We start from the raw sequence: 72089 nt of genomic DNA, 5'->3' as shown, positions 1-72089 counted from the left end.
ACATAAATATTTGTTAAGCAATTTAGCCTTTTCTTTATCAGCTTCTACATATTTCTCTCCTTCACCTTTGAGTCTCACAGTGTCACTTTTGCACTTCTTCCTATCACTGATAATACCGTATTTTTTTGCTCCATAAAATGCACTTTCCCCCCCAAAAGTGGGTGAAAATGTCTGTGCGTCTTATGGAGCGAATATTACCGATACACCACTGGACCACCAGGATTTTAAAAGGTACGGGGAATGGGGTAAAAAACATGGAAACAATGATGTGCATTCTTACACGACGGGGGTGGGGGTAAAAAATTGAGACAGCAATGAACCCTAGAGCTGGAAGGAGTTACCGTACTTCTTACCTCTCCCTCTTGTCCTGGCCTACCACTAGACCACCAGAGCGGGGACAGGGTAAAGGGCAGGGAGGTGGGACAAGATATTTTTTTCCTTGGTTTTTCCAACTCTACACCTAGGTGCGTCTTATGGTCAGGTGTGTCTTATAGAGCGAAAAATACAGTTTCTCAAAAAGTCTCCCACACTCTCTGACTTGCTGATTTCTTCTGAAGACAGCTGCTCTCTCTCTGGGGGAGTAGGTATGGGGAGCTTAGAGCAATGTGGCACCGGGGCAATGGATGAAGGAATGTCCATATTCTTTATGTGATTGTAGACACATACTTGCCAGTTCAACTTTTGGAAGAGTCCACCATGCAGAAGTTGCAGTTGCTTGAGTAGTCAGTGGGTTTCCACCAAATTTCATGGCTCTCTATTTCCCTCTGTACTATCCTGTAGATCAGGCGTGTCAAACTCAATCACATTAAGGGGACAAAATCCAAAACACAGGCTAAGTCGTGGGCCAGACCCTGCCCAATCTCTGTCCCAGACCCTGCCCAATCTCAGCCCCAGACCCTGTCCCCAAAATAGTACTAATTGTAATACAATTTTTCCATTCATTTTTCATATACTGTATACACACAATATAATCTTATTATCAGCACATAATGGTTAACCACAAAATTAAACTACAAAAAGCACACTGTATGCTTCTCAACATTCATTCCTACCAGAACACAGATAACCCCTATGCAAATATGGGACCACAAACTAAAAGTACTAATATATACAAGCAAAACCCTAAGATTCAAGACTCTGCATGCAGTACAACTCCAGAGAAATAGAAACAAATGCATTTCTTCCTGAACAGTGCAAAATATAGACAGCAGATGTAAATTCCGGCTCCCTCCTCCTCACTGCTGCAGTTGTTTCTGTGCATCAAGCCACGGGCGGTGGCTCTTACCCGCATCCCGTTGCAACATCAAGTGAACCGCGGGACACACAAGGAGCTTCTGCCCACAGCTTTGTGCTAGAAATGATTGCAGCAGTGAGGAGGAGGGAGCCAGCTGGAAGGTAAACACCTGAGGGCGGCAATTAGCAAAACATTGCATCACCCTCAAGCTGGCCGCCTGTGGCCCATTGGTTGGACACTCCTGGTTTAATGTAAGGCGCATAGTAACCACAGCCAGCATAAAACAGCCAGGCAGGCCGGATTCAGTTTGCGGGCCCTGTGTTTGACACATGTGCTGTAGATGAACAAAATAAAATTGTGGTAATGAAAACAATACATTTATTTCACTTATGTGTATGCAATTTACGCAACATATTTCATATATGATATATTTTCAAATTACACTGAAAATTTTAAAATTTAAATACTTTTAAAAATTAAACATTGTAAGAAATTTTATAGCAGAAAATTCCACTATTCTAGTGAGAAATAAAATTGTCTTCCAGAGTTTTTTTGACGGTGCTTGCATATGACGTAAGGTGCCCAAGGTTTGTATTGATCCTCAACAGGCATGCTGATCGCACATCTTAGCAGATGCTTCTATGGAGTACTTTTTCCTTCGTGTCTTGATAAATTGGCTTCATACACAGCAAAATGTATCTGCCAGATGCTTGAAGCCTCTGGATGCCATCTAAAACAATGCAAATATTTTACCATCTGAACTGAGATGATGGGTTTAAGATCTCTATTGTACTACTATTTATATTGATGGAAAGTTATAGAATGTTCTTGAAGTTACTCTAAGGGGCCCATTAATAAGGCCTATAGCCAAATTAGCACAGCAGATGCCTACCATTGATTTGGCTGCACAATTCAGAAATTACCATGGGTCAAAAAAGCACGGTTTGTATGTTTGTTTGCCGAGAGGCAGGTTTCCACCTATACATACTGTGGTAACAGCACGTCTAAAAAGCCCTTACTGCCTGCTTTTTTACAGGTGGTAAAAGCTCCTGTGCTAACCCGGTGGTAAGAAGTGCCACACACCTTTATGACAGTGAATTGTGGGTATGCACGCCAACAACAAGCCCCTTCTTCCACCAATCCCTGCCCACAATCGTGGTAAGTCTTATATCTGAATTACGGTGCGGTAATTCTTTTTTTATCACAGTGGCATGTGCAGCATGCCTTCAGTATTGTTTGTCACGCAGCAATACCCTACTGTGCCTTAGTAAAAGGGCCCCTAAGTTTGCTCAGCTTGGAATCAATCTGGAATGTTCTGCAAAAAAGGTAACTTTCAAAATATCAATGTGCTGGTCACAAATGCAAAATTTGAGGAAATGATATCTATTTTCTATACTTTGTGGCATGGGCAATTAAAAAAGGTTACCAGCGCCTGATGTAGCCACATTTTGCCCTAAGAAATACCAGCAAGAAACACATACCAAAAAAAGGGAGTATAACACCCTTTCCCCTTAACTAATTTATTTTCCAAATATACACCTAAATTAAAAAAGGAATAATGAAACAGAATTCTTTAAAAAACACCACCTGATTTTAAATTCTTTATTCATTTTCAAACTTACAATAAGTATGATAAAATGTCCAAACAAATTAACAATATCTATATCACTTAATAATCATCAATGGTAACAGTGATAAATACTTAACTCCTAGCCTTCCCCCCCTTACCTATCAAATAATCAATACTTATACAATACATAACTATAAAATTCCCCCCCCCTTTCCCTCACAATTGAACTTATAAATTTAAGGGAAAAGAAAATGTCATCTAATCAGTACAATACTTTGTTAATGGCTCCCAAACATCTTGAAATTTCTTGAAACTTCAATATGTATTGCCAGAAATCTCTCCATTTTATATATATGACATAAGGAATTCCACCAAAAATTATAATTTAATCTACTCCAGTTTTTCCAATTATACGTAATTTGTTGAATGGCAACACCACCTGGATAAAGAATGACTTTTCTGCTTTAAAGACACAAACAGCATATAGTCTTACCAGGCAAAAGTGTTGAATCTCTCTGACTAACTATATGTTTGCTTCTGTGGTGAAAGGTCACAGTTACAAGAAAGCTAAAACAAAACTTTTAAAAGCTCAACACTAATACCAGTCTTCTAAAAACTATTTAACAGATAGTCAGGAGGTGGTAATCATTATAAGATAAAATTAGAACAGCATTAAAATACATTAAAAAAAAATGCAAACAAGTGTGATCTTTTTCAAAATAGCCAAATTCAAAACTGAAGATCATACATGATAAGGAATGCTCTGCCTACCTCAAAATCTAATTTTTACAATCAAAATGTTATTTATTGACTTCAAAAAATGCTGAAAACACCAAGAATTTCAATGCGTTGCAGTGGCCATTTTACATCTGGTTATTTATGTTTTGCTATTTTATTCAGTATTTTGATTATTATTTAATATGTATTTATTTGACATGATTTTTACATGTTCACGTTTTATATTTTTGCTTATATGATTTTTACTCTTATGATTTGTATATATGTAATTATTTTTAAAGTTTATATTACAGCTTTAACCCCTGCTGCAGCCTTAGGGTGAAAGATAGCCACATCAGGTGCCGATAATTAGTAAATCACATATTTCATATTACAGTTGGTCTTCTTCATGTTTTTGCGACCTGTGCTTGCTTGTGGATCATCATCTCTTCTTGTGTGTTTTGTAGGGGTGGTTCCTTCCTCACACACCTGGGGTTAGGCCTCTATGATGTCACAAAGCCTGAACCATCTTTTGCAAGAAGAGAAAAGAAGAAATCATCTTTGTTGCCTGCTGCCTGCCAGGTGCATTCTGGACTTGTTTACAAGAACTCTGTGTTTCTTCAGTCAAGGACATCTGCCCGGTTCAGTTCCTGAGAAAGTTGTAGGATGAATTAGCTTCCATGATCGGTATGTGTTTCTCTCTTATCTACTGAGGCACCTCTCTGGAAGGCTGGTACACGACGATATAGAATGGCTACTAATTGGTGAAAGATTACTAATTGGGATTGTTTCTGGATTGGTCAGAGGGAGGTCATCTTATGAGAACTAAAGAGAAGGTTCCAAATTAATAGTTATTCTGTGCTGAGGTGTAAGGGAACTTGGATCTTAGCATAGGATTCTCTGCACACCTTCTATAATAATTAAGACCTGAGTAGTTACCTCTTGTGATTAGCTCTCTCCCAGGGAGTGAAGGAACAGGACCTTTTATCCAGACCTGATGTTCATATCACTTAAGGAACTATTGCTGACAGACTTTACAGCGCACTGCAGTGAATAACAGACTCTTGCTGACCGGGAGAATTTCTACAAAGTGCAATGCTGAGAAAGGACGAATTCCCTCCCCCCTGATCGAAGTAGGCTTGGTTGAAGAATGGTGAGGAAGGAATCATATTTTTCTTATAAGCGGGGCTAGGTAGATCTCTGAGTGGTTTTCAGGAAAGGAGTTTTTAATTACTCTGGGTGATAAACTGTAATAGATTGCTGCTAATCAGGAATTATTATTATAAGGAATTAATTAGTGTGTAAGAAATAGTTATATTTGCTCAATTACTTAGGGATTGTTGTGTAATAATTATGTAATGAGATATATGTATGTACAGAGACATTGTGAACAATAATTAGTTATTATTTACTGCTGGCTGTGAATTATATTTTTCTATTTCTATAATAAAATATTTCATATAGCCCTGGTCTCTATTCTTAGTATAAACTAGCAAAAATACAGAATCTGAGGAGGTGTTTATGGGTTGCCTAGCAACGAGATATGCACTAATTTGTTATACCCATAAATCTACCTACAGTTTTATAATACATGTTGGATAACTAATTTTTCCCTTTCTTTCAGCACTTGGTGTGAACATGTAGACATTTGGGGTTCCTTTTACTAAGCTGTGATAGCGTTTTTAACCCGTGTTACACAGCTAGAACTAACGCCAGCTCAATGCTGGTAAGTGTCTAGTGCGCACAGCAATTCTGCACATGCTAAGCACGCGCTAAAACCATTATTGCAGCCCTTGGTTGTCGCCCCAGCATGATGGCACCCAATAGATCAGGGGTGTCAAAGTCCCTCCTTGAGGGCCACAATCCAGTTGGTTTTTCAGGATTTCCCAATGAATATGCATGAGATCTATTAGCATACAATGAAAGCAGTGCATGCAAATAGATCTCATTCATATTCATTGGGGAAATCCTGAAAACCCAACTGGATTGCGGCCCTCGAAGAGGGACTTTAACACCCCTGCAATAGACTAAACACTTACCCTCGTGGTTGTTGTGGAACTATGGGCAATTTATCTACGTCTCACCTCTCTTAAAAGACTTTTATCAAAATTGGTGGTCAAACAGCACTGAACCATGGTGGCCTCAATCTTGAATGCTGTGGCACAGATTTTAATTTGGGAAAGATTAATGCACTCCAGAGTGTTAATGCTACAGCTTTCTGCTATCTACACTGATGGGTGTCAGCTAATTTCTGCAGAAAGATTATAAAGTAAACTGTGCATATTGATGCTTTCAGAGCCTGAGCTGCAGAATAGCTAGATAATAGGGAAGGGAATGGAACAATTTTCTAGAGTTTCCTTTAAATTAGAAAATGTTTCCCCTGTCTTTCTAAGCTGAACTGCAGAGTCAATTCCACTCTAGCTGTTTCTGGAAGATACAGCAGATATTTCATTTAAAAGAGCAGTTAAAAAAAAAAAAAAGGGCAAAAGATACTTTATCAAGGTCATTTATAGACTGAACATAGAAAAATCTTGTTATAACAAATATAGGCCCTTGTGAGCATTTTCTTACCTGGGGGTGATGGTGGACACAACACTGAAAGCATCGACACAGTGTGCGATAGCCTCAAAGAAAGCGAACAGAATGTTGGGTATCATTAAAAAGGGTATCACAACCGGGACGAAGGAAGTCATCATGCCACTGTATCGTGTAATGGTGCACCCGCACCTGGAGTACTGTGTCCAGTACTGGTCGCCGTACCTCAAGAATGACATGGCAGTACTTGAGGGGGGGTCCAGAGAAGAGCGACTAAACTGATAAAAGGTATGGAAAACTTTTCATACGCTGACAGGTTGAAAATGCTGGGGCTGTTCTCCCTAGAGAAGAGGAGACTTAGAGGAGACATGATAGAAACCTTCAAAATCCTGAAGGGCATAGAGAAGGTAGACAGGGACAGATTTTTCAGACTGTGGGGAACCACAAGTACTAGGGGTCAGTCGGAGAAATTGAAAGGGGACAGGTTTAGAACAAATGCTATGAAGTTCTTTTTTACCCAGAAGGTGGTGGACATATGGAACGTGCTTCCGGAGGCTGTGATAGGCCAGAGCACAGTACAGGGGTTCAAGGAAGGTTTAGATAGGTTCCTAAAAGATAAGGGGATTGAGGGGTACAGATAGAAGCAGAGATAATTATAGAAATGGTCAGGAACCACTTCACAGGTCATGGACCTGATGGGCCGCCGCGGGAGCGTACCGCTGGGTGCGATGAACCTCTGGTCTGACCCAGTGGAGGCAACTTCTTATGTTCTTCTGTTCTTATAGTACGGAAGAAGTCTTGTAATGGCATATTGTACCTACCTTATCACCTGTACTGAATTACAGTCACTTCCGAGTTTCTCACTTTTCATAAACAATATGATGAGTTTCCTGCTGCTGAAGTTTCCAAACTTACCATATTTTCTTTCAGCCCAGTTGTTCTTACAGCATATGCTAGCTGTTGTGCCTGTGCATTGTTTCCAAAAGGACTGTCGTTAAGATTATTCATGGGTCGGATATTCCCTTAACATATGAAGCCATAATTTGTGGTACTATGTTACACGTTAAACCTCCCCTTGAAAAATATAAAAGCCGTCTTTTCTTGGTTTTGACTGGAATAGCTGGAATTGGAAACAGAAATAAGGAATGCCGACCTGGATGTGGTGGTGATATCCGAGACCTGGCTCACAGACTCCCACGGGTGGGACATGGTCATACCGGGTTACAATTTGCTTCGCCAGGACAGGGAGGGCAGAATGGGAGGAGGAGTAGCATTATATACTAAAGATGACATTAAGGTCACAAGAATCACAGATGTCCAATACACTGGAGAATCCCTTTGGGTTAATATGGCCAGAGGGAAGGACAAATGCCTGTATCTTGGCATAATCTACAGACCTCCAAAACAAAAGGGTGACCTGGATTTAGAAATTATAGGAGATATAGAAAATATCACATTGCGTGGGGACACAGTATTATTAGGGGATTTCAACATGCCTGATGTGGATTGGGATACACTTACCTCTGCTTCCGGCAGCAGCAGGAGGTTATTAAACTCTATGAAGGGAGCTGGGCTCAGGCAACTGGTATTGGACCCAACAAGGGATCAAGCAAATTCTGGACCTTTTACTTACCAATGGAGAAAGTGTCACAGAGGTCTCGGTGGGCGACACTTTGGCCTCCAGTGACCACAACATGGTTCAATCTTAAAAAAGGTTTCACTAAAACTACCACACTGACCAAGGTCCTCAATTTCAGGGACACAAATTTCCAAAACATGGGTTCCTATGTCCACCAGGCGCTACATAGCCAAGCAGAAACCGATAGCATGGAAGAGATGTGGCCAACTTTGAAAGCCACCATACAAGAAGCGACAAACCGCTATGTTAAATTAATAAGTAAACGGCGGAGGAACAATAAGCCGCAGTGGTTCACTGCGGAGATCTCTGACCTCATCAAGGAGAAGAAAAAAGCATTCATGTCTTATAAACAATCGGGAAAACAGGACTTTAGAGCAGACTACCTGACCAAGTCAAAGGCAGTCAAAACAGCTGTCAGGGAGGCTAAATTCCACATGGAGGAATCTCTAGCTAAGAACATCAAGAAGGGAGATAAATCATTCTTCAGATATATCAGTGACAGAAGTAAAAATTCAGGAGGGATTGTACGTCTTAAGAAACCAGAAGGAGGCTACGTGGAAAAAGATTCAGAAAAGGCACAGCTGCTTAATGACTACTTCTGCTCAGTATTTACCAGAGAAGCACCGGGGCTTGGCCCTCAGCTACAGACAAGGATTGCCTCAATTGACCCGTTTAGTAACTTCAAGTTTACGCCCAGCAGTGTCTACGGTGAGCTGTCAAAACTCAAGGTTAACAAGGCAATGGGACCTGACAACCTACACCCCAGGGTGCTTAGGGAATTGAGTGAAGTCTTGGCGGAGCCACTGTCCGCACTCTTCAACCTCTCCCTCAGTACAGGCAGCGTCCCGATGGACTGGAAGACGGTTAACGTTATTCCACTCCACAAGAAAGGCTCCAAGATGGAGACGGCAAACTACAGACCGGTGAGTCTCACATCAATAGTAAGCAAACTAATGGAAACTCTTATCAAACATCAATTGGATACGATCCTAGATGAGGAGAATCTACGTGACCCCCGTCAACACGGATTTACTAAGGGGAGATCATGCCAATCCAACCTAATCAGCTTCTTTGACTGGGTGACGGGGAAGCTGGATGTTGGGGAGTCCCTGGACATAGTGTACCTGGACTTCAGCAAAGCATTCGATAGCGTACCACACCGCAGGTTACTAAGCAAGATGAGTTCTATGGGATTGGGCGATACATTGACGAAATGGGTTGGGAACTGGCTTGGAGGTAGACTTCAGAGGGTGGTGGTGAACGGCACTCCCTCATAAATGACGGAGATGAACAGTGGGGTGCCGCAGGGCTCGGTCCTGGGCCCGATCCTATTCAACATCTTTATAAGTGACTTAGCGGAAGGACTGCGAGGTAAAATGACATTATTTGCCGATGACGCCAAACTAGGCAATGTTGTGGGCATTAACCCAATGGACAAAGATTCAATGCCTGACAACATGATGCACGACCTGCTCCTCCTGGAGCACTGGTCTAGGGACTGGCAACTCAGCTTCAATGCCAAAAAATGCAAAGTTATGCACCTGGGCGGCCATAACCCATGTAAGATATACACCCTTAATGGAGAGATCCTAACAAAAAACGGTAGCTGAACGAGACTTAGGGGTGATCGTCAGTAAGGACATGAAAGCTGCCAATCAAGTGGAGCAAGCTTCATCCAAGGCAAGACAAATTATAGGTTGCATACGGAGGGGTTTCGTCAGCCGTAAGCCGGAAGTCATTATGCCATTGTATAGGTCAATGGTGAGGCCCCACCTAGAATACTGTGTGCAATTCTGGAGGCCGCACTATCGTAAGGATGTGCTGAGACTGGAATCGGTATGTAATACAAATATGAGAGAATGAATGCAGAATGTTTAGGGTCCATTGTTTCATTGACTTTATTTGCAGCTTCACATTATGTACTTTTCTTCTAAGTTTTTCCTTACACATCCAGGGTGGGAGGGTTGGGGAAGGGAGAGGTAATTGAGAAATTGATATTAATTCTTCATACCAATGTAATAAATAAAGATATCTTGTATTATTAATAATTAATAGAAGGGAGGATGGGTAAAGTTATGGTACTATATATTAATTGTATAAAATGGTGTAATCTCTGTAATATTTTTCTGTATTCAATCAAATGTATTACACTGTTGTAGTTTATAAAACAATAAAATTTTTACAAAAAAAAAGATTATTCATGGGTCAGAAGGGAGAAATTTAATACCCTTTCTGGAAGAAATGATACCGAAAATACTTCCTATCAAGTTAAACATGCCAATTGAAATAGAAAGGGCACACAGGATCCCAGGAGGAAGATCTCAAAATCAGGAAAAACCCAGGCCAGTAATACTACGCTTGCTGCGCTTTCAGCATGTATTAGAGATTTTAAAGGTGGCAAAGGAAACAAAAAATTAGGCTTATAAAGATTGAAAGCTAATGTTTGTTCCACGACTTTGCCAAAGAGACTGTTCAGCTGTGCAAGCAATTTCTTCAATTAAGGCAACCGTTAAGGGACACTGGGGCTAAATATGGGCTTTATTATCCAGCACTGATGAGGGTTACATATAAGAACAAATTTCACCAGTTTGAGGACCCAGAAAAATTGAAAGAATTTTTGTCATCTCAAGAAACACCAATGATTTGAGGGAACAATCATGTAAGGGAGAATAGTGGGTTTTTATTATTTTATTCATTTTTATGGTTTCCTGATCTTAAGAAAATTAAAAGAAATATCAAATGTTTTTGGTTTTATATGATTTAATACATGAGATCTGACGTTCCAAGTGTATACAATTTTTTTTTTAACTGCAAAAGAACTCTGTGAGCAGTTTATTTTTTATTCAAAATAGGAGAGGAGTCTAAATCTAAAAGAGAATTCCATCTAATTATCTTAATCATATGTAAATTTATACCTGATGATGAGGGGGTGAGAGGAACATTCGAGGAGGCCTTTGTTCCAATGTGGGGCCTGAAATCCTGTGGTCTATCTCTTGAGTCTTCTGCTGATGTTAGCTCATTTGTTATGTCGCCAGAACTGCCTCAGATGGGATCCTGTTTGAGAATGTGGTTGCGGGTCAGCACAGGAGATCGGAAGCAGGCCTGGAGATGTTGTGTTCCGGTGCATCATTGGTGCTGGATTCCGCCCCCTCAGATAGAAATAATGTCATTTTTGATGGTGATTGGGAGATGCGTGGTACTACGAGGTTTGGTGTCATGGAGGAGGTCGGCGGATGTGCGAGAGGTGCTATGAGATGTGTGCATTGGATCTGCGATGGAGCTGGTCTTCCGCCGGCTGAATAGAGATTTGTGCTGGATTTATGTTTTTTCTGATGAGAACAGCAGCAGTCTGGCAGATAGAAGAGAGGAGCCTGATGCAGCGAAGTACGGTGTCCTGATAGAGCTCGGCAGATTGTCCGGTGGATGTGAGAGAGGTGAGAGGAGTTTTACATATCTGATCTGCACTAGAAAGGTCGTCTTCGGGATGGATAGTGATCCACGCTGGATTTCTGCTGGCTGCTGCCGCTTTCATAAAAGGGTTAGTGAAAATCTTTCCTTGTTCCTGAATATTGATGTTTGACCTGATGGTTTGATTTCGCCAATGGGACCTGACACGGATGAAATACATAAAGGAACAGTGCTGTCAGATCTTTCAATCAACCGGGAAGCTCAATAATCTGTTCTTCTATATGTTTTTATTTTATTTTAATTTAATAATTGAGACCTGGTTATTCCCACCTATTCTATGTGTTTCATCTAATAATTAGGGTCAAAGCTTCAGAGCATTGTATACTTAATTTACTTTCTCTTCTAAAGAGTGTAAAACTTTATGCTTTATTAATTTTCAATTTTAAAAAAGAGAGTGATATGGGCTTATTAAGAGAAGGTGTAATTAAATAACATAAGTAGAATAACTTTGAGAATATAAGAAAACTTGTTTATATTGTAGGACCACATATAATGGGCTCAGTAATACACACGTGTCCAGCAGTTATGAAATATCAGGGTAAAATATTTAATTATTAATTCAAGTTAAATTGAGAGGAGGTTAAAATTATTAATTTCAGCAATTCATGTAATTTCAGTACTTTAATTAATTTTCATATGGGTAGTAGCTCTATTATACTTTAATATGTATTTAGTCATCCTTTATGAATGGGTATCAATGAAATATTCATGAAATACTATAGTCCTTTAGAGTTGATTAATTTTAAGTTATGTGGGTGGGAGAAAGAGGGTTTTTTTTCTTTTCCTCTCATATATTGAGCTATTTATTTTTTAAAAAGTTAGAATTCAATTATTATATATATTACTTAAATTAAATTAAATTGTCTTTAGAAAATAGATTCTTGTGGAGGGAAGTTTTGGGTGAGCATACATATTTTTAAAATTAAATTAATTGTGCTAAGGAAATTTATAGGAAGAAGATTCTTATTTATGAAAAATTGAGTTAATTTGTTTAGGGACTGCAATATTTATATTTATGAAATGTTTTTGTGATATGATTAATTGATATTATTTCTATTAAAGGGGATATTAAAGGGGTTCAGTTCTCGAATATAATTACATATATATTTTCTATGTATAAAGTATATTTATTAATATGGGTTGATTAATTGTACTAATATAGAGGAAAGTATTAAAGTAGGATGCCTGGGGGAGGGGTATGGTTGCCAGTCTAAATATGTCTTCAAGTAGCTGTAGGATAAGGAGGGTAGGGATTGGGGAGGGGAAAGGGAGGGGTTTGGACATATATTGATCAATAAATCAAGCAGGGGGATGGGGATTTGGGAAGAGGTGGTTTGGGAAGGTTAGGTATTATGTTCCAGGTTTTAAATTGGGGAAAAAAGGTGCATTTACAGGAAAATCAAAATAATTTGAAACATCTGATGTGGTTCATGAGTCCTAGAGGAATATTTTATAATGGAGATTAAAATATTCTCATTAAATGTTAATGGCCTCAATCACCTAGTTAAGAGGAAAAAACCCTTTCTTTTCTAAAACAACAGAATGCAGATGTATATTATATCCAAGAGTCACATTTGTCAGCCATAGAATCTAAGAAATTAGAAGGTGGTTGGGTAAAACATTGTTTTTTTGCCCCTGCTGTGAGAAAGAAGGCAGGTGTAACTATTCTGGTAAATAAGAAATGTACGGCTATGTTTAAAATGAATGCTGCAAATCCTTTGGGAAGATGATTACATGTGGATATGAGCATGGGAAATTATACTCTGGCGCTTTTCAATGTTTATGCCCCTAATTCGAATCAGAGTGAATTTTTCAAAGCTCTGCAACAGTTAATTCTACCACTGGCTGCTGCTAATCTAGTAGTGGCGGGAGATTTTAACACTGTTATGGATCCATTGATGGATAAAAACCCTTGTAAAATCATGAAATCATTAGGATTAGACAATTTTGCACAATCTTGTGATTTGAAAGATATATGGCGAATACTTCATTTTAATGAGTGGGAATTTTCATTTTGCTCCCATGTTCACAAATCTTTTTCCAGAATAGATTACATTTTTGTTTCAAATCAATTAGTTCAAAAGGTAACTCAAGCCTCTATAGAACCAATTATTTTATCTGATCATGGGAGTGCGTGGGTTACATTTAAAATTACTGAAAAGGATAACAGTAGACCTGTATGGAGATTTGATAATGCATTGATTGCGGATCCAAGCTTTCTTGAAGAATTTCAGTTAAAAATGAAGAATTACTTCCAAATTAATATTTCAGAAGATATTTCCATGGAAACTTTATGGGATGCTTTTAAGGCAACCATGAGAGGACAAATTATTTCATATTCAGCATACGTTAGGAAGCACATTAAGAGACAATTTTCTAATTTGGAACAAGAAATTAAGGTTTTGGAGTCAAAATTGGTTGATAAATGGGAACAATCTACTTTACAGGCTCTTTTAAAAGCTAAGTGTAAGTATAATGAGATTTTTTCACAATTGCTCTCTCAGCAGACTTTGTATTATGGAAACTCAAATAAGGCAGGAAGATTATTGGCAAACTATCTTAAAGCAAAGAAAAGAAAGACAAAAATTGTTGCAGTCAAAGATGAGAAAGGTGATACTTATTCTCAAATTGGACCTATTTTAAAACAATTCCTAAATTTTTTATAAAGCTCTATATTCTTCTGAGCCTTATTTAGACAAGGAAAAATATGGTTTAGAATTTTTTTAATTAATTAAGGGACCAAAAATTCCTGAACATATAAAAGGAAGTTTAGAAGAGCCTATATCACTAAAAGAATTGCAAACAGCTTTGAAGTCCCTTAGAGTTGGATCCGCTCCAGTTGGTGATGGGTTTACGGTAGAGTTTTATAAATCATTTCAAAATACCCTAGTACCATATCTGTTAAATTTATATCAGGCTCAACTGAATAAAGGTTGAATTACAGGTACTATGGCAGAATCTTTAACTATAGTTTTGCCGAAGCCAAATAAAGATCCCATGTTGGTTTCAAATTACAGGCCTATTTCTTTAATCAATGTAGATGGAAAACTTTTGGCTAAGGCATTAGCTTTACATTTGGCTAAGGCTCACCCTTTTATGACTGGTATGCACCAAACAGGGTTTGTTGCTCAGAGACATTCTTCTAACAACACCAGGTTGGCTTTTCATATATTGAATTTAACAAAAGCCATGAAAGATCCAGCCTTTTCTGTATCCTTGGATTCAGAGAAGGCCTTTGATTGAGTGGAATGGACCTTCATGAATCAAGCAATGGATTGGTTTGGTATAGGTTCAGGATTTATACAAATGATCCAAACTTTGTATAGCTCCCCTGCTGCTAGATTGTATATTAATAATAATTTCTCAGAGCGATTCAGCTTGCAGAGGGGGGTTAGACAAGGTTGTCCCTTGTCTCCTTTGCTATTTGACATTGTATTAGAACCTTTGTTATTAGCTATTCAACAGGTAAAGGAGATACAAGATATTCCTTATTCTAATCGGGAATATAAGGTCTCTGCTTATGCAGATGATATACTGCTTCACTTGAGGAATCCTGAAACAACCATTCCATGCTTGCTTGAATTGATAGAGAAATTTGGGAAATTTTCAGGATATAAGATAAATTGGAGTAAATTAGAAGTTCTTCCACGTAATGTGCAATGTACAAAAGGTTTATTTGATTCATACCCCTTTCTCTGGAAAGATGATGGAATAAAATATTTAGGTATTTGGATTAAAAACACGGTGGAAGAAACAATGAAAGTAAATTAAAATTTTTTATTACAGAAGGTAACAGAAATATGTGAGCAATGGAACCCATTACATCTGTCTTGGTGGGGGAGAGTCCAAACTATTAAAATGATGATTTTGCCTGTGGTTTGTTATCAAATGGGTATGTTGCCAGTTTTCTTCAGGGGTCCTTTTATAAAAAAATTAAATAGTATTCTTACAAAATTTATTTGGTTGGGTAAAATTCCTAGAATTGCTTTAGTATCTCTACAAAAGCCAATTACAGAGGGTGGGGTAAATTTTCCCAATTTTTAAAGGTATCATCAATCCTATATTATGTATCAGGGTATGTATTGGGTCCTCCCAGAGCTCATGGAAAAATTCCCAGATTGTTTGACGTTAGAATGGCAACTCATGTTTCCTCTGCGATTATGCCACATTCTTAGTATCAAAATGCCTAGGTTATATAAAGAAAACAGAATATTAGTGGATACTTGGAAAACTTTAAGATATGTAAGTAATTTAACACCTATTCCAATACACAAATCAACGAATCAGACAATATGGCTGAACTCCAAGGTTCAAATTGGCGGATTTAAGGTCATCTGGAAGTATTAGATGATTGCAGGTATACGCATTTTAGACAATGTTATTTTTAATGGTAAGCTGCTTGATTTTTCACAGTTGCAACATAAATCTTAATAAATCACAAAGTTTTAGGTGGTTGCAATTGAAGCAGGCCATTCAGGTAGGGTTCCCTGAATGGAAAGATCTTAATAATCAGTATAGTCTGGAATTTTTGTGCTTTCAGGTGGACTTCCTGGGTCATCAGGCCGCTCAGTTTTATAAATTGATAGCAGGATTTATAAAAAAGAAACCAAAGACTGGTCTTAGGGACATTTGGAGCATTGAGATTAAGCATCAAATTACTGTGTCTCAATGGCCACGAATTTGGACTTGGAGGATGAGATGTACAGTGTCGGCATCTATGAGACAAACTTGGTTTTTTCTACTACATAGAGCATTCTGGACCCCAGTTCGGTTACAAAAGTTGGATAGCTCTAAGTCTAATAGATGTTGGCATTGTCATCTTGAGGCAGGGACTTTAGATCATTTATTATTCTATTGTCCATTCATTTTGGCTTTTTGGAAATCAATATGGGGCCAAATAAATTGTTTACCGTATTTTCGCGGATATAACGCGCGCGTTATACGTGATTTTACGTACCGCGCATACCCCTCGCGCGTTATATGCCTGAGCGCGGTATACAAAAGTTTTTAAACATATTTCCCACCCCGCCCGACGCCCGATTCACCCCCCCAGCAGGACCGCTCGCACCCCCACCCCGAACGACCGCTCGCACGCGCTCCCACCCGCACCCGCATCCACGATCGGAGCAAGAGGGAGCCCAAGCCCTCTTGCCCGGCCGACTCCCCGACGTCCGATACATCCCCCCCCGGCAGGACCACTCGCACCCTCACCCCGAAGGACCGCCGACTCCCCAACAATATCGGGCCAGGAGGGAGCCCAAACCCTCCTGGCCACGGCGACCCCCTAACCCCACCCCGCACTACATTACGGGCAGGAGGGATCCCAGGCCCTCCTGCCCTCGACGCAAACCCCCTCCCCCCAACGACCGCCCCCCCCCAAGAACCTCCGCCCGTCCCCCAGCCGACCCGCGACCCCCCTGGCCGACCCCCACGACACCCCCACCCGCCTTCCCCGTACTTTGTGTAGTTGGGCCAGAAGGGAGCCCAAACCCTCCTGGCCACGGCGACCCCCTAACCCCACCCCGCACTACATTACGGGCAGGAGGGATCCCAGGCCCTCCTGCCCTCGACGCAAACCCCCCTCCCTCCAACGACCGCCCCCCCCCCAAGAACCTCCGACCGACCCGCGACCCCCCTGGCCGACCCCCCCACCCCCCTTCCCCGTACCTTTGGAAGTTGGCCGGACAGACGGGAGCCAAACCCGCCTGTCCGGCAGGCAGCCAACGAAGGAATGAGGCCGGATTGGCCCATCCGTCCTAAAGCTCCGCCTACTGGTGGGGCCTAAGGCGCGTGGGCCAATCAGAATAGGCCCTGGAGCCTTAGGTCCCACCTGGGGGCGCGGCCTGAGGCACATGGGCCAAACCCGACCATGTGTCTCAGGCCGCGCCCCCAGGTGGGACCTAAGGCTCCAGGGCCTATTCTGATTGGCCCACGCGCCTTAGGCCCCTCCAGTAGGCGGAGCTTTAGGACGGATGGGCCAATCCGGCCTCATTCCTTCGTTGGCTGCCTGCCGGACAGGCGGGTTTGGCTCCCGTCTGTCCGGCCAACTTCCAAAGGTACGGGGAAGGGGGTGGGGGGGTCGGCCAGGGGGGTCGCGGGTCGGTCGGAGGTTCTTGGGGGGGGGCGGTCGTTGGAGGGAGGGGGGTTTGCGTCGAGGGCAGGAGGGCCTGGGATCCCTCCTGCCCGTAATGTAGTGCGGGGTGGGGTTAGGGGGTCGCCGTGGCCAGGAGGGTTTGGGCTCCCTTCTGGCCCAACTACACAAAGTACGGGGAAGGCGGGTGGGGGTGTCGTGGGGGTCGGCCAGGGGGGTCGCGGGTCGGCTGGGGGACGGGCGGAGGTTCTTGGGGGGGGGCGGTCGTTGGGGGGAGGGGGTTTGCGTCGAGGGCAGGAGGGCCTGGGATCCCTCCTGCCCGTAATGTAGTGCGGGGTGGGGTTAGGGGGTCGCCGTGGCCAGGAGGATTTGGGCTCCCTCCTGGCCCAATATTGTCGGGGAGTCGGCGGTCCTTCGGGGTGGGGGTGCGAGTGGTCCTGCCGAGGGGGGAGAAGAATCGGACGTCGAGGGGGGGCATCAGGCTTTCAGGATGGGGACAGGACTTCAAGGGGGGACAGGCAGATCTTCAAGGGGGACAGGCAGACCTTCAAGGGGGACAGGACTTCAAGGGGGGACAGGCAGACCTTCAAGGGGGGACAGGCAGACCTTCAAGGGGGGACAGGACTTCAAGGGGGACAGGCACGGAGAGGCGGGGCAGTGCACCGAAAGTCAGGGCGGGTGAACGGTGAGTCGGGGCAACCAGAGGAGAGTCGGGGCAGTGCACCGAAAGTCAGGGTGAGTCGGGGCAACCAGATGAGAGTCGGGGAGGGCGAAAGGAGAGTCGGGGTGGCCAGAGGAGAGTCGGGGAGAGCGAAAGGAGAGTCGGGGTGGCCAGAGGAGAGTCGGGCAGCATGCGCGTTATATGCCTGAGCGCGGTATAGAAAAGTTTTTGTACATATCATCGTGATTTCTGCGCGCTATACCCCTGTGCGCGTTTTACAATGGTGCGCGTTATATCCGCGAAAATACGGTAGTAGAAAATCTGGTGGCTTTATCGTATGATACTATATTATTTGGCATGTCAATGAGGGCTAAGAGCCAAATATCTTTGAACAATAATAAGCTTTTACTTATTATGACTGGGGTTGCCATACAACAGATTACAGGTAATTGGAAGAATTGTAATAGATTGAATTATAATTTCTGGTTGTGCTGTCCATTCGATACGGAGAGCCAATTCAGTGTCCTTCCCTGAAGAAGACGCGAAACTCGAGTTGGGGGGACGGGAACATCAGCTCAGTTTCATAGAAAGAAAGAACAAAAAGAAAATTATCATTAAAGAGAAGAAATTAATTGAGTAGTTTTAAATCTGTCTGGGGTTCAAGACAATCATCAACTCCGCCATTTTCAGATAAGTGAAAGAAAAAGTACACAGAATAACGTTTTTTGTAGATCTTTACGTTAACAGTATCTACTAGAGTTTTTCTGATATGGTTGGTTATGGGGACGGTGAAAGCTATGATGGTCCCCTTTTGAACCCCAGTTTGGTGTTATCACTGAATCACGGGGTGTAGGGTCTGAGCATTTCACTAAATATTATATTTATGATTAGGAATTGACATTATTTTAGATTGATCTAAGAGCTGTGATAATTTGATATTTAAATAGATATATATCACAGAGAAATAATATTATCTCCCTATCGATATTCACATCTAATTTCAAAGGTAACCTATCAAATTATGAAGAGGAGGAAGGTGGCTTAGTAAGGAGGGTGCAGGGTGGGCGATATGCCCTGAATGCGGTCTTCCTAAGGGCACAGCACCCCTCCTCCTCCTGCACTTCCTCTCCTTGTTTTGTGCACATGCGCCTTGCCTTCCCCCTACCTTTTTCATTTCCCCTGCGTGAGGTCGCTGCCTGTGTCAGCATCGGTGCTCTCTCTGACATCACTTCTGGGACCTACGCCTAGGAAGTGATGTCAAAGGGCAAGCCGACACCAATGTTGGCATGCTGCTCACTCTGGAGAAGTTAAAAAGTGCGGGGAAAGGGAAGCGATGGGGGATGGGGGGCCGTAGGGGGCACCACTACATCTTCAACCATGTGCACTTACCATCATGAGACGTAACGGGTTCTGATGCGTTTCACCAAAACTGCTTCAGAAAACCTGAGTTCAGGAACTTCTCAGCAGGCTGGTCTGTAGAAACAGAAAACAACTTGACAAAAATACTTTAAAAACCTCAAGAAAACAAAAAGATTTTAGCATACTTTCGGCGGATGTGGAAGGTACCTTACTCTATATCTTCTCTTTGTTATTTAAAAAAAAAAAAAATACCACTCACAAAGAGAACAGAGAGGAGAAATACATGCTCATAGCACTATTCTGCATACTTTCTCCCACTGTTACACCATAGTTGAAAAGATGATGTCCTGAACTTTGTAGTGTGATAAGGGAAGCCATAATAGATTATAAAACCAGTGTTCTACCACAGAGAGAAGTGAACCTGACCTCAGAATACTTTTATTTTGTTAAATTACATAGGGCTTAGCCAGTCTGATGAAGTCTCTTTCTCTGAGACAGATGTTTTGCATTATCCCAAGATAATGCAAGATTTGAGTCCATTTACACATTTTCATTTGATTCAATGATTTATCAAAGTGCACAGTTGCAGAGGTTGAAGTCAGGAGTATTCATATTCCTATTGCTCTTTCTCATCTTTCTTAACCTTTTCTTTCCATCTCAGTCACTCAGTCACTCATCAGCATCTCTGTTCATCTATTGCTCTTTTACCTCTCTCCATTTTCATCTTTACTTTTTTACTCCATTACCTGTTCAGGTCTCTCTCCTCTCTAATTTGTCTTACATTTCAACCACAGTTCCCCCCCTTTATCTTCCTATCTCATTGTTCCCTAGCTTTCCATTCCTCCTATCTTCTATATGTCTCCACAGTCATCCTCTCCCCAGCCTATCTTCCCCATATCCCTCCCACCACATTTCTCATTGCTCCTTCCCCATGACCCATTCTCTTTTTTCACCTTCTTCCATGCATACTACTACTATTTATCATTTCTATAGCACTGAAAGCATACATACGTGCTGTACATTTAACATTCAATAGACGGTCCCTTCTCAGAAGAGCTTACAATCTAATTTGGATAGACAGATAGGACATCTCAGGGGAGTTTCTAGCAGAAGGGATAAAACGACGAGTAAAGGCAACTGAGGGTGAGTGAGTTAAGAGTTGAAAGCAGCTTCAAAAAGTGGGCTATTATCTTGGATTTGAATACTGCTAGAGATGGAGCATGACATCCTCAAGTGTACCGTCATCATGAGCATTAGAACGGAGAAGACCACAAGGGCCATGGCCTCCCCAAAGATTGGCATTGCCGGTCAGTTCCCGCCCACCCATCCCCCTCCCGGCGATGTACTTTTAAATCTTGGGGCAGCTGCCACGCAGCGTCAACAAACAGGCCTGCCTGGAACCCTTTATTCTACTTAAGAACATAAGAATTGCCACCGCTGGGTCAGATCAGTGGTCCATCGTGCCCAGCACTCCACTGACGCAGTGGCCCTCTGATCAAAGATCAGTGCCATAACTGAGACTAGCCCTACCTGAGCATGTTCCGGTTCAATAGGCCTGCTCATTGATGCTGCGTGGTGGCTGCCTGAAAATTTAAAAGTCCAGCACTGGGAGGAGGTGGGTGGAGGGATTGGGAACTGGTAAGAGGCTATGCTGCAGGATTCTGCTGGCTAGGGCCCCCCTCAATAGCGTTCCGATGCCTATGACTGTCATGGCATAGTGAACAGATGCTGTATGGAAAAGATGGCTGGATGAGAATGGGAAAAAGGATAGGGAAAGCTGGGACAGTGGGATGGCGAAATATGATAAGGGTATGACAGATAGATGAAGCAGAGAAGAAAGATGAGGAGATGTGACAGAAAGAGTAAGAGTAATGAAGAGAGCCTTGGTAATAAAACGTAACACAAGAACAACCAGAGGTGTTGGGGAAAGACAGAAGATAGAAGCACAAGAGAAAACAGTGTGATGCCTAGAACATACATATTTTTCTCTGAAATTTTATTTCTCACTACTTCTGGATCGGTAGCATGGAATGTTGCTTCTGTTTGGGTTTTTGACAGGTACTTGGGACCTGGAGTGGCCACCATGGGCCAGATGAGCTAGATCAGGATTGTCAAACTCAGGCCCGTGGGACATATCTGGCCTGCAGTATAATTATATTTGGCCCGAGAGAAAATACCAAATGTCTACTAGAGCCGGCCCAATCATCTCACGTCCCCATTAGGCCCATCATCACTTCTGACATTTTTACAAATTCCCGCAGTATTCTCTAGCTCTCTTCTGTGACCAGTCAGACTCTGTGCCTGACGTATTCCCAGCTAGAAACCCCAGGAGAGTCAGAGACAGGGCTAGGAAAGTTGTTCCCAAGCCCAGCAGAGCCCAGTAGCCTAGGTTCCAGGAGTACACTAGGGAGGATTCTGCTGAAGATGAGGTCCTATCTGAGTTTTCAGAAGCTGAAGACATGGAAACTCAGCCCAGCTCTGCTAGGTTTGCTCCTAAGCCTGTGAATATTAGGTTTAGGCAAAATGCCCCTGTAAGAAAACCCTGCATTTACCTGACCATCCACAGGGGGAGCCCAAGAGAGCCTCAGAACAGCACAGGCACACTGAGAGCAGGGCATGGCTCTCATACTGAAAAGCCAGCTACTTTTCCTTCAAAATCAGAGAGGACAAGGAAGGGAAAGGATCTTCTCTCCAGTGCTCAGGAGCCAGCCAGTACAGAGCAACTGAACAACCTAGAACCCATGGAAGTAGATAATTTAGCTCCAGACCAGGGAGCTGAGGCCATGCCTCAGGAGGAAGAAATGGACATTGTTGAGCAGGTATTTCTAGACCAGGAAGCTATGGAAATAGGAGTTGCCTGTAAAGCCCACTGAGCTCTAAAACCGTGTTTGTTTTGTGAGAAGTTTTCATAGCTCACTATTGCTCAGAACTGAACTGTTGAATGCTGTGTTGTTGTTTTTTTTGTATGAACAATTACTAGGACTTGTGTTGCAGCCTGCAACTTAGGGAGAAAGAGTTTTTTTTTTTTTTTAAACTTTCTCATTTGTGCTACCTGGGCCCACAGCGGGGGCAGGGCTCTTTGGCTCTAATGTTTAAATGACTATTACTGGTGCTTTCCCAGTTTGTTTTGCTGGGGAAATGTTTTGTTTTATTTTGAACTGCATGGTTTTTGTTTGAGCGCAGTAAAGCCCAGGAACTGAGAACTGTACTAATGGGGAAAAGTTTGTCAAGATCTCAGGTGGGAATATTGTTGAAGACAAACTTGGTAGTTCTCCTGCCCCAGCTCAGGAGCAGAGAGCTGAGGGCCTCCTGAACTTTTTCTGTGCTAACTGAGTAAAGCCTAGGCCCAGGTGAGGTCTAGCTTTAGAAAGCTGTTCTGAACTTGCTATAGCACAGGGACTGTGTATATCCTGATTTGCTGACCAGGATTTCTGCTTTGAATTTTTCCTTTTTGTTTCTAGTTTGCCATTCTGGTTTGGTCTTGTGGAATAAAGAACCCTTGATAGGATTTTGATTAATTACCTGGTTTCCACTTGACTGTTTTATTTGATATTTTGCCTGTGGGGACTGTCTCCTTATCGAGCAGCACGCCAGCGCAGTTTTCCTGTGGTCCACTCGGGGCGCTATCAGCCTAGTCCAGGGCCTGGTGGCCGCACTTCATAGTCTCACACTGCGTCGCAGTAGCACTGGACTCTTCTGCAATTGCTTTTTTGGTTGGTATTGATTTTTCATCATTTTTTCTTCTTTTTAATCCCTTTTACGAAGGTGTGCTAGCGTTTTTAGCGCATGCACCGGATTAGCGTGCGCTAGCCAAAAAACTACCACCTGCTCAAGAGGAGGCGGTAGCGGCTAGCATGCGGGGCATTTTAGTATGCGCTATTCCACGCATTAAGGCCCTAACACACCTTCGTAAAAGGAGCCCATAGTCTTTTGATCACATTCTAATTTTGGCGTTTTGTTTTCTGGTACTCATTATTTTCCAGTGCTAGTGTTGTTCCGTATTCCTATTCATTTTCTCTGCTTCACGTAATGGTTTTTATTATGATTATATTTTTACGCTTTTTCAAACATATGTTGTTAATTCACATGGTATTTTATTTCGTCCCTTTTTAGTTTTTTTTTTTTAAACTTTCTTTATTGATATTTTGAACTTGACAATGTATACATTTGCAAAATCAAAAGAAAACTGTCCCTTTTTGGTTTTAATCCCTTTGTAGTTTTTCCGTTTTAAGTTTGGCTCAACTATTTTACATCAATCATGGGCTAGTTATAACTTGCATCATTATTTTTTAAACATATCATTTAAAAAACTATATATTTGGGTCCTTTTACTAAGGTGCGGTAGCCGATTTAGCACGCACTAACTGATTTATCGCACGCTAATCGATTTATCGCATGCTAAACGCTAACATGTCCACAGGATATAATAGACACGTTAGTGTTTAGCACACGCTAAATCAGCGCGCACTAAAATGCTTAGCACGCCTTTATAAAAAAGGGGGGATTGTTTTTTAAACATATTGTCCACAGTTTCCTTTTGGAGCAGTACAATTATTATTTGGTTGGCCCGCAACTTTGTCCAAGTTTTTTATTTTGGCCCACTGTGTATTTGAGTTTGACACCCCTGAGCTAGATGGACCATCGGTCTGACCCAGTATGTTCTGAGTGCAGAAGTTTGCTACATTTGCACAGCTAAGAATATGACTACAAAGAGACTTGTGATTATAAACTTAGGCTTTTGATTAGCATTTCCTTTTTCTATATGACCATCTCAGTATAATCTCTTTTCCATATTATTTGTCTCAATTTTCAGACTGTCTCTGTCAACTCCATCAAACTACCCTCTTCTCTTTACTGACATATGCAGACGACCCATGAATTAGCTGATGGTGCACTTTTTAAACTACTGTAATGATGCTGTTCCATCATTGACTTGATTTGAAGGGGGGTGGGGGTTGGTTGGTTATAATTCTCAAAAAAACAAGTCACAGATGACATACATTAGTTCAATAAAAGGAATCACCTACAACGTGTTTGTTGACCTTTATTTCTATTCTGTCATCTTGGAAAGTTCCTGCCACTGTTTCACTTGTCACAAAATTAATGTAACAGCAAGATATTCAATACTTCAAAGGGATTTCATCACATGGTCTGCAATTACTGTTTTGCTAATATCTCAATTTCAACAACACATTTTTCCCATTATAAATAATACATTTAACCAGACTATTTGTCTCCCCGTGCTCCAGAGTTCTGATAAGAATCAAAACAAGAATAATTTAAAATAGCATTTGAGCAGGTCCTCATATCAAATGGTAAATGCCTGTGCGTGTGTGTGTGCTTTTTTTTTTTTTTTTTTTAAATCTGAGAATTAAACAGTGCAGCCTAATTAGGCTCTCCAAAATGAATTCAGCATCTTTCACAGAGTGAAATCATTGAGCTTACAGACTAAATTTAACAGCCTAATAGAAATATGCAGGTGAGGGTACAATTCATTTTAATTAGCAGACCATACATTGTTAGTTGCACAGCCATGAGTAAAATTAAAATGGCAATCACAATTAGAAAATTGCAACCTCATTGTGCAACAAATTAGTGACAAATTAAAAGTCCAGGAGCTATTACACAGCCACCCTCTTGCTGTATGACCATTATTGCGCTGTTATAGATTTTGTTTCTTTAATGTCTTGTCCACCTCTTTATATCTTATCTCTGTTTAAGATCTTATGCTCCTTCTCAGATTGTGAATCTGTGAAAGAAGTACTGTCCTATTTACTAGATGAATATGTCTTCTTTTCTCTGGCAGCTAACTGAAGCTAACACAGTTAGGAAAACATGCCCAGAATACAGACAAGACCTATGTGCGGTGAGAGAATGACACGAGGAAAACATTTATCACCGTCCCTGTCCCGTCCCCGCAAGCTCAGTCCCCGTCCCTGCGAGCTCAGTCCCTGTCCCTGCCCTATCCCCTCAAACTCAGTCCCCATCCCCACAAACTGTCAGGTCCCATCTGCACAAGCCTCAAATAGTTATGATTTTATACTGAATTTATTTTATTAAAGTATAAAAAGAGACAATATTCTGTACAATTGTCATTTTATAAACACAAATAATACAGAGCAAGGATCAACAAAACCCCTGTCTCCCCTCCCTTTCACAAATATCCCCTCCACTATTGTGAAAACTGAACAAACCAAATTACTACACAGAAAAATCAAGCTAACAGAATATTTCAGTCACACATGGCAGGAATAGTGTTAGGGGAGTGCATCTAGGGCAACTGCCCCCTGGTCAGAGAGAGAGCCCTAAGCCAGCTGGAAGCTAAAGATGCACAGCCTGGGCTTTGTGGTCCCCAGTTATGTCTAATGCTAGCTCCAGCAGGATACATAGTTCAAATCTGAAATATTCTAATCACAAAATATAAAATCAATTTATTTTTTTCTACCTTTTGTTGTCTGGTAATTTTATTCTTCAAATCACATTAGTCTCAGGCTTTGGTTTTGGGTTCCTTCTGTCTTCATCATGGCATGGCTGGCTCCTGAAGATAAAATAGGCGCAAGAGGAACTGGGGAGGAGATGCCGAGTATGACACAGGCGCAACTTTTTTTACCACAGGAACAAGATTTTTCATCGCCCTCGGGGCAGTGAAAGGTCTTGTCCCCATTCCCATGGGGCGGTGAAAGGTCTTGTCCCCATTCCTGCGGTAAACCAGTTGCATATTTCTATATTCCTGCGGATTTACTGCGGTAAATGGTCCCCGTGTCATTCTCTATGTGTGGCCTGCAGAAGCTGTTTTTGGAGCTCCATAAAATTATATATATTTTAGCTGAGATCTTGGAAATTTCTGCAGAAAATATTTGAGATACTTTGTCCCAGTGGCGTACCAAGGGGGGAGGCGGTCCGACCCGGGTGCATGCCCCAAGGGGGTGCATAGCTGGCCACCCTCCAGTGTTCTCCCAAGGGCAGTGATCGGAAACTACGGCTCGTCTACAACCTGCTTCCCTTCCCTTTTCACTGCCCTCTCCGAAGTCACCGCCGCTATCAGGGAACAGGCCGGCGCCGTGTTCTGAGATCGCCCTGCTTCTCTTCCCCGTGGGGCCGACCAACTCTCGCCACCCGACGTCAATTCTGATGTTGGAGAGGACGTTCTCGGCCAGCCAATCGCTGCCTGACTGGCCCGGAACGTCCTCTCCGACGTTAGAATTGACATCGGGTGGCAAGAGTTGGTTGGCCCCTCGAGGAAGAAAAGCAGGGAGAACTCGGCGCCGGCCTGTTCCTGATTGCAGCAATGGCAGCATGTTTCCCAATGGCGGTGGCATGGGGGAGGGCAGGGAGCCAGAAAGAAAGAAAGGGAGGGGACAGGGAGCCAGAAAGAAAGAAAGGGGCAGGGTGAAACAAAGAAAGAAAGAAAGAACAAAATGGGGCACAGAGAGAGAGAAAGACAGACATAGAGAAAGAAGGGGGGCATGGAGAGAGAAAGAAAGAAGGGGGCAGGGTGAAACAAAGAAAGAAATGAGGGCATGGAGAGAGAGAGAGAGAGAGAAAGACAGACATACAGAAAGAAAGGGGGCATGGAGAGAGAAAGAAAGAAGGGGGCAGGGTGAAAGAAAGAAAGAAATGGGGCACGGAAAGAGAGAGAGAAAGACAGACATACAGAAAGAAAGGGGGCATGGAGAGAGAAAAAAAGAAGGGGGCAGGGTGAAACAAAGAAAAAGTTGGGGAGGGAATGAAGTTTGGAGGAGAGGAAGCATACAGGAGGCTGAAAGAAGGGAAGAAATATTGGATGCACCGTCAAAAGAATAAAGTGCAACCAGAGACTGATGAAATTACCAAACAAAGGTAGTAAAAATGATTTTATTTTCACTTTAGTGATCAAAATGTGTCCGTTTTGAGAATTTACATATGCATTCTATATTTTGCACTATGGCCCCATTTTACTAAATTGCAATAGCGCTTTTTAGCGCAGGGAGCCTATGAGCATCAAGAGCAGCGTGAGGCATTCAGCGCAGCTCTCTGTGCTAAAAAACGTAGATGGAAGGGGTAGAGAGAGAGAGGACACAAGCTGGGTGGAAGGGGCAAAGAGAGGGCAGATGTTGCATGGAAGGGAGAGAGGACAAACGCTGTATAGAAAGAAGAGAGCAAAGAGAAGATGATTAAAGCAGAAACGACAAAAGGTAGAAAGATTTTTTTGTTGCTTTACTTAGAATCAAGTAGTATTGTAACTGTATTGATAAAATTTTATAAATAGGAAATGGAAATAAGGCAATTTTTTGGACTAAACCCTTTTCCTCAGGTCAGGATACCATAACAGTACTGTTCTGAAGAAAGATTTGGCCTCTGAAAGCTAATTGAAAAATGGATTAGTCCAATAAAATGGTATTTTCTTATTTCTCATTATTAGTTTTATTTTTATTTGTTAATTTGTAAAGTGGTGATTGTTATGTATTAGTTTTTTCAAATTTACACCTACTGTCTTTATATTTGGCACAGTATTAGAGGACGTGTTACTGTTTTCGTGGTGTTGTGGTGTTGCATTGTATGTAGAGTCTGGTTTCTTGGCGGTTCAGTTTAACTTTTGTCTACATATTTCTATTTTTAGTTTGTGATTATTCCATATTGGGCGAGGGTGTATCTCTGTTCTGTGTGTATGAAAAGAACATAGTTTTCAGTTGGCATTGACTGCAGGATCAATAGACTGTGCGGGATATGGCTTGTTTAGTTTTACAATGTATGTGTTGGTGTTCTAGTGCTCACTGCAGTGTTTAAGATGCTGCCTTTTCCTAGGTACACTCTTGTTATGCGATAGGTGGATTGTTACTAAAAATAATATTTTTGATATAGATGGGGGGGTGTCAAAAAATGATGGGCCCCAGGTGTCACATATGCTAGGTACAGAATAATAAACACTTTCAATAATAGTTGATGCTATGATGTCCTGTGATGTGATATAAGGACAGCATAGGCTATTCACTAACTAAAAAATGAAGGAAAAAGCCTCAGAAAAGGGCCCTCCCACCTCCACCTAAGTGGTTTGTTAAAGGTGGTTGAGCGGTCACCTCATTGGCAAAAAATCTTTACTATAGTGAGAGCCTTATGCTGTACTTCACTAATGAAAAAACAAAAGATAGAAGAAAAACTTTTCAACTTATCTTCAGCAAAAGGCTCTCACTATAGTGAAGGTTTTTTGCCAATGAAGTGACCGCTCAACCACCTTTAACAAACCACTTCGGTAGAGGTGGGAGGGCCCTTTTCTGAGGCTTTTTCCTTCATTTTTTAGTTAGTGAATAGCCTATGCTGTCCTTATATCACATCATAGTACATCATAGCATCAACTATTATTGAAAGTGTTTATTATTCTATACATTGTCTTTTCATGATATCTGAGTCATTGTGGATATATGCTAGGTACGCCACTGCTTTGTCCGTTACCTTTACTCTAGCCTAACCTATGTACTACCCCCCTTTCCCCCTCCTACCCCTGGAGCTTAGTTTCTTCTATGGCCCTTGTGGCTGATTCACGCATCACAGCAGCTTCCTGCTTCCTTCAGTGTGCGTAGTCCACTGCTTTTTCTTCCTCTGACTTCATGGATGTATTTTCTTTTTCTGGCCTAGGGAAATGTATGGCTTTCCAAATAGTTAGCACTAAGAGGCTGATTCTATAAAGGGTGCCAAATTTGGCCGGTGCCTAGGAAAATGATGCTGGCCACAGTGCTGTTTACAGAATTGCGACTAACGGCACCTATATGAAAACTTAGGTGCCTGAAATGTAGTTGAGGATTTTAAGGGCCTACATTTCATGTGCCTATATTTTGGAGAATCACACTTAATAGCACCTAAGTCACACTCCGCCCGTAGAAATGCCCACTTAGGCTTTAGGCACTGCTAAGTGCCATGTGATAGGTGCCTATCTTTTATAAAGTCGAATAGGTGCCTATTGCCCAATTAATTTTTTTTCCTAATTATTGAGGCTATTAAGGGTATTTTGCCAATTAAGTTAAGCGCCCTTTATAGAATCAGTCCCTAAATTGCTTTAGCATTTACCGAAGTGTTTTAGCGCATGTCATTTACTTCACAGCTTCTATAGTTTGCACATAACTAATCTTATTGCTTTGCAACATGCACATTTCCCAAACAGCATGGATTATTTACAAAGTAAGCATGCTGAAAACTCATAGCACACATTAGCAGAATATTTTCTCTTCATAGCCACCATGAAATAAATGGCAGTATTCAATTGTAGAATATCCAGATAAACAGATAATTTTAGCCAGTATTCAAAAATTTTTCTAGTTAAGTCACTGTCAGTGAAAATACTGTTCAAAAATTAACCAACTGAGTAACAATTTAAGAAACCTATTTTTTTTTTTCAGCCAGACCTTACTTGATGAACTGAATTGGATAGAACTGACTACTGGTGCTATCTGATTAAGGTTTAATAATACCCTAGAACACCTCTGACTTTTTCATGTTAAGCCAGTAAATTTTAGGCTGGATACCTTGCAGTCTGCCAAAATTTAAGCAGCCTATTAGGCAGGCAACCCAAAAGCAAAGGTTTGTCTAAGTAACTAATTAAAACAAACAAACAGGACAAAGAGGGGTTAGGGAATTTCTCACAGAGGGAATGATAAAATGGGCGTCGGTACTTTACAAGTGAATGGGAGCTAGGAGCTAAAAGCAACCTCGAAAAAGTGGGCTTTTAAGTCTAGATTTGAATATTGCCAGAGATGGAGCTTGACGTACTGACTCAGGCAGTCTGTTCCAGGCATACGGTGCAGCAAAATAGAAGGGATGGAGTCTGGAGTTGGCAGCGTAGAAGAGTACATATGAGAGAGACTTACGTGATGAATGGCGTTCCCAGGGTGGATTATAAGGAGACAAAAGGCTCCTTTTACAAAGCCGCACTAAGGCCTTAATGCGCGGAATAGCACGCGCTAGCCGCTACCGCCTCCTTTTGAGCAGGCGGTAGATTTTTGGCTAGCGCGCACTATAGCACGCACTAATCCAGTGTGTGTGCTTAAACCTCTAGTGCACCTTTGTAAAAGAGAGGAGAGATAGTGAGGAGCTGCAGAGTAAATGCACATATCAGTGCTAGGCAAACCCCTAACCTGCCCATGTCCCTTTGTGGTCCATACCCCCTTGCAGTTATGTGCAATGGATTTTGTGCACGCAATTTGCAGAATCCTAACTAAGGCCAGGATTCTCAAAAAATCACATTAAAAACCAACAGGACGCTGTCACAGGTGATCTTGTAGCGGATTCAAAAGCACGAGTAATTCTAAAAAAAAAAAAATCACACATGTGAATGAGGTTAGCGGACAGTAGCGAAGATTCGCTAAATTTACATGCATCGATTCATTGCTGATAGTGATCAGTGCATGCGTAGGAAAGAGGCGTGAATGTGCACATGTGCCGGGAAAGCAACGCAATGCAATAGCCACAGCGTGAGCAGTTCATGTTGCAAAGCCTAGTGTTGAAATAAAGCAAGAAAGGAAGGGAGAAGAGAGAAGCAACGTCTGCTTTTAATGTAAAATTTTATCATGAAACACAGCCAAAAATACATAAGTTGTGGATATCATACACACGCTGAAGAAGCGTGCTTTTACCTTTCTCACAAAACCCCCCCCAGAGCAGAGCGACTAAGATAGTTAAGGGGCTGGAGGATTTGCAGTACAGTGAAAGATTAGAGAAACAGGGCCTTTTCTTCCTCGAACAGAGGAGATTGAGAGAGGACATGATCGAAACATTCAAGGTACTGAAGGGAATAAACATAGTAGATAAGGACAGGTTGTTCACCCTCTCCAAGGCAGGGAGAACAAGAGGGCACTTTCTAAAGTTGAAAGGGGATAGATTACGTACAAAGCTTGGAAATCCTTTCTCTAAAGCTTCAATCAGAACTGCTAATCGACTCCCTTACTATCACTCTGGCATATATTCCCCCCCGAAAATGGTCTTCAGCCAAAGAATTCCAGGAGTTCCTGTTAACCAATTCGCTATCGGACCCTTACAACCTCTTATGCGGAGATCTTTTAACCTACATTTAGAAAATCCAGATCTACCTGAGACCACCGAATTCTGGTCCTTTCTAACTTCGCTAGGCTTTCCTCACTCTCCTACAATACCAACCCACTCAAAAGGCCACCAACTCGACATTGTTTCACTGACTAAAATACAGCCATCAAATCCTACGATCCGATGGATATCAGAAACCTGGTCAGACTCACTTTGGTCTGACCATAAAATATGCAACTTCGAGCTGGAATGGCTACAGATATCATCTACAAGGAAAGCTAAACACAAACCCACACTATTTAAAACAAGCAGAGGCAAACTCAACCCCGTAGAATTCTGGTCCCATTACGACATTACCCACAACCACAAAGAGGATCCTAACCTCTTCATGAACTCCTGGATCTCCACCAGCACTCATATCCTAAACGAAATAGCCCCACTGAAGAAAAGACGGATTAGACCTAGAAAACTATCGGGCTGGTTTGACCCAGAGCTCCTTGGAATAAAGAGGGAACTAAGAAGATTAGAAAGGAAATGGACAAAGCTAGGAACACCAGAGTCTAGAGATGCCTGGTGCCAAATGCTAACTAACTACAAAACCATCATCTCAAAAAAGAAAAAAACCTTCTACGCCAACATTATAGATAACACTTCCTTAAACAGCAACAAACTTTTCAAACTAGTCAACGACTTGTTCGATACCCACTCTTACACAAACCCAGTAGATGAATCCCCGATCACAGCAGACGACCTGGCTGACTTTTTCATCCAAAAATATCCAAATCAAGACATTCTCTTCCAAACACACTAGACTCCCACTGGAACTACGCCATCCCCCAGGATCCTGACTCCTTCTCAAAAGCCGACATGAGCTGGTCATACTTCAAGGAAACTGACTGGCTAACGTTCATCAAGTACTACAACAAATACGCCAAATCATATTGCAGATTAGACCCGTGCCTCCCAAACGTGATGAAATCAGCCCCTATTATCTTCAAAACCAAACTTCTAAATTGGATCAACCTACAATTATCCGTTGGGAAGTTCCCAGAAGACCTGGGCCAAATCGTCATAACTCCTATAAAAAAGAACAAAAAAGAAGCATCCAACAATGTTTCCAACTACAGACCTGTCGCGAACATCCCTCTAGCTGCCAAATTAATGGAAGGCCTGATAAATGCTGATCTAACCAACTACCTAGACAAATTCAACCTACTGCATACTAACCAATCTGGTTTCAGACCCGGCTTCAGCACTGAAACTGTAATGGCCTCTCTTCTAAACTATCTACATTCCCTTCTTAGCCAAGGCTCCAATGCTTTGATTCTCCAACTGGATCTAAGCAGTGCCTTCGACCTAGTTGACCACTCCATCTTACTAAACTGTCTGGAATCAATAGGCATCTCAGGAAACACTCATACTTGGTTCCGGGGATTTCTTGAACTCAGATCCTATCAAGTACTCAAGGATGACAAATTCTCCTTCAGCTGGAATAACAACTGCGGACTTCCCCAGGGCTCCCCGCTGTCACAGACCCTTTTCAACATCTACCTCATCTCATTGGGACACCTACTACAGAGCTTAAATCTCACCTTCCACGTTTATGCAGACGATATTATGCAGACGATATGATCACCATCATGCTTCCACTATCCAATATTTCACCGAATTGCATTAACCTCCTATCCAATATCCTAAACCAAATAGAACTTTGGATGAAGGCCTTCAAACTCAAACTGAACACAGAAAAAACTAAATTTTTCCTGGCTTCTCCCAACAAGCAGATAAAAGACAATAAGATTCACGTGAATGGCAGAGACTACGAAATTGCTCAATCTTTAAAAATACTAGGGGTTACCCTTGACAGACATCTATCACTAGAAAAATATACAGATCTAATGTTCAAAAAATGTATCTCTACTCTATGGAAACTCCGCACCGTCAAAAAATTATTCGACGAATCATCCTTTCGACTACTAGTACAAGCCTCCATCCTGAGTACTCTGGACTACTGCAACATCATATTCCTGGGAGCTTACAGAAAGTCACTTCACAAGCTAAGATTAATCCAAAACACCGCAGTCCGACTCATCTTCGGACTAAAAAAATGGGATATCACCCCATATCTCCAAATACTTCACTGGCTGTCAGTAGAATCCAGAATACTATTCAAGTTTGCCTGCATCAGCTTCAAAGCTATCTTCGGGATGCTACCAACTTACCTAGCTTACCAATTCTTCACCAACTGCCCGAATAAGTCATCTCGCACAGCAAGCCTCTTTATCTACCCATCACTGAAATCATGTCACTACAAGAAGTACCTAGACAGAATGCTATCATTCCAGGCAGCTAAGCTGAACACATGGCTAGCAAAACCAATTCTCGAGGCCGCATCATATGCAGACTTCAGAAAATCACTGAAGACCCGTCTCTTCAACGCCATCTAGTTTTTCTTCTACCAATTGTAACCCCCCCCGAAAGCCCATCCGCTACCTTTCCCCTTCCCCTTTCGACGTATATTGCTGTAATCCTCTCATATTCTCACTGTAAATATCCTCCTACAAACAGTGCTGATCTCCTGTATCTTGTTCACATTGTAACACCCTGTATCTTATTATAAATATCTTCCACTATCTTACTCACATTGTAATATTCTGTTTCTTACTCTTATTGTAATTATCTTCCTGTAAACAGCTTTGATCTCTTGTACCTTGGTCTGAACCCTTCGTTCTGTAACTTGACCCAAATCACCTCGCCTCAGATTGCTAACTCCGGTATCCTAATCGCCTGTATATTCTTGCAAGCTACCCCAACCAGTTGTATTTTTACAGCCATATCTTCTTGCAATCTGCCCTACTCAGATTTACCCTGTTTCAATCCAATGTATCTTAGATATACTGTTCCAAAGCTAATGTATCTCAGATTCCTGGTCCCAAAACTTGTATCTTATATCTTGTTCTAAACATATGTACCTTGTTGTAAACACCTGTTCTCCTGCTGTAAACTCTGCCCTCTCTCTCGGCACGACTCTCATTGTAAACCGCTTTGAACTTAGGGTATAGCGGTATATAAGAAATAAAATTATTATTATTATTATTTATTTCAATTTTCTATACCGTTCTCCCAGGGGAACTCAAAACAGTTTTACATGCATTTATTCAGGTACTCAAGCAGTTTTCCTTGTCTGTCCCGGCGGGCTCACAATCTATCTAATGTACCTGGGGCAATGGGGGGATTAAGTGACTTGCCCAGGGTCACAAGGAGCAGCATGGGTTTGAACCCACAACCTCAAGGTGTGGAGGATGTAGCTTTAACCACTACACCACACTCTCCCCAGCTAAAGGAAGCTAAGGAAGTTCTTCACCCAGAGAGTGGTAGAAAACTGGAATGCTCTTCCGGAGTCTGTCATAGGGGAAAACACCCTCCAGGGATTCAAGACAAAGTTAGACAAGTTCCTGCTGAACCAGAATGTACTCAGGTAGGGCTAGTCTCATTTAGGGTGCTGGTCTTTGACCAGAAGGCCACCGCATGAGCGGACTGCTGAGCACGATGGACCACTGGTCTGACCCAGCAGCGGCAATTCTTATGTTCTTATGTTAACTATAGTTTATGAGAATCATGTAACTTTTTTTTTTTTTTTTCATTAGCCAATGTAAAACAGATGCCACAAGATGCACTTTTAACAGTGCTGGTACTCTACTGGCAGCCCCGGACCAGTCACTGATTTTTGTCACCAATAGCCGACGCCGCTCTTAGAAAATGTCTCGACGATTTTCAATAATCCACTGGAGTTCTCATTTCAATGTTGGATAGCCCATTTGCATGTCATTGTCGGAGACTGCTAGAAAGCTCGCTGAAGACAGAGATAATCCATTTTGATAATTTGCCACTGAAATGTGTGAAGGCTAATCCATCAGAAAACAGTTTAGCAACGGCGTTAAAGTTTTGAGAATCTGGCTCTAAGAGCAGTTATGTGCGTAACTGCTTTTTTAAAAAAAATAAATCTGTATTAATTTTCAATTTGAGAACAGTGCATTAAAATATACATACAATTAACGTCAAGACAGCACTTACAATCAATCAAAGAAATACTACAAAACATTTTTGCCCCCTCCCGCCCACCCTAATTTGAGAACAAAAACAAAGTGCTTTAAATTATGTATACAATTAAAATCATAAACAGTACTTGCATTCGATCAATAAATACAACAAAATATATTACCCCCCTCCCTCCCACCCTTCCTGGATGTGCAGATCAAATAGGAAATACAAGCATAATCCAACTAATCAGCATTAACAAAATTCGTCAATGGACCCATGTTAATTTAAATAGTTTATTATGACACGATATTTCTGAATTCATTTTTTTTCATATTTATAACATAAACATAAAGTTTCCCACCAAAAGGAGAAATTAAGTCTGTCCCAATTTTTCCAGTTCTTGGTAATCATTTGCATGGCTATCCCAGTCATAATGATAAAAAGTCTGCTTTTATATCTTTCTAATGGAGGTTTAGTTGACAACAATGTCCCACAGATTACCACCTCATAGGACAACGGGATCTAAGACTCCAGTATCAAATTAATTTGTCCCCATATTGATTTCCAATAGTTGAGTATCAAGGGACAATAGAACAACAAATGATCCAGTGTCCCTATTTCAAGATGACAGTGCCAGCATCTATTAGAGTTTGAACTGTCCAACTTTTGTAAACGAACTGGGGCCCAAAAAATTCTATGTAACAAAAAGAACCAAGTTTGTCTCATAGATGCTGATGCTGTACATCTCATCCTCCAAGTCCAAATCCGTGGCCATTGAGTAGCAGAAATTTGCTGCTTAATCTCAATACTCCAAATATCTTTTAGGCTAGTTATTGGCTTCTTATTCAGATATTCAGATAATAATTTATACCACTTGGCGGCATGATGCTCTAGGAAATCTGTCAGGAAACATAGGCTCAGCAAGCTATACTGATGTTATGTGCGTAACTGCTAATTGGTAACAAAATTAGCAACAATTAACATTGATTATAGTCAATAGCTGGTAGTTAACGCCAATTAGCAGCTAAATACTATAAGAAGTTATTTGCACATCTGACACCTCTATAACTTGAGGATGCAACTTTGCGTGATATGCATACAATTGGGCATGCAAGTTTCTAGAATTAGGGAACTAATATTCATGTATAAATGACTAAAAAGATCAGTAGTTGCTTGCATTCTTACTGCCTAAATGGGCTCATTCTATAAATGGGCTCCTGGAATAAGATGCCACTTGTGACATCTCTCCTGCCTAGCAACCATGATAAAACAACTACAAACAATACAAAACACAGCCCTAAGACTTATCTATTCACTGAAAAAATACGACCACATCACAGAGGCATACCACGACTCACACTGTAATGTAATGTAATGACAGTGAATATGCACTAGGTTTCAAGTTTCAAGTTTTATTAGATTTTAATATACCGACCATCAACAGGTATCTAGCCGGTTTACAAGTTAAAATAGAATAAAAGTGATACTAATAAAAGTAATATTTAGAGTGGGGACGTGAACATTGAGACTTTGACTAGACATACTAGATAGTGGTGGTTAGAAAAGAAGGGAAAGGGGAAAAGTTACATTATTAGAGGTTAAAAAAAAAAGGGAAAGGAAATGAAGGGGAAGAGGATAAAACACTAGGGATGGGATCGCTTCTTGAAAGCGGTTGGCGTGTTTAAGAATAAGTGATATTCAAGAGCAGAAGAACGCATCTTGAAATAAGAATGTTTTGAATTTAGTCTTAAATTTATCGATTGATTTTTCGTGGCGGATTTGAGATGGCAGTGCGTTCCATAAAGTAGGAGCAACTACAGAGAAATTAGTTTTCCTAGTATAGAAAAATTCCTTAATAGAAGGGACGGAAAGCAGGTTCTGATCAGCTGATCTAAGAGTCCGTGAGGGGCAAAAAGGGATAAGAAGTTTATCTAGAAAAGGGGGTTGATGGGAAAGTTTGATTTTGAAGACTAGCATGATTGTTTTGTAAGTGATGCGATGTGTAGCCAGTGAGCTTCTTTCAGAAGAGGGGTGACATGATCATAGGCACTATTCTATAAGGAAGCATCTAAATGGATTGGATTTATTTGATTTGATATATCGCCGTTGACAAAAATATCAGGTTATGTACAATGCATAACATTCTCAATCAACACATGAGATAACAGCAGCATAATTAAAGGTAAACCATAATCTCCACAATAACAGCAAAATGAATTCTAAATATTTGCATAATATTTTTGAAACAAAATCATTTTTACCAGTTTTCAAAAAGCATAATAAGACAAATTAGATTGAAAACTGGCCACTCAAGAATTCCAAGTTGCTGGACCTCCATACATAAAGGTTCTTTTTATTTATTTAATTTTCTGTACTGTTCTCCCAGGGAAGCTCAGAATGGTTTACATGAATTTATTCAGGAACTTGAGCATTTTTTTCCCTATTTGTCCTGGCAGGCTCACAATCTATCTAATGTACCTGGAGCAATGGGGGGGGGATTAAGGCCAGGATTCACTAACCTACCCGATCGGGCCCAATCCGGGCAGGTCCGACTAATTCAGGTAACTCTAACATGCAGATGAGGGCGATCGGAAGAATGCCCCCATCTGCAGGCATGGATCGCTCTATAGTGATCCCCGCGCATGCGCAGACCATCTATAGATTGTCTGAGCATGTGTGGGACCTCCAGGCTGTCGGAGTTGGGTTTTTTTTCTTTCTTTCTTCTATTTTTTTTTTTTACTGAGCGTAGCCAGGGAATCTGATTGCTGGACCTCAAGGCCGGCGATCGAGGAACTTTTGGGAGCCCGTGGTTTTAACCTGCTTAAGCCCGCTGGTTAAAACCATGGACTTGCAGTACGGGGAAGGGTGGGAGAGTTTGAGGCAGGCAGGCACATTCGGGGGGATCTGCATATTTTCCTTCCCCATGGCTTAGCGGGGGCTACAGCCCAGGGCCCGGTCAGCCCGTACAATTACAGGGATTGCCTGGAGACGGGTGCGAATGGGTATGCCTGTGGCTTCCGTCAGCCGCGGCCCTGTTTGGGGCAGGCAGGCAGGCACGTTCAGGGCTGCAGGAGGCATTCGGGGCAGCAGAAGATCGGGGCTGACAGGGCAGAGAACAGGGCTGCAGAAGGCAGGGCAGTCGTAAAGGGCTTCAGCGACTAGTCCTTAGCAGTTGCTTTTTTTTTTTTTTATCGGCCAGCCCAGTCAGTGCTGCAGGGTTTTCTTTAGTGAATCGTGTCCCTGCCTATTTTGCATGCCGTTGCCCTCATTTGCATGCACGGATCGGAGGATGGTCGGAAGACAGGTAAGTGAATCGGGCCGGGGTCGTTAAGGGGGTCGCAGGCCGATCGGTACACGATCGGTTTGCTTTGTGAATCTAACCCTAAGTGACTTGCCCAGGGTCACAAAGAGCAGGGTGGGTTTGAACCCACAACCTCAGGGTGCTGAGGCTGTAGCTTTAAGCACTGCACCACAGTCTCCCCCTGGTAGATAGTAATCCAACTTCTTTTAATCCAGGCACCTGAAGCAAATTTCTTTGTGAAGATAACAATGATCGCAAAAGAGCATACTTAATAAGTTGTTTTTTTGGGTTTTTTTAAGAAAGATATTCAGGTTATAGCATGTTAAAGCAATGGGACACACACAGGGGCAGAGCATGAGCAAGCCATGGGCATGTCACCAAACAATGCACACTAACAGTTGCCTTGCATTGATTGTTGCCCACCTAGCGGTGCCCACTTATACTAGCCACTGACCTGGCGAAAGTGATCATATCTAACTTTTGGCACCCCAAAGCAGGTTTGTGCTAGTATTCTATAATGACTTTGATGTGCCTATGTGCTAAAGGTACCCCATTATGCGCCTGTTGTTTGGTGCAGAATTACAGAAATGCCGTCTATGCATTTTATTTTATGTTTACGAGCCTCAAATATGTGTGTGAAAATTGTGCTTCTAAAGTTAATCCAGATGTGCCATCATATGTACAGCAAGACATAAAACTTTGCTATACGCTGTTTTCACCCACCTTTTATCATGCTATGCAACAATTCTGAATAAATGCATTGAAAAATAATATATAAATATAAAATAATTATGTTCTGGGTAGGTTCTTTACATTGATTGTGGGTCTCTTACGTTCCATCTTAAATCATGTGTTCACGAGCCAAAGCATGAATGTGCAGCAATGCACAGAAAATCTGTTTGGAAATTCTTAAAAGCTCGTGATTTGATTCATTGGCAATGTACTTATATTTTCAGTAATAAGTGGGCATGGGCTCTGGGGAGAACTAGAACGAATGGAAATGTCTTCTTGGAGGAACGTCCTCCAGTGGCTTCTGGACCTGCAATTGACAGAGCAATCTGAGAGGTGTCTTTCGCTGTAAATTCTCCGCCTGACCCCTTGCCTGTTATACTCTCCTGGAGGTCAACGAAGATGAAATCAAACTTGCTTTCAGAATGGTCTCTGTTTCCCACCCCACAAGCAATGAAACAAAATGAAAAAAAAAAAGTTGCTGCATTTAATTGGGATACTCTGCAAATGTAACCTTGCTGTTACTGCAGAGGCACCCCAAATAATCTTCCTTGGGCAGAAATGTAATCCTTTGCATGCCCCCAAGTACCGTATCAGTCTCTTAAGTCACTAAACATAAAGAGGTAATTACTAATCTGCATAGCAAATTCTTTCCTTTTCAGAAAGTCTAATGGAATTCAATAGAAAACATGCTTCTGAGCATGTAGCTTTGAAATTAACAAAACAATATAATAGCTTTTTTTTTTTTAAAGTGCAGGAAACCTTCATCTCTCTGATTTTATTTGATGCTGTTACGGAGATCATGCTTCGCTGGCTTCCTTTATTCAATGCACTGGACTGAAGAATTAACACTTGGCTGGGGGGAAAAGCCTAGAGTCTCTGATGCACTGACATGGTCAATGGTCATTTCAGGACCTGCACACTTGGGCCTCAAACTGGGAGTTTGATTTAATTGGCTGAAAATTAATTCAAACAAAAAAATCATGCCCCGTGAAAAGGTAACCTTTAGCCTTACGTGTCCAGTGTGTCTGACTCAAGCCTTGTTCTTTAGAGCTGAAATAGTTCCCCCTTTTTAAATGGGTGCTCCTGGGAGACATAACGAAGGCTCACTGAGAGGGGGATGGCAGATGGCATTCTGTCATTGGGTTTCTACTCTCCCTTCACTGTTAAATTCAGCAGCTTTTTTCCAATTTTTTAACAAACACAATCCATCCTTTCATTTTGCACGCCGTTCATGAATTTGGAAAAAGGATTCTTCTCTGATAAGCTGTATGGGGGTGATGGCTAATGGAAAAAAAAATTAAGAGCAAATGGAAACAAAACTTGAAACAAAACAAGTAAATTTAGTGATATATACTTAAGGTGCATTGAAGATACAAGCCGAAGTTAATGTATAAACTGCAATGGTCATATGTATTTCCTTCATGGATTCTCTAGGACACAATAATGTTTTTTTTTTATTAGCATAGTCATAATGGTGTATGCCTTTTTTACATAATTATTTATAACAGTACTTAATTTTTATGAACATGGCCTCTCTGGGAAGCAGCTTTACTCTCCTCTGTGAACATATAATGAGGGTAATTTTATAACAGTTGCCTGTTAGTCTTTATAAAATACTAGTAAGCGGTAGAAATCGTGCCTACGTTGCAGGAGCGGGCATTTACATCTACCCTGGAGCAGGTGCAAATGACTGCACCTATAACTTGTAAATAGAAGCATTGATTAGCATTTTTTTAAAAAATAATCTACACTCGGACATTCATGCTTCACCCATGATCTGCTCAAACTCTGCTCCGTATAGAGAATGACACGGTGGCGGTTTACCCGCGGCCACCGCATTTTAGCCGCGGGTCACCCGCCGAAAACGGGGAAGAAAACTAGCAGTCGCTGCGGCGACGGGGACAAGGTCATTCACCGCCCGCGGGGCGGTGAATGGGTCTTGTCCCCGCAGTGAGGCATGAAGGATCGCGCGGTCCCCGCAGCTCACACCCGCCTGCCCAATCGATTCTAGTGTTTAGCCAGCTCTCTCCCTTCTCCTCACCTTAGTTTGTAGATTTTCTTTTTCGGCGACCCGCACGCTATCAGAGAGCCACGCACCCGCCGCTGCTCAGTTTCGATCTTCTGCTCTGACGCAACCGGAAACAGGAAGTTGCAGCAGAGCAGAAGATTGAACACTGAGCAGCCGCACGTGTGCGGCTCTTTGGGAAAGCGTGCAGGTCGCTGAAAAAAAAAGCCTGCAAACTAAGGTGAGGAGAAGGGAGAGAGCTGGCTAATCACTACGATCGATTGGGCAGGCGGGTGGGGGCTGCGAGGACCGTGCGATCACCCGTGTTCCCGGCTCAAACTGTAAGGAGGGAGTGAAAGGAAAAAGGATTCTGGGCCAAGGGGATGAAAACGGAAAATGGATGCAACGGGGACGGTGACGGGGCGGTGAATGGGATGGCAGTGGCGGTGACGGGGCGGTGAAGGAAACGGCGGTGACGGGGCGGTGGAGAGGATGGTGGGCCGGTGACGGGGCGGTGACGGGGACAGATTTTTTCCCCGTGTCATTCTCTAGCTCCGTACATGCTTACTGGGAAAGGCCCTGATTCTATAAAAGAGGCCTAAAATTAGGCATCTAGCTGATCTAGGCACCTAATTTAATTTTCTTAACTGGCTTAATTGATGGCTGATAATTGAAAGCACCTTTAAAAACCAATTAAAAAAACATTTTAAAAAATGAATTAGCCGGTAGGTGCCTAAGTCAGTAGGCAACTACATTTAGAAGTAGGCATCTACACTGAGGCGCCTACTGGCAAGTAGACATGGTTAGGGACAGATTTTGGGTGTAGTTTCACTTAAGCGCCAGTAGGTACCTACTTTAGGCACACTTATTTAGGCACACTTATTTATTATTTAGGTACCCCCCCCCCAAAAAAAAAAAAACATGGCCTAAATGGCAATGCACCTGTTTTTAATGCCTAAGAACAGTTAGGTACTTCTAGGCACCGTTCAAAATTGGACTTAAAAGAAAATTCAAGGTGCCTATCAGCGCCTAAAAATGGCACCAGAATCACGCTGCTGGAGGTGATTTAGGGTACCTAATGCCACTGTAGGCAGAGTATCTAATCCCCTTCCTAATCCACTCAGCAGTTCTGATCCCCCTTATGACTCCCACCAGGTGTTCTGATCTCTTGCTGACCTCCCAGTTCCAATCATAAGAACATAAGAATTGCCATAGATGGACAGACTGAAGGACAATCAAGCTCAGTATCCTGTTTCCAACAGTGGCCAAACCAGGTCCCTAAGTACCTAGGTAGATCCCAAGTAGTAAAGCAGATTTTATGCTGCTTATCCTAGGAATAATCAGTGGATTTCTCCAAGCCATCTCAATAATGGCCTATGGACTCCTCTTTTAGGAAATTATCCAAACCTTTGTTAAACCCTGCTAAGCTAACTGATTTCACCACCTTCTCTGGTAACAAATTCCAGAGTTTAATTACGTGTTGTGTGAAGAAATATTTTCTCTGGTTTGTTTTAAATCTACTACTTAGTAATTTCATCACATGCCTCTCGTAGTATTTTTAGAAAGAGTAAACAAGCAATTCACATCTACCCTTTCCACTCCACTCAGTATTTTTAGACTTCTATCACATCAATCCTGAGCCCTCTCTTCTCCAAGCTGAAGAGCCCCAGCTTCTTTAGCCTTTCCTCATAAGAAAGTTGTCCTATCCCTTTTATCATTTTCATCACCCTTCTCTGTACCTTTTCTAATTCCCTTATATATTTTTTAAGATACAGCGACCAGAATTGCACACAGTATTCGAGGTATGTGCACCTCTTGCCCCCATTACTGAATCCCAATCCCTCTATACAAACTAAGCCTGGACATAAGAGGTGCAGCAACCTTGAACTCTACCCTCACCCAGGCCCTATTGAGGATATAGATAGCTGATTACAGTGATCCTAGGCTGTAACAATGCCCCTCTACTGCTGCCCAGGATGGTGCTAGATTCAAAGATGGTGCCTCTGACTTCCAGTGCTGCTAGAAGGCAGAAGGACCAGACAGGGCTGCCCATTATTCCTTCTGCTATTTGGATTGGCTCTGAAGCCTCTGGAAAACCAAACAAAAACTGCAGACAATGTACACGATGCAGGCAAGAATTTATTGTACCAAAGTTAAAATGCAGTAATAAAAAAACCTTTTTACCAATCAAGAGACCCAACACGGTCCGTGTTTCGGACAACACGCCTTCGTCAGGGGTCCATGGTAAATAAGGTATACAATGTACCGCAAAAAATGAAGGTAATAACAAATGCCTGTGTATTACGCCAAAACCGCTGCCAAAAACCAAATCACTCAAAAGCAGAAAATGAAAAAAGTTTTTTTATTACTGCATTTTAACTTTGGTACAATAAATTCTTGCCTGCATCGTGTACATTGTCTGCAGTTTTTGTTTGGTTTTCCTTTTTGGTGGTTTTCCTGCAGATTCGGTTGGATTCCTTTTTTTTGTTGCTCTGTAGCCTCTGGCCCAGGCTATAAGGCAGAGTGTCAGAATAACAGGAATACAAGTGAGAAGGGAGGACTGTAAGACTGCCCTATATGTAGATGATGTTCTCATAGGAGACTAGATTAGAGCGATGCATGGGAATGGGGATTATGGGAATCCCGTGGATTTTCTGAGATTCCTGTCAGTATAGAAAAAGTTCTACAGGATTCCTACGGGTATGGCAGAAGTTTGCCATAGGATTCCTATGAAAGTGTGGTCAAAATCTGTGGTGACTCCAGAATAAGGTTTGGAATGCCTTGAAGACATGACACAACCACAAATAAAAACCAGAATCTGCAGATGCTCAGACAAATGGTTTGACAACAAAGTACTACAACTCAAACGACAATGCAGACGTCTTGAAAGAGAATGAAGAAAAGACAACCAAGAACACACAAAAACAATCTGGAGAATACTGAACAAACAATACAAACAAAAGCTAAAAGAAAAAAAGAAAATCATACCACACCAGTCAAAGAGGCACAGAAATCCAACACACCAAAACACGTTTCAAACTACTAAAGGAACTCACAGACACCAATACTGCTCCTCCCCCACAGCAAACCAACTGGCTGAATTCTTCAGAAATAAAATCTCAATAGCCAGAAACACTTTCACCGGGACCCCAAGCCATCTCGACGAAATCTCACTACCACCCATAGAAAAAGAGGCCTACGCAGCAGACAGAAACTGGTCAGACTTCTCAAACTTACAATGGCCTGACCTAGAAAGACTCTACAACAAATACAATCATGCAGCCTGCAACCTCAACCACTGCCCCCCATATCTGTTAAAAGCAGCCAGCACTAAATTCCGTACCCACCTCATGCGGTGGATCAGTTACATGCCAACAGAGGACCAATTTCCACAAGACCTATCCGAAATCATCATAACCCCATATCCTGAAAGACCCAAAGGGAGCTACAGATCAATTATAGACCTATAGCCTCCATACTGCTTTACATCAAGCTAATGGAAGGCCTCATAGCAAAACTTCTCACCGAATATTTAGAAAACCACAACATACTCCACCCCTCACAATCAGGCTTCAGAGGCAACTACAGCACAGAAACACTACTAGTCTCCCTCTTAGACACAACCAAATAACACCTAAGTAAAAGCAAAAAAATGCTGTTCATACAACTCTATCTCACAGCGGCATTTGACCTAGTAGATCACAACATCCTATGACAAACACTGGAGGTAATAGGAATAACAGGCAGAATCTACAATTGGTTTGAAGGATTCCTTCGCTCAAGAAAATACAGAGTTAAAGCAAACAAGGAACAGTCGGAATCGTGGAACAACCCCTGCGGAGTCCCCCAAGGCTCCCCACTATCTCCAACACTCTTCAACCTTTACATAACCACACTTGGCACCCACTTAGATGAAATAGGCATAACTTCATAAAGCTATGCAGATTACATAACCATCCTCCTGCCTTTCGACCAAACCAATCCCAACACATGAACAAACTACACACTGCACTAGAAACAGTGTCGAAATGGATGAGAGACCACAAATTAAAGCTGAATCAAGACAAAACCAATTTCTTACTTCTAGAAAAAAACAAAACCCCACCCATAACAAACCTAAGAATAGATTCCATCACATACCCCATGCAACCCAACCTAAAACTGCTGGAAATAATGATAGACAAAGGCTGCACCATGCAACTTCAAATCAGCAAAACGATCCAGAAGGCATTCACAACCATGCGCAACCTAAGGCAAATCTGAAAATACTTCAACAATGAACAATTCAAACTCTTGGTACAAGCGCTAATCCTAGGACTTCTGGACTACTGTAACATCCTATACCTGTCATGCCCAACAAACATGCTAAAACAATTACAAACAGTCCAACATACAGTTCTTAGACTGATTTACTCACTGACAATACAAGGCAAGACAAATCATGGGCTGCATACGAAGGGGTTTCGTCAGTCGTAAGGCGGAAGTCATTATGCCATTGTATAGATCCATGGTGAGGCCCCACCTGGAATACTGTGTGCAATTCTGGAGGCCGCATTATCGCAAGGATGTGCTGAGACTGGAGTCGGTGCAAAGAATGGCCACCCGGATGGTCTTGGGACTCAAAGATCTACCATACGAAAAACGGCTTGACAAATTACAGCTATACTCGCTCGAGGAGCACAGAGAGAGGGGGGACATGATCGAGACGTTCAAGTATCTTATGGGCCGCATCGAGGCAGAGGAAGATATCTTCTTTTTCAAGGGTCCCACGACAACAAGAGGGCATCCGTTGAAAATCAGGGGCGGGAAACTACGAGGTGACACCAGGAAATTCTTTTTCACTGAAAGAGTGGTTGATCGCTGGAATAGTCTTCCACTACAGGTGATTGAGGCCAGCAGCGTGCCTGATTTTAAGGCCAAATGGGATCGGCACATGGGATCTATTCACAGGGCAAAGGTAGGGGAGGGACATTAAGGTGGGCAGACTAGATGGGCCGTGGGCCCTTATCTGCCGTCTATTTCTATGTTTCTATGTTTCTATGTTAATATATGACCACATTACCACCGCCTTCCGAGATTTGCACTGGCTCCCAGTACAATCACGCATACAATACAAATTCTACTGCACCCTATTCAAAGCCCTCAATGGAAACGGACCAAGCTATCTGAGCAACCGCCTAAACAGGAAAAACATATGCAGACCAAGGAGAACTTGCACACTTTACCCATCCCCCAATCAAAGGTATACAAAGCAAAAAAATATACGACGGACCATTAGCCACCAGAGCAGCGAAACTAGACTGCCACCTCTCCAATCCGCTGACTATATCGCCCAACTACAAAACATTCAGAAAAGAACTTAAAACCTTTCTATTCAAGAAATTTATCAAATGATCTAACTAAACCTGATCGATCCTCCACAGATCCCGATGCATACTACATCTATTAACCATGTATTCTCCCTGGAAATGCCCAAGCCAACTCTTGTTGTAAACCGCCTAGAACTGAAAGGTATTGGCGGGATAGAAGACACCAATGTAATGTAATGTAATGCCAAGAAAAGCCGCTGGAAAACCAGACTGAGGCATAGAAAACTCATTGGATGAATAATGAATACTATCCCAGGAAAACACAAGAGGCTGTTGAGAGAAAGCAGAGGGCTGTGAGCAGGTAAATAATAACCATTGTCTCCTACGGGTATGGGTGGAGATGGAGGAGATTAATTGTGGGGATGGAATGGATCTTAGCCAATACAGGTGGATGTGGGATAGATTTAATTGAGTATGGACAGGGATTGGCAAAATTTCTAACTCTATGCAACTTTCTAGACTAAAGCCCTGATTCTAGATTGGTGCATCTACCAATCTAAGCGCCTAACTTAATTTATTTTTAATTAGCTTAATTGGTGCCGATAATTGAAAGTGCCATTAAAGACTAATTTTAAAATAAATTAATTACCTGGTCAATGCCTACCACCTTGCAGTAGGCATCTACACTAAGACACCTACCAGTGCCTAGATAGAAAGTATATGTGGTTAGGGACAGAGTTTGGGCATGGATTGAGTTAGGTGCCAGTATATCAGGCCAAGAAAACCCTGGCTTAATTTACTGGTGCCTAAGTTGAGTTAGGCACTGTTAGGCACCATTCTACAAATGGCACCTAACTGTAATTGACTTGTGGTAGGTGCCACTTTGCTAGGTGCCTACCGAATTAGGTGCCGTTTATAGAATTTGGCCCTAAGTGCTCTGCCAGGATACAAATTAAATGAGACCCAATATAAAGAGGATGAATGAATTTCTACTGTATAAAATCAGTACCCCTCCCAACAAAACAAACAATAGTGAGATACTCAGTGGTGTAGCAAGAGTAGGAGGTGCCTGGGGTGGTACCCTCCTCTTCACCTCCTTGTTCCTTCCGTGCCCTCACCCCTATTCCTTCCCCACCCCATGCCACACCTGCCCCCTTCCATTTCCCCATACCGCTTTAAATCTTTGCCAGTGCAAGCAGCTCTCTAGCTTGCTGTTTACGCCGGTGTTGGCTTTCCCTCCGACTTCACTTCCTAGACCCGTGACCTGGAAATGATCTCAGAGGGGAGCCAAGCCGGTGTGAGCAGCAGGTCAGAGAAGTTGCTCGTGCTGGTGAAGATTTAAAGAGGTTTGGGGGGAAGGAATGGTGTGAGTCTGGCATGGGGTGGGACAGAGAGGTTCCAGCTCCCCCACCAAGACTACGCTCAGGGTGGTACACCCCTCTGCCCCCCCTTACTACGCCACTGGAGATAGTGCCCCAAAATTGTAGTATACCCAAGCTTTATTGGATCTAACAATTTTAACAATTTCAAATTTTTATTTAAACATAAAAAGGAAAATAAAACTCTAGAGGTGTCAGTTCACCGATGTTGTCATGGTGCAACTCACAGCACCCTCAAATTCAATCATTGATCTAAAAATCCCTTAAAAACATTAATTTAATAATTCAAATTTATCAGAAAAACATGAACAGGCTGAAGCAACATCTTCATAACAAGAATGTTCAAATAGAAAAAGAAAAGGAAAGCACTTATCTCTTAAATAAATCCCTACATGGATCTCTTTGACAGAAAACTTTATCAGGGGAATGCTGTCATCCGAATATTTGAAATGCACAATGGGTCTTTCAAAACCAAGTGTGAATGCTGCAACTAGGGCTCCTTTTACAAAGGTGCGTTAGGGCCTTAACGCATGGAATAGCGCACGTTAAAATGCTGTGTATGCTAGCCGCTAACGCCTCCTCTTGAGCAGGCGGTAGTTTTTTGGGCAGCGCGCGCTAATCCGGTGCGTGCGCTAAAAACACTAGCGCACCTTTGTAAAAGGAGCCCCTAGTATAGTGCTAAGTGTGATTCTATAAAAGTTAACTGCACGCTATAGAATCATGCTCAGCCTTAGGCGTCACTAGGTATCCTAACTTTTAAGCACGCCGTATTTACGACAGCGTTTCCCTGGCCTAAATGCCTGCATCTAAGTTAGGCAACTGCCAGTGCCTAAGTCCCAAATGGTTCATAGACAGTGGAGCGCAAGACATCAGCGTGCTGACAATCCAGCGCTGATAATTCGGCGCAAGTCAGAAGCGCGGGGGGGGGGGAAAGTAATTTTTAAAGAGCTCCGACAGGGGGTTTGGGGTGGCAACCCCCCCCCTTTATTGGTTAGTGTTCGCGCTGCTGTTGGAGGGGCGTTCGGGGGGTTGGAAACCTCCATTATAGCGAAAACGGAACTTTTTCTGATTTTTTTCGGTAAAAGTTCCATTTTCTCTATAATGTGGGGGTTTTACCCCCCACCCCACCCCCGCAATGGCAGCGCAAACACTAACCAATAAAGTGGGGTGGAGGGGTTGCCACCCCAAACCCCCAGTCGGAGCTCTTTAAAAATTATTTTTTCCCCCGCACGCTTCTGTCTTCTGCCGAATTGTCTGCGCTGGATTGTCGGCACGCTGGTGTCTGGCGCGTGATTATCCCGTCACCATCTCAAACAGGTGCCTACATACAAAAAATGTCTACAGTCCATCCCCTTTCATGCTTACTTTGTGGTGGTGTCTTGGATTAGGCGCATGCCTCAAAGTGGTAGGTGCCTAGCATTCAATTAAGTGCAATTTATGTTTCAAGTTTCATAAAAAATTTGATATACCGCTTATCAAACTTCTAAGCGGTTTTACATAATAAAATAATTAAACAGGGTAACGAACATCAGACAAATGGGACTTACCGGAACAATAGGGTTGGAGGTAGGAAATACATTTTGTAATAGTAAAAGTAGCCACTGCACAGGAAAAAGTTGACACTTTGATCTTTTTCCTGTGTAATGACTCCTAGTGTAGGGAATGGGATTTGATATACCGCTTTTCTGTGTTCCAACGAGTAGGTCAATTCAGTTTACAATAAAAATGACAAATACATAAAAGAAAAGAACTTCAGTAAAACAATATAGGAAAGGATAAACACGAATACCAGACAAAAGGTAAAAACATTATATGTAGTTTCTGAGACCCAAGCAGGAGCATGGCATGGTCAAATGGCCTCTAGTTTAAAAGCTGTGCAGAAATATAAAATTTTTAGCAGGGATCTGAATTTTGAAAAGGTCTGCTCTGACTGGAGATATGGAAGGAGATTGTTCCAGAGTTTTGGGTCCAAAAAGTAGAAAGCTGAGGATTGAGTGGATTCATAGTGGGCATATTTTGAATTTGGTAGAATCAGGCGGTTTGCGTCAAGGGAACACAATGCCTGGGGACGAGTATAGGGGATTATCATAGCAGCTAATATGGGGGTTGGCCAGAGTTTAGCGTCTTATAGGTGAAAAAGGATTTTGAATGGAATGTGAAGATGGACTAGCAATCAGTGCAATCAATTGAAAAGTGGGGGGTCAAATGATCAAAGAGGAGAGCATGATAGAGCAGCCGAAGAGTAGTGTTTTGGAGGGTTTGCAAACATTTAAACTGGTTTGTAGAAATGCCTGCATAGATAAAGTTACAATAGTCCAATTAAGAAATGATCAGAACATGAGTGAGTCTATGGAAGAAATCAAAGCCAAGAAAATGTATGCAGTGGTGGATCCTCCACTGCTATGCCATTATTGGTTGGTGTACCTCAGAGCTCTGTCTTGTAACCTCTTCTTTTGTCCATCTATACTCATTCCTCTGTGCTCTGATCTTTTCCCATGGTTTTCAGTATCATCTCTATGCTGATGATTCTGTGTTTCTATTGAAGAGGTGGTGGAGACAAAGACTTTGTCTGAAATCAAGAAAGTATGGGACAATCACGTGAAATCTCTTAGGGAAAGGAGGAGATAGTGGATGCTGCAATCATGTTTTTAAGTTTCTATGCTTCCCAGATCTACCTCTCTACTCCAGAAATTTCTACAGGAATTTAGGCCCAAGTCTCAACCTGCATGTCTGACATTGCTGCCTGGAAAGAAACATAGAAACATGATGGCAGATAAAGGCCATATGGCCCATCCAGTCTGCTCATACACAGTAACCATTATCTTGTCCTCTCACTAAGAGATCCCACGTGCCTATCCAAGGCTTTCTTGAATTCAGACACAGTCTCTTATCTCCACCACCTCTTCTGGGAGACTGTTCCATGCATCTACCAACCTTTCTGTAAAAAAGTATTTCTTAGATTACTCCTGAGCCTTTCATCTCTTAACTTCATTCTATTCCCTTTCATTCCAGAGCTTCCTTTCAAGTGAAAGAGACTCGACTCATGCACATGTACGCCATGTAGGTATTTAAACGTAACTATCATATCTCCCCTCTCCCGCCTTTCCACAAAAGTATACATATTGAGATCTTTAAGTCTGTCCCCATACGCCTTATGATGAAGACCAAGCACTATTTTAGTAGCCTTTCTTTGAACCGCCATTTAAAACTGAACATGGCCACCTAAACCCACCTCTCCTCTTCCCCCATTCTCTATTTCTGTGGATACCACATTGAAATTTGAACAAATAACAAAAAAAAGATATACATTGAAAAAAATGAACTCCTTAAACATGGAAGCTTCCACATGGAACTGGTGATTTTACTACATACTTTATACAGCACTACTAACTGTACACAACACTGTATACATTATATGCAGGTACTTTTCTCTGTTCCTATTAGGCTCACATCTAAGATGTTTTTTGTACCTGTGGTAATGGAAGGTTAAGTAACTTGCTTAAGGTCACAAGAAGCTGCAGAGGGAATCAAACCCAGACCCCCAGGATTTCAGCCTACTGTATGAACAACAAAGCTACTCCTACAACTCTTCAGTATGAGTGGCACCACTTCCACATGTAGCAGCCCAGTTTACAACCCAATACTTGTAAGTGCTGTCAATTAAGTAGTGAGGCTGCATTTTTAACTTGGTTTCATTTTGGAGGTGGAAATAAACTATATAGAATTAAGGAGAATGACATGCTTAGGGGCCATTTTACTAAACAGTGGTTAAAAAGTGGCCTTAGTGCGCCCTTAAACAGCTCATTCCCATGTTCTAAGGCCATTTTTACTGCAGAGGTGAAATGCCTTAAATTCCTATTTTTGGAATTAAGGGGCGTGTGCTAATTTGCCATTAGTGTTTGGCTATTATAACAAGATTAGCACGTCAACCCTCACCGTCACCTATTATGCAGTGAGGGGGAAGTTCTACAACTGGCACTTTAACTTAGGTGATGGTAGGCACCCTACCAGCATCTAAGTGAAAAATGCCGTTTTAAATGGCCTTTCACTACACTTTCAAAGCACCTGTCAGTGCCAGAATCGCACCTCTGGAGGTGCCTAGTGGCACCTAATGCCACTGGCTTACATTTCCTGTGTCTATCTTTGCTGGGGGATCCCGACAATTGGTATGAAGAAAATTGGTAGGGTGACAATTGGTAGGATCTTCCTACCAATTGTAATACACAATTGTTCTAAATCTACCAATTGTCCTACCCTGTCAGAAATGTCAAAATTAAAAATCTAAATAGTTCAAGGCTTACCATCAGCTGATCATGGCATAGGGAAGGAGGGAGAGAAATGCTGCACCTGATTGGGGGGAGAAGGAGGGAAGGAGATGGAAGACTAGTGAAGGGAGCCATGGAAGGGAGAGAAGAAGAGAGGAAAGAGAGATGCCAGACCATGGGGAAGAGAGAAGGAGGGGGGGAAGGTAGGAGGAGGAAGGAAAGGAGATGTTAGATCATGGGTAGAGAGGGAGAGATGCCAGGGCATGGGATAGGGAAGGAAAGTAGACAGAGATGCCAGACTAGAGGGAAAAGAAGGAGGGAGGGAGGGAGGAAGGGAGGGAGAGAGGGAAGGAAATGAAGGACTGGAGATGCCAGAGCATGGAGGGGAAAGGAGAGATGGAAGGGAAGGATAGGAGACAGATACCAGGGCATGGGGAGAGGGAAGTAAAAGAGACAGAGATAACAGGCCATGGGGTAGGTGGGAAGAAAGGAAGGAAAGGAGAAGAGAGACAGATGCCAAAAGATGGGGGAGGGAGTGGAGACAGCGAGAGAAAAATGGAAAGGGGGTAAAGCTGAAATCAATTATGTACAAAGAGAGAAGGAACACAGGATAGACAGTTTATAGAAGGGGCATAGAAAGAGGGAAGATGCCATATGGAAGGTAGAGGACAGGGCAGATAGTGGATGGAAGGGACAGAAAGAGAGGATGAACAGTGGATGGAAGGGACAGAGAAAGAGGGTAGACAATGTTTGGAAGGGGCAGAAAAAAATAGCAGGCAATGTTTAGAAGGGGTAGAGAGAGAGAGAGAGAGAGAGAGAGAGAGAGAGAGAGAGAAGGTGCTGCATTGAAGGGAGAGATGACTGGCGCTGGATGGAAAGAACAGAATGAAGAGAAGATGATAAAAGTAGAAATGACAAAAGGTAGAAGATTTTTTTTATTGCTTTTGAATAAAGTACTATTGTAGCTGTATTGATAAATGTTTATAAGTAGAAAATGGAAATAAGGTAATCTTTTTATTGGACTCATTTTAATACATTTTTTACTAACTCTCAGAGACCAAAACATACCTCCTCAAGTCAGGACAGGCCACCATAACAGCAGTATACTGTACTGACCTGAAGAAGGAGGTTTTGGCCTCTGAAAACAAATTAAAAATGGATTGATCTAGTAAGTTGGTATTTGCTATTTTTTGTTTTAATTCTATTTGGTAATTTGGAAAGTGATTGTTACTTGTCAGTTTTTTTTTAAATTTACATCTATCTTTATATTTTGTAAAGTATTAGGGGATATGTGTCACTGTTTCTGTGGTGTTGCATTGTATGCAGTCTGGCTTCTTGGCGTTCAGTTTAACTTTTGTCTACATATTTCTATTTTTAGTTTGTGATCACTTATTCGATACTGGGCAAAGGTGTATCTGTGTTCTGTGTGTATGAAAAGGGAAAAGGACTTGGTTTTCTGTTAGGATTGACTGTGCAGGATCAATCTGTATTAATCTGGCTTGTTTTGTTTAACAATGGGTATATTGGTGTTCTAGTGTTCACTGCAGTGTTTAAGATGCTGCTTTTTCTAGGTACATCCTTGCTGTGTTACTCATTGATTATCACTAAAAAATATTTTTTTTATATAGAAGAGGGAGGTGTTAAAAATGATTGGCTCTAGGTATCAAATATACTAGGTATGTCACTGAGACACCATTGTAATACAAAACTCATTAAGAGGGACAGACTTTTCTTAACAGATACATCTTAATCTTTTTTCTATATGAAAGGAAATCTTACTCAGCTCTGATATAAAAGAGACAAAATATTCTAAAAGAACAGGACCCATTATGAAAATATGCAATTTTATATGAATTTGTACTACTTTTTGTGAAAATTTACCTCACAGTTAATCCAATATATCCATTTCTCACAGAAAAGCTGAAAACCCTCTTTTTGTGTGCATTTCCAGGCATTTTGTATGTTTTTAAAAATATGTTGCAATCTTTTCTGAAATAAATTTTCAGTTTAATATAGCTCATAGATGGCATGAATACTTGGCTGATGGGCCCACACTCGATGTAAACTCAGTTTGTATTGTGGGACACAATAACAATGAGAGTGTGGCTTTGCCGAAACTTTTCTGAATAAAATAGTTAATAAAATAAATGATCTCCAGCCCGAATCAATCTGTTATTACATTGGTTGTTGAATAAGCTCATGATGACAAAGCTACAGACAAAAGGAAGACCCCATTTCCTTCACTGAGAATAGAAGATAAGTATTTCTGGTAATGGAATTGGGCAGGTCAGTGAGTAGAAGGGGCATTGATGGATAGACGCAGTTAGAGGCCATGTTCTTACCTGCACATCTCTAGTACTGCAGTCACGGTCATATGGCACTTTAAAATACACAGATATATGCAATTTTATTCCAATTTTCTGTGAATGTATGATATCATAAATCTCAAGGTGATAGAGGATGCTGGCATGCATGACATATTTATTAATGTGCACCCCAGTCATCTAATGTATTAAACTCAATCCTCATATTAAAATAGACTATTAAACCCTGGTTTTGGAGGGATGGACAATCTGATGTGGTCTACATGTCTTTCATGTATTTCTCATATCCTACTGGTCATGTAATCTGAGTAAAAAGCAAGATTTGCACATTACGGAGTGAGCTGTATAAAGAAATGATACTGCTAGTACCCGGATGCTGCAAATTCAGGGTTTGTTTGTTCCGACCAGGAAGAAGGAAGTGAAATAATCTGCTTTGTCCAATTAGAAATTGGAAATTATTAGTGTGACTATCTTTTAATTTTACTTTTATAATAAATGCATTTGACCAGAAGGAACCAAATGTGTCATAGGCTCATAGGGTGTGGAGAAAGCTTTACAGTATTATTTTCTTTAAAAAGCATGGGGATCTCTTTTAGGGTCTACAGGTCATTGGTAAATTACTATTAGAGAATGACACAGGGACACATTTTCACCCATCCCCGTGGGAACTCATTTTCCCATCCCCACGAGTTCTTGTCCTGTCCTTGCCCTGTCCCTGCAAGCTCTGTCCTCATCTGCACTAGCCTCAAACACTTTAAAATCATGTGTTTGAGGCTTGTGCGTTTAAGGAAGAGCTTACAGGAATGGGACAGGAACAGTGACAAAACTCACGGGGACAGGACGGGAAAATTGAGTTCCCACGGGGATGGGAACAAATGTGTCCCCATGTCCTTCTCTAATTACTATCATAGGGCCCCTTTTACAAAGCCATGATAGTGATTCTTCTGTAGCAAATGCACCAAAGCCCATTCAATTCCTATGGGCTTTGGTGCATTTGCCACAGGAGAATCGTTACCGTGGCTATGTAAAAGGGACCCTTAATTCATTTACTTTTGTATGATGCATTAGGTTTACATATCACTACTTTGGCAATTAGAGGGGCTTGTGTATAAACTGCAAAATATATAGAACCTAAAAGTGGGCATCACATAAGAGAGCGTCTCTAGCTAAATACTGGATCAGGTGCTAGCTTTTCTTGGATGATAAAGTGAGGTGTTTGTTCTGACTATTGGGCCGGAATGAAACTCAGAACTATAAACTGTCTAGAGTTTAATTTGTATTCTTTCTTGTGTTCCTGCTATTGATATTTATAAATTTAGATTGTTACTTTAACTATCTAAACTATCTTTTTTTATAATGTAACTATAATACTCATATTCTTTTTTTTTTTCCTTCAATGGTCTTTACTTTCCATTGGGTACTTTCTTTTCCTCCCTCTTATTATATATCTCCATAATGTTAGTGATGTTTTCTCTTGTATGCTTAATTAGATTGTGAGCCCATTCGGGACAGAGAGAGTAGCTCAATGCCTATACAGCACTCCCCCGAAATTCACGGGGGTTCCGTTCCAGGAGCACCTGCAAATTTTGAAAAACCGCAAATGCGGTTTAGGAGCAGATCGGAGGCGGGAGAGAGCTGCAGGGGTGGTGGGTGCTGAAAAAAAAAAAGCTGATGTCCTGCGGGATAGTACTTAGTATTTTCTGACCGCCTCTTCTGGGAACCAAAGAGAGGCTACACCAATCAGGAGCAGCTTTGACACGCTATCTGGCACGTCAAAGCAGCTCCTGATTGGTGTAGCCTGACTCCCAGAAGAGGCGGTCAGAGAATACCGCGAAAGACTGAGTATGCGATTTGTGAACCACGAATTCGCGAGGGTATACCGTGTTTAGTATTGTAAACCGCTTAATACCTATATTCAAGCAGTATATCAAATGCAATAAATCCAATCCAATTTTTGAAGTAGCTGCCAAGCGTAATTGTGCAGATGAGCCAGAACAAAAGGCTCCTTTTACAAACCCATGGTAGAAGTTTCTACCGTGGGCCAGCAAGGTAAATTCTCCAATGCTCATAGGAATTCTATGAGCTTTGGAGCATTTATCTTGCCGGCCTGTGGTAGAAACTTCTACCGCAGCCTTGTAAAAGCCAGTGATTATAAACAAGATCAGGGGATTCTGTGAATCATATTGATTCATTTATTCCATTTCTTAAGAGCCCTTTCGCTAAACTGCGTTAAGTGCTAATCCATGCTTAATGCAGGAAAAATGCTTAGCCATTTTCTTATGTTTAAGGTGCATAGTTGTTAGTGATGGAAATGCCTTACTGTTTCTGTTACAAGAAGTTTGCTTGGATTGCAATTATGACTTTATTACCAACAAATTAAAAAAAATAAAAAGAGCTTGGAGATTAATTTGTATTGGTCTGTTTGAAACAAAGGTTTTATGAAGGTGGCTATAAACCAGGGAACTTATTGGTAAGAATTTGAACGGACAAATAAAACTTAATAAAGTAAATAGACGTAAGGGGGTTGATGAATATTTAGAGAGGGTGGGGGGGAGTTATCAAGTAGCATCAGTGTTATTTGCCTCTTAATGTGACTTAAAGGACCATAGCACTGCTTGACTTAATTTACCATGGTTAAACAGTAATGAGATGTAAAACATGCAAATGCATGCTTTGCATTTCATAACTATGTAAATACCATAAAGTAACTTGTGGTAAAAACAGAGTATGTCACATTATGGGCAGTAAATGATGGTAAAATAACCCCTGTAAAAAGCTGGGGTTATTTTAGTATGGTGAGAGTATCAGGACATGGTGTGGCCTGATGCTCCCTACTGGAGCTTAAAGAAGCCATGGATCAGTTTTCAGACTCCTCCATTGCAAACTCCACACCTGAAGCAATCCACTTGCATATCCATACCTTCCGATCAAGCCTCCTGATTCAATCTCCCACCCCTGATGGAAGCCTACCACCCCCAAAGCTGTCCCTTCCTCTGTTGGAAGCCCCACCCCAGTCCAGTTTCCATCTCTCGATGGAATCCCCCCTTCCCTAATAAAGTTCTCAACCTGCATAATTCCTCCCACCCCACCCCTGTGCCTGTACTTGTCTGGTCTGGTGGTCTAGTGGTCCCAGGGCAAGAGGGACCCCCAAGTTGTTCCTGCCTTCCCATGATTCTCTATAGTAGCTTGAGACTACTACTAGGAGTGCCATTTTGGGAGGTACCAAGAGGGTAGGAGTAACGGGGTTTGCGTCTACCCTGGGACAACTGGACCAGCAGGCCAAATTTACAAGGGTAGAGTGGGGGTAATTATGGAGGTTGGGGGGGGGCTTCATCAAGGGGTAGGGGCTTCATCAAGGGGAATGGGGTCTAGATTGGGGGGTGGAGGCTTCCATCAGGTAAGTGACTTGGGGGTAAGGAACTTGATTGGAGGGTGGGGATACGCTTCAAAGAGAGGAGAGGAAGCTTGGCAGCCCTCAATCTCTAACCTAGGAGCATCAAGCTTTAGCTTTGTAACCTGACATTCCTTGGTTGCTGGAATAACGCTGCTTGCGAGGTGGCATTATTCTTTTACAATGGGATCCAGCAACTTGCGATACTGAGATCAAGCTGAGTTAAAAGCTTACTTTTTATCGGATCTTGGTAACTCTCCCTCCCCCACTTGGTATATGATGATTAGGGGGTTTAGGCCCAGTTTGTGAATTTTTATAAAAAGTTGCATTCAAGTGATAGGAGAGCAAGCATACATGATTTAGTTTCTTATGAACATGAGGCTAGGCTGCCAGTTTTGTCACCATCTGCATAGGAATGGACGAATGCAATCAATGTAAAGGAGGTATTACAGGTGATATGGAATCTTCCTTTCAATAAGGCTCCAGGTTTGGATAGTCTGACTGGGTTTCTTTTAATAAGAAATTTAAAAGTGAAGTAGCAGGAGATTTAGCATATTTGTTTTATAATTTGTTGGAGGGTGAAAACTTGCCTGGTTTTAACCCTTTCAGGACCATAAGGATCGTAGGCCAATTTTTGTGGTTTTGATGACATTTTTATGGTAAAAAGGGCTTGCAGATGCCAAAAAATTGATTTTTTTTGTGAAATATCATTATTTTTTTTTAAAAAAATCAAACTTCTGGCTTATGGACAGTGTGGCAAGTGAATCTTCTCGTCAATCTGGCAACGACGCTAATGAATGAATGTCGGAACCAGTTTGTTTACATAAAGGCAGTATCATATGGAATCCGTACATATCAAATTTAGAACTGTAGACTATCCCAATCAAAATTTATAGGATTTTAAAGTTATGGGACAAATATGTCCCTTGGTCCTGAAAGGGTTTTAATGAGGACATCAACTGTAATTGTTGTAACAAAGGAGGGGAGAAATAAAATGGTCTATGGGTCTTATAGACCAAATTCTTAGTTGAATATACGAAGTAGATGCTAAAATATTTGCTAAGGTATTGTCTGATTGTTTAGCTAAAGAAATAGGTATTTTGAGACATATTGACCATTCAGGTGTTATACCAGATTAGCAGGCAGGTGATACTATTTCAAAATATCCAGTTATTTTGGACAGGAAAACAGCAAAAGATACCCTTGGTAGCAGTTTTAATTGATGCAGAAAAAGCTTATAATAGAGTGGATTGGGAATATTTGGGATGGTCTTAAAAGAAGTAGGATTAGAGGGAAATTTTAACACTTAGGTCAAAATGTTGTATAAGAGCACAAGAATTGCCATGTTGGGACAGATCGAAGGTCCATCAAGCCAGTATCTTGTTTCCAACAGTGGTCAACCCAGGTCCTACGTACCTAGCTAGATCCCAAGTAGTAAAACAGATTTTTGTGCTGCTTTTACAGATTTTATGAAGCTCCTGATGCAAGAATAAGAATGAATGGCAGTTATTCACAGCCATTTGGATTAAGTAGGGTGTCCACTATTTCCTCTGCTGTTTTCTTTGGCAGTTGAGAATTTCGCAATTAAGGTATGATTATATCAGTTATAAATGGATGATGGTAAGGCATCCCTGCTACAGCTAGACACTCTGACCATTTAATGCTGCTTTTAATTTCCTTTCACTGGCTCCTGGTGACTTCCTGCATTCAGTATAAGTACACAGAATCCATGAAAATGATGAGGAAAAAGTAAAATTTAGAAGAACAGGGATGTATTGTCATCATCCAGGTAAGTGATAACTGGGTTGCATAGATTTTTAAAAGGTGGCCAGATTGCTACTTTAAAGTTGATAAATTCTTGGGAGAGGGATTTTGGGGAGCAAATAACTGGTTTAGATTGGAAAAAAAGATTTACAAAGGGATGAGAATGCTTAAACATTTAATATTGATAATGTTTGACCCTAGATAAATTATATATAATATATTCATTAACATAGAATAAGATTTTTTTCAGTGGAGAGTCCAGGGAGGTACCTAGAGGAGGAGGTGGATGCGCTGGTGTGCTGCCTCAATCTGGCTTGGAAAATCTCTTTTCTGCCCATATCTTCAATTGATCTCCTACTTAGAGAGTTGCACGGGGACAGAAATCGCACCCATCCATGCCCGTCCCCGCCAGGATCCTCTCCGCCCCCACCCGTCCCCTCCAGGATCCTTTCCTTCCCCACCCGTCCCCGCAAGGAATTACCTTCATCCCCACCCGTCCCCATAAAAAGCAGCAATTACTTCTGACAGGATCATCAATTCCACAGTTTCTTTAGTGTTTGCGCTGCTGTTTTCCTTGTGGAATTTCTTTGGTGGAACCCTTTTTTTGTTTTCTATTCAGGTAATTAACTTATAAACCCCCTCTTTTACTAAGGCTGACATGTCCATTATATTATACTAGCTGATGCCCCGGCGTTGCACGGGTATTTAATTATAGCAATAACACTGTAAATGGATTCAAATAAAGATACTTTATAGTGGTGAATGAAATTATTTTTTTACAGCTTAATAAAAAGTACAATATTCAAATTATAATGTGAAATATTTGACAAAATGAATACAATACAACTAACGCAAAACGTGATTATAAACAACATTTTTAGTTTCACCTCCTGGAGCAAGAACATATAAATTCTTGGGTGAACCCTGCCTTGAGCAAGCAACATAGAGTTGTGGGCTGCGAGACCCCCAGAACATATCACCCCAGGTAGTGAGGGATCTGCATACCAAGTTTCGTTCAAATCGGTCAAGCCGTTTTTGCGTGATCGCGGCATATACACACACACATACATACATACACACATACATACCTCTGATTTTATATATATAGATGGACGAACCCTGCTTCCAAAGCCTTCCATCCCCGTGGGAGTCCCGTTGGCTAGAGGGGGGTCCCCATGGGAGTCCCGTGGGTTAGGGGGGGATTCCCGCGTGACCCGCAGGATTCCCGCGATCCCTGTTCCCGTGCAGACCTCTACTCCTGCTCTCTGCTGTGGAAAAGTCGATATTGGCTTGTTGAGAGACTCAGAACTGATTCCATTCGAGATGTGATAACTTAGGGGTCCTTTCACTACGGGGCGCTAGCTGATTTAGGGCGCGCTAAATGCCAACGCGTCCATTATATTCTATGGATGAGTTAGCGTTTAGCACGCGCTAATATTTAGCATGCACTAAATCGGCTAGTGCGCCTTAGTAAAAGAGGGGGTTTATTTAATGGGGTCTTATTTTTTCATTTTAATTTGTATTAATTGTTTTTGTTTTGTTTAAATCTTTTTTTTCATCTTTTAAATCTTTATTGACATTTCAAACTTTATAATGTATACAATTGAAGAATCAGAAAAAATAACTATGAAAATACATTGTTTAAATCTAATTTTGCTATTTTGCTTTTGTTTTCTTCTTTCTGGGGGTTTTGTTTTGTATGTATTGCTTTCTTTTTTCCTTTTTGTTATCCTCAGTAATTGTAATTGTTTATATGGGTGCTTTAGCTAGCTTGTGAGCCTGTTGGACAGATAGGGAAGTTTTCCAAGCACTTAATCTAATATAATAAAATGCTAGGCCGCGCATGCGCACTAAAAAAAACGTGTTCCCTGATCCGTCCCGAAAACACGAGTGCGCATGCGCGCGTTTTACGTCATCACCTACTCTCCACCTTGCGCCACCGATCACTGTCATCACCTGCTTTCTACCTCGCGCCACCGATCACTCCTCCTGCACTATGCCACGCCAGGCATGTCCGCAACCGGCCTCGAGCTCCTGGGGGCCGGTGGCGTGAGCCGCCCGGCGGTGCAGTGCTGAGGTCCCGCCTCCGCCAGACCCGGCCCTACACTGAGATCCGCGATGGGGTTGCCATGGAAACCCCGCCGCAGCCTCGCGGCTAGGTAGGGGGACAACAATCGCGCTTATGTTCAAGCCGCCGCCACGACTCCTCTCTCGAACCGCACCAGGATCGAGAGAGGAGCTGCGGCGGGGGCTTGAGCATAAGCGCCATTGTTGTCCCCCTACCTAGCAGGCGGCCTTCCTCACCCGGGCCCACCGTTCCTTCCCTTCAGTTCAGCTCCGCCTATGTTAAAAGGAGCTGCTTTGAAATTGGAGCCCTGCCGCCACCGTAACACTTTGCCGCGGTCCCATATGTCAGAGAAAGAGCGGGACCAAGGCAGAGGGGAATGTGCTACGGCAGTGGCAGGCCTCCGATTTCGACGCGGCTCCTTTTAACATTGGTGGAGCTGCACTGCACTTGATGGAGGGAGGGAAGGAAAGGTGGTTGTGCGCTGTTGAGCCCCTCTTTGCCCTCAGACCCTCTCCTAACTGCTCCCTCCTGTCTCAGACCACTGGGGGGAGGTGCCTGTCTTCAGCTGCCGGGATGGAGGGAGGGAAGAAGAAAGAAGGGGCCCTGGCAAGCGAGTTATCAAAAGCCAACCATAGCCTGGGACCCCTACATGATATGAATAATGACCAGACAACAAAAGGTAAGAAAAATAATTTTATTTTCTGTTTTGTGATTACAATATGTCAGATTTGAAATGTGTCTTGAGGGAGGCTGCTGCCACGGCTTTGGACAGAGGGGTACCATTTTCGTGGGAGCCGGTCTTCGGAGAGGCTTGGGACGTGGGGACGGATGCGGGAGGGGCTGCCGCTGCGAAGGGCTTTGGTGGGGGAGCCAGCCAGACCGCAAGTGTGGGGACGTTGTAAGCGCGGATTGGTCAAGGAGCCGCCGCTGCTGAGGCTTTGAAATTGCTCTCCCACCGTCACTCCCTCCCGCCCCGGCTCTGCCTCTGCCCCTGCCCAAGTTCAAAAGCAGGAGACATCTAGCACCCGTTAATCTAACGGGCTTAAACACTAGTAATATATATTTTACTAGCCTTATAGCCCGTTACATTAACGGGTGCTAGAATATATGTATGTGTGTGTGTCTGTCTTTATTTCTTTCTCTCATTCTCCTTAGCCGCTTTCTGTATTTCTTTCTTTCTGTCTTTCTTTTTCCTCGGCTGTCCACCACCACCTCTTGCCTGCTCCCCCTGTCCATTCTCCCTTCCTTTTACCTCCCCTGTGTCCACCACCACCCCTTCACTGCTCCCCTTATCCAGCAGCAGCCCTTCTCCCTTTGTTTTACCTCCCCCTGTCCATCAGCACCTCTTCTCCTGTCCAGCAGCACCCTTACCTCCGCCACAGCCGCCTCAAGCTACCGCGGCCTGCAGGTGCCGACAGCCGCCACACGTGCCTGAAGCCAACAGCCGCCTTAATGTTTCCGCTATTCCTGACACCGCCGCTGCTTGAGAGGCCCGCGGGATCGAAGGCGGTCAGCGTGTCTGGGGCTCAGGAGGAGGAGTCCTGGTGTCACGCATGCGCACTCCTGCCTACCACTGACCTACAGATCAGGGATCAGGGAGCACGCGATAATAGTGCGCATGCGCGCTTAGCATTTTATTATTATAGATTGTTTGTGAACCACTGTGAACTTTGAAGAGGAATTAGCGGTATACAAATAAAAATTGTATTGTGTTGTATTTATAAGAGCATAAGAATATAAGAAGAGCCTTACTGGGTCAGACCAAAGGTCCGTCAAGCCCAGTAGCCCGTTCTCATGGTGGCCAAAACCCTAAGAGTAGCAACATTCCATGCTACTGATTCAGCTTGTGGAGGGGTTGGAACGTTTTGAATAATTGGTGGGAGGGTCCTAAAATACAGTTGTGCTGGGCTTTAATAGGTCACAGACTTGAAAATCTACTGGAGTGTAAGTTGTCATTGGAGCCTAAATTAATGTTACTGGGTTTGAAGCCCTCCATATTGCTTACGGGTAAAAAGAGAATTTTAAAAATGGCGTTGGCAGCTGCAAGATGTGGAATTGCACCATGCAAGAAATGTTTACACACAATGTACCAATGACACAGCATACCTCACAGAAAGTTGAACTGTTTCAATGGTGAAGTCTGCAGAATATAGTATTATTGAACTCTTCATAACTCAGATTATAGTACCGTGTGGTAGCATAACACTCATCAGTTCACATCCTCATAGGTTCCTTTGCTTTAAGTTCAATAATCCTTATTTAAATTGCTTTTCACTTAGATTCATAATGAAGTTTTAAATTCGAGTTATGAACGTATCTCATTTATTTATTTAAAAGATTTCTCAACCGCCTATTCTTAGGCGGCTTTACAAATAATAACATACATAAAATAAGACAAACAAAATTTGTACAAACATCTAAAATTACAGATCATTCAATGATGACAATTAATTCACAGTACTCTATAAAATATTAATCCAAAAAACAGATTAAATCAGAATCATCATTCATTGGAATGCTTCTATAAAAAGTGTAGTCTTGAGCATTTTCTTAAACTTTTGAATATCAGAAAGAGCTCTTTGCGGTCCAGTTATTTTGCTCCACAGAGTTACTCCTATGATGGAAATAGCAGAAGATCTGGAAAAGTTAAGAGAGGCTGGTCATGTAGTCATGAGCTCCAGACCGAGCTTAACTATTATATGTTGGGGTTATTTTATGAGGGGCCGCTGAAAAGTTCTCAGCCCAGCCAACAAAGCTGGGGCAGTCTCTATTGAGGGCTACAGACTTAGTTCAGCGATTTTCCACTTTTTTTCATTCCATATTTTTACAATGGAACAAAAAAAGTGGGAAATCACTGAACTAAGAGGCAGATTCTGTAAAGGATGTCTAACTTTAGGCATCCACAATGTGGACATCCAATAAGTGGATAATAAGCCCAATTAAAAATATATATTGCTTACTAAATCTTCTATTTTGGGGGGTAAAGAGGACTCCTCTTTGATAACACTGGTCAAGTTTTTCTTTGCTACTGAGAACTTAAGAAGTGTTTTTATTTAATGTAATAGCTATAGAAACACAGATGTATTGAAAACCAATGTATGTAAATCAACACTTTCAAATGGTGACTACTATGTATGTAGGACAAAATAGTAATAAAGTTTTGCAGAAAAATGTCTGTGAGACAAGTATCAACTCTAAATATGCTCAAAAAGAAGGAAAAAAGCCTCAGAAAGAGGTCCTCCCACCGCCACAAAAGTGGATATCAAGGTGGTTAGACGGTAACCTCACAGGCAAAACCTTCATTAATATGAGTTATTTGAGCAAAAAACTTGTTTTTTGCTCAAATAACTCATATTAATGAAGGTTTTGCCTGTGAGGTTACCGTCTAACCACCTTGATATCCACTTTTGTGGCGGTGGGAGGACCTCTTTCTGAGGCTTTTTTCCTTCTTTTTGAGCATATTTAGAGTTGATACTTGTCTCACAGACATTTTTCTGCAAAACTTTATTACTATTTTGTCCTACATACATAGTAGTCACCATTTGAAAGTGTTGATTTATTTAATGTAATGACACTGATTTCAGATCTGTAATTGAAATTCAGCTAGCATGTCAGGTTTCTGAGATACACGTTACTGATTTTTTAGACAATTTGCCATATCGGCACAATATTGCGAGTATGAACTGTGTCCCCCCCAAACTTGTGTTAAGGAGTATACTCTGAAAACAACATGAAGGCAATAAGAAGACATATTACAGCCAATGTTCCCTCTAAGGATTGATGAGGTGTGTGCAAAAAAAAAATATGCATGAGCGACAAGTTACATACTCCACAAATTTATGAGCAGGCGCAGAGGACGAGTGCCCGTGAGATTGTGGGAGGGTTAAATACTTAAAACTTGGAAGAATAACAATTTACTTAAAGTTTTTGCTTCGCCAGCTTTCTGGTATCTTTACATACAGTGGCTTACCTAGCATATGTAACACCCGGGGCCCATCATATTTTGGCACCCCTCCATCTGTACGAAAAACATGATTTTTAGTAACAAGCCACACGTCACACATGAGTACCTAGGAAAAGGCAGCATCTTACATATGCAGTGAGCAGTACATCATTACACCCATTGTTAAACTAAACAAGCCAGACCAGCACAGATCAATACTACACCGTCAATCCTAACAGAAAACCATGTCTTTCGAACACACAGAACACAGAAAACAACTTCGCCTAGTATGGAATATGTCATCATAAACTAACCCCTCCCCCTTTTACAAAACTGTAGTGTGGATTTTAGCCACGGTGGTAACAGCTCTGACTCTCATAGAATTCTGAGCATCAGAGCTGCTACCACCACGGCTGGCGCTAAAAAACACTCCACAGTTTTGTAAAAGGGGGGATAAAATAGAAATACACAGCTTCAACGCTGTAGCTCAGGGGTGCCCAAACTTTTTGGGCTTGCGAGCTACTTTAAAATGACCAAGTCAAAATGATCTACCAACAATAAAATTAAAAAACACAAAGCACACTATACGCTGAGAAAATGTTAATTATCATTCCTATTCTGGTTTTTTTTCAAAGAGGTCAAGGCAGATGACTCTATGCATTGTCACCTCAGTAACAACCATACAAAAATAGACAAATATACCCCCCTTCCTTTTTATTAAACCACAATAGCAGTTTTTAGCGCAGGGACCACTAGAGCAGTTTTTAGCGCAGGGAACTGCGCTAAATGCCCAGCGCTGCTCTCGACGCTCATAGGCTCCCTGCGCTAAAAAACACTATTGCGGTTTAGTAAAAGGGGGCCCTAGTGCAAAATACAGACAGCATATATAAATTCAGACACATTTTGATCACTAAATTTAAAATAAAATAATTTTTCCTACCTTGTCTGGTGATTTCATGAGTCTCTGGTTGCACTTTCATCTTCTGACTGTGCATCCAATCTTTCTTCCCTTCTTTCAGCCTGTATGCTTCCTCTCCTCCAGACCTCATTCCTCCCCTAACTTTTTCTTCCTCTCTCCCTGCCCCCTTTCTTTCTTTCTTTCTCCCTACCCTCCACAAAGCCACTGCTGCCACCATCGAGGGAAACAGGCCCCAAAACCACTGCCGCGGCTGCCCCAAGCTCTCTCTGCTTCCCACCGTCGGGTCGACCAGCATTCCCCCGACGTCAATTCTGCCATCGGAGAGGAAGTTCCGCCCAGCCAGGCAGCGATTGGCTGGCCCGAACTTCCTCTCCAACGGCAGCCTTAGGGGGGTGCACAGCCGGCCTGATCCGGACCTGGCCGGCTGTGCACCCCCCCTAAGCCTGCACCCGGGGCAGACCGCCCCCCTTCGTACGCCACTGAAGATGTGGCAGCGGCTCCTCTCACGATCCCCACTTGCGTCGGGGATCTTACTATGCAGTCCTCAGTTTCCCACTGCGTATTTTAGTGAGCGACACGAGAAAAATTATGAGCGACGCCAATGAAAATAGTGAACGATCGCTCTTGCGCTCAGCTTAGAGGGAACATTGGTTACAGCATATATTTACGTCTCTCTTAACTCACACAAAAGTGATGTCAGCATGTTCAGAAATGTTTGAGACACTTTTATGCTTGTACTGTACATTTGTCTCTCTTTGCAAGAACCAACAATAGTCTCTCATCATACTGTGATTGAACTTTCCCTGATATTTGTTTTCCATCACCTTGATATCTTGATGAAATCTTTCCCCATGCTCATCACTGACATCACCAGGATTGGGTGGGAAGAAGTCGAGGTGAGAAAGCTGATATGCTGTCAGCATGTTCTCCACAAGCTCAGCATTATTCTCTGATCTGTGATTACCAAGAAAATTCTGAACAACTAGCATGCTTCAGCTTCTGTTTGAATGCATCATCAAGGATCAGTTCACCGATTTTGGGTCCAACAAAAACACCTTCTTTGACTTTGGCTTCACTTTTCTTTAAACCAAATGTAATTCTTAGGAGCTGAAATGTAGCACCATTTCTGTCCATCACCACTGTTAATCTGAAATAGCAGACAGTGCAGCACACCTGAGGTGCCCACACTTTATCTTGGTCGCCAACTTTACAGTCAAAATAATTCTTGTATGAACTTTGAAGTCTGCTGGACAGATTCTTTTGCTGATCTTGTGCAGTAAATTGTACGCAGACATAGCAGAAATTATCAGGATGGGTAGCACAACCTCGTCTGTTCATAATTATATCTTAGACAAAAACAAAATATAAAAATTCACAGGTAGAAAAAGCAGCACAATCACTTTTTAAACTTTCAAATTACTGGCATATGTGATCGATGAGCTGTCCCAAAATGCAATATTGTGTTACAGAAACAGTAAAATACTGACACTTCACGGTAGTGTTATTGACGAAAATGATATAAATACAAACTGATGCTTAACTTAAAAACAGGATGTGATAGGTGAAAACTGTTTTCAGATTTAGAGTCAGCATGTGGCCCTTTTTAAGGTACAGGTGACAGAACTCCAGTAGTAAAATGCTCGTTGACCAGTGTAATAATAGAAAAAGATGTTTAATAATGTATTACTCAAGCAAAGCACATGAAGAGTTTATAGCATACTAAACTTCATTCCCAAAAGGCTAAGAAAATAAGAAGAGAATCCCTACTCACAACGGCTGTGGTTCAGAGCAAGTGGGCATATCTGATGCACAATCTTGACATCACTGTGACATCATCTCTTTATACCTTTAGAAAATATCTAAAGACTTTCATTTTTCAAAAACTGTTATACAAGTAATTTCATCTGAGGAATCAGAATAACCTCTCCTTATATAAACTGAATCGAGCCTCTATTGTTTAGAGGATGATCCGGTATATAAACAAAAAGATTGGATTGGACTAAAAAATAATAGGAATCCACGTCTACACAAAAGGTCCTGTGGCCCAGTGGTTAAAGGCACTTCTTCCATAGGTCATGGGTTCAAATCCATACAATCCCCCTCCCCCCAGTACCTTAACAGCTTCTATTTGGACTCATAAGAGAGTATGGGTTGTAGACTTTGCATTTACATTTTCACTCTGTCGTTTCCAGGATGCAGATAGAAACTTATTTTTTCCCTGAGATGGCTATGATCTTCTATGGTATCATCTCACAATGCAGGAACCCCTGCCTAAAAGATTCTCCTGTGGCTCAGTAGTTAAAGTCATTTCTTCCATCTTCACAGAGTAGTGGGTTCAAATCCCTAGTATGGTCAGGAACCCCAGCACATGTTCCTATTATTTTTTAGTGACATTCTATCATCTAGGTGCATATTGATGATGTCACAATGATGTCAAGATTGTTCATCAGACATGTCCACTTGCTCTGAACCACAGCCGTTGTAAGTAGGGATTCTCTTCTTATTTTCTTAGCCTTTTGGGAATGAGGTTTAGCATGCTATATATATTTCATGTGCTTTGCTTGAGTAATGAAAGTCTATCTAGCATCCATCTCACGCTCAAAAGTAGACCTGCTTTTACAAGGAGTCCTCTTTCCATCAAAAAAATAGAAGATTTACTATGCTATATATATATTTATTTTCCTTTGATTGAGGAACGTAGAGGCCAAAAGAGGAACTGGACAAGTGTTTGATATTTATCCTAGAGAAATGACTGCTTGGAAATCAAAAGGATATAAGCTTGGCTTTGGAATTGACATGCGGTTTACTATCTGAGTGTGTGTGGTGCAGTGGCTAGAGCTACATCCTTAGCACCCAAACATTGTTGCTTCAAAACCCCCACTTCCTTGTGACCCTGGGCAACTGGAATAGAAGAGAAATATGATAAAGGAGCCAAATTTAAATACCACATAGGATATAAGTGGTATATAAATAATTAAAAGATAAATAAAATATAACAATGGTGCCAGCATTTTACTACATACAATTTTAATGTAAACAAAACAGCATAAAATTGCTGTTCTAATGAAGTTAAAACGCTAATACACGATAATGTTATAGGCATTATTAGGACATCTATGCAATGCCTAAAAGGCGATTCTGCAAAGGATGTCTAACAATATAGATGCGATTAGATTCACTCAGCACCACTGAGCACAATTCTCTATAGTGTGTCTATGCATTATAGAATCGCGCTCAGCATTCTGCTCCTGGATGTGTAAACGATGCCTAATATTTAGACCTCCTTTATTGAATCTGGCCCTAAGTGTATAGCCCTCGAAGGAGCCTGCCCCAACTATGTTGGTTGGGCTGAGAACTTTTCAGCAACCCCTCGCAGAATGAGATGTTGAGTTTTAGGTGGCACGAATACATGTAAATGTTGGTATTTTAAACATTTATGTGTCTAAATGAGCACTTAAGTACACAAACGACCTCTTATAAGATACTGACTAGCAATGTTAAGGAATTGTTATTTTTCCAAGAGTGAAAACAAAAAGGCTTTTTCAACCTTTCAAATGAATACTGAAGACTAAGAGATCATTTCCTTCCAGATGTTTTCAGTAAAGAGCTGGCTCTCCCTTGCCATCCCTCTTACAAACATACACACACACATGCAAAACTATTTAATTTTCCTCTGGCATGAAATAATAGAGTGCTGTGTATCTATTACAGATGTAAAGAGATTTAGACTGCCACAGGTTTCAGCAGCACATTCAAAACCCTAACAAAGCTGGGTATAATAGACTCTCCCTGCCATTATCCATTCAGCAAGTGTAATAAATGACTCGGCCACAGCATGCCATATACCACCCGGCCCAGATAACAGCTGAAAGGAGAAAATTAAATTTTGCTTTTGTTGAAACATTATGATTTATGTATTTGTAATATAGGCTGTGGTGGGCAATTGAAAAAAAAAAAAGAAAAGATTGCTGAATGTAGTTCAGGGTTACTGACTGTACCACAGGCCACTTAGCGTACCAGAAAAGCGTCTGCTCTGTCTCCACTTTAAGAAGAAGAAGAAATACAAATTCCCATTAACCTTTTTATTCACTTATAGATCCACTGGTTTTACTAAACCTTTTATAAATTAGTTTAGACTAGTTTCTTTCCACTGGATGATGACTTTAGATGATATTCTATGGCTACGGGGGAGATGGAAACTATAAATAGTGATTAAAAGTTAAAATCTCAGAATGTGCTATTTTATTTTTATTTTAAAGAGTGTTGAGGTATTTGATATCTCCTCAACGCTACAGTATATAGATGTACAAAACTAATTATTTTCTTCTTGAGAAAAAAGAGCGAGAGAGAAGGGTAGGGGTGGGGGGAAGCAGAAGTCTTCCCCCTGTAATTTATAACATTGCAGTACTATCCCTTCATGTTATAATCAGGACTGTTAGTCTTATCATGCTGTAGAATATAATGAACTTACTTATTCATTTTAACATCATATTTCATCTTAGTTGGTCTATACTTTCTATTCTTACAGAGAATAAAGAACAGCTATCTACATGAATTTTTCTGGTATGTGTGTGTAATGGTGGAGAAAGAGGAGGGATGTGTAAAGAATGAATGAACAAAACCAATGCACCTTTCCTTCAGTAGACTGATTCCACCCATTTTCTAAGGGCTCCTTTTATCAAGCCACGCTAGCAGTTTAACGCACGTAATAGCGCGCGTTAAACCGCCGACTGCGTTAGCCGCTACCGCCTCCTCTTGAGCAGGCGGTAGTTTTTAGGCCAGCGCAGGGGTTAGCGCGTGATGAAAAGTCACGCACGTTAACCCCGCTAGCGCGGCTTGATAAAAGGAGCCCCAAGTCTCAGGAGGCAGTTTTCGGTGACGGTAACTACGGTACTCATTTAAAATGTGTAGTTTCAACAGCATTATGGGGGTAATAAAACAAGCACAAACATTTATGCACCAGTTACACATGGAAAGTGTTCAGAATAATCAGAATACTAGCATAAATGCACATACAAGCTGTGTAGAAACCTATGCACATATCTTAGGTAGCACATATTTTTTAGGTGGGCGTACGCATGAATGGATTCTGGGTGGCGAATGGGTGAGACTCACACTTTCACATATAGGGATGGATTCTACAAATTGTGCTAAACAATGGGCAATGGAAAATTATGCACATAAATTTAGGAATATGGTTCCACACCTAAAATTTACATGAGGAGTCAAAAAGGGGGCGCAGGAATGGAAGAGTAATGGGTCGATTGGGGGTGCTCCTCAAATTTATGTGCATAATTATAGAATAAGAGGCCTATACCGTACGACTAAATTTAGGTGTGAGGTTTTACACATTTCTGTTGGTGCA

Source organism: Geotrypetes seraphini, chromosome 1, assembly GCF_902459505.1.
Source record: "Geotrypetes seraphini chromosome 1, aGeoSer1.1, whole genome shotgun sequence".
NCBI classification, from domain to species: domain Eukaryota; kingdom Metazoa; phylum Chordata; class Amphibia; order Gymnophiona; family Dermophiidae; genus Geotrypetes; species Geotrypetes seraphini.
The sequence above is the reverse complement of the archived record's forward strand: the minus strand, read 5'-3'. Positions refer to the sequence as shown.